The following is a 72,089-nucleotide window of genomic DNA, read 5'->3' as shown; positions in this document are numbered from 1 at the left end:
ATGTTAATTCACCCTATATCTATGCCCTAACCTCCCATACTCCATTCTTAGCACACATTTGACTGCTACCAATTCATGATTTTAGCTGAATTCTTTTTACCTGTGTCTGGCTATATCTGTTGTAATAAGCAAGCAATCTCCTTCTTTTTTTTTTTTTTTTAATACAACAGCATTATTTTTTTCTCTACATACACCTTTATTTATACTAAAAATTGTAAAAATAGCACAGTCTCCTCTAATTGCAATCCACATTTTTGAGAGCCAGAAAAATCTAATTTTTATGCTCTAGCCAAAAAACTCAAAGCTTTCTTTACCCACAAGTGACTTTGCTTCAAATTCTTAATGTTGGATTTCATCTCACTGACTTTGGGCTTTTAAAACACATAGGAATATATATGTCCTTTTGACTTCTTTGGGTCTAATCAAACAGTAGAACTAAAGAATACTGAAGTTATTCAAATACATTCAAAATGCACAGATCCCTTATAAATTACTAGTATCATGGTAGCAAGGAAGATAGAAGAAGGAAAATACATCCTAGAACTCATAATCACAGTTATTTGTATATATTCTATCCTAGCATAGAGTCACTTTTTCAACCTGCTACATAAAATTACCAGCAAGAAAAAACCAAAAAGTACAAGAATAAGGCTCATGGCTGTAGTGGCTCAGTGTCATAATTCCCTATTCTAGCATTCTCAGAAGGATCCCAACTGTTATACATGTAGACACTGCTGTGCCATGTGAATCATCCACTTATTGGTTCATTCTGAACTCCCTTATGCCCAATATTTGTTAGTTCCCTTTCAAGCCTAGGAACTCTGCTGAATAACATGTATCTTAATCTTATCATTCTTTCTTTCTGCACAGACAGCAAAATTCTTACTCCCCTCCCCCTGTAAAGCAAATCATCTGACTTCCCTGAGGATTGTTGCTCCTGTATACTGTTGGGGTGAACCTTCTGGTAGAGGGGAAGGGAATTCAGTACTAGGGTTGACAGTCAACTTACTAAGGTTCTTTATCAACATCTTGGAGCAGAAGTTTTAAGAGACTCCTGAATCATCCTGGGAATTTTCTTCAGTGAGCATTTGTGAAGACTATGAGACCAAGTTTAGATTAAACTTCTGCGATGCTCCATCAGTGGTCTTGACACAACACTTTGAGCATTCTTTTTCTCTCATCCTAGCCTCTCTGTTCTTAAATTTGAGTCTAGTTGTTTTCCTTGTAAACTTAATTCTCTGTTGAATTCATGTCAATTTACAAACTTGAAGTTTCTTGAGTTCGTTGTTGTAACAGTGGCAGTAATACTCTTTCTAATGTGCTATATCTTTAATTGAAATCAGTTGTCCAATAACTCTTTTAAGTGATTTGCTATGAGACAAATATTAAAACTGTGTAGAGTAAAAAGAAAATAGGTAATTATGATTATTTCCCATCTCATTACAAAGTTTCACAAATATCTATCCATTAAGATAATATAATCTATAAATCTATTTATCAGGTATATATAAGTTATAGTACACTAAAATACATTAAATCTGAAGAAACTAGCTAGGGTAAGGCAATTGACCATTCTGTACTTGTAAGTTTCTTTAGGAGATGTCATTTGCTGTTTTTATTCATAGGTTAAGTTATTTTTATGAAAAAATATATATCATTGAATATTGAAACTTTAGGACAACTGCTCATCATTAAATAGAGATCAATATAGATCTGTCATTTCTAATATGAAACCCATCACTTATAGTTTCATATTATTAGTCAGAAGTACTCACATGGTCCTTCTTAACTGTGAAAGCCTTGAAGACTTTTTCAAGTGCTTAGAATAGGGAGAAGTGGATATATTGTAAATATTAATAGCATATATGACACATATGCATACACTACTATTAATAGCATACAAACTGAGTGTATTCCATATGAGTTGACCTTTGTAAGATAAAAATAGGTAGAAATACAAGTTCTTATATTTTCTTCTTGCATCTCAGCAGAATCCTTTAGGCTCCTTTTGGAAACAAGTAATATTGCACCCTCTATAGAAATACAAAAGCAAACAAACAGGAAAAGAAATACAGTATTCCTTTGATACTGCTGAAATGCATTGAAGCAGTAGCTAATCATGTATTGAGAGACAAAGAATATCTTGCAGGTGACACTTGAAATATTACTGGGAGTAAACTAGTCAAAGGGGAAATTAGGAAGAATGTCCAAGAAACTCTTAGAACTTACATTCTAAGAATTTTTCTGTTTCTAGTATAATAGAGGAAGGAAGAATTGCTATAGAGATATGTAGAGGTTTCTTCCAAAATAAGGTTATAAGATTAAATTTTAAGTGGCTTATTTATATAACCCTGATCAATCAAGTTATATTTCTTAACATAAAAAATTTTAGTATTATTAAATGAAGAAACATGATTAAACAGAAACATGTAATCCTGAAACTTTATATTTAATTGGTATTATATATCAATCTGAAATGTGCACATTTTTATCAGCAACCTGAAACACTAATGGATTAAGAAATACATTATTAATAATATTGTTCCCTTATGCAAATAATTAAGAAAATAATCCCACAAGCAAATCTATGAAAATACAGATTTTTCCTACAGCTTTGCTACCTTATCAAACTTCATAGAAGGTATATATTTAATTCAAGTTATTTTTATTTGATATTGAGTTGTTTTCCTATGAAAATGTTAACCTTTTTACTGTGATAATTCTATAGGGGTTACCTATGTATCTTAGGTCAAATCATTTATGGTATACAAGGTTATGTTTACAAATAAAAGTAACTGAAATTTTTATATATTGTTATAATATGTATCTGAGAAGAGCATTGCATAATGGAAGAGAAAATAGGATTTAGATTAAGTGAGATCTAAATGTGAAATGAAACTGCGACATACCTAAGTGAACCTGAACCACCCCGAAAATGGGTCTGCGTATAGGTGTAGACAACTTATAACACCTACACAATTCTTGGAATGGTAACTTACACCAAATTGTTGCAAAATGATTAGAAGATTATCAAGGTAGAAAGATATTGCTTATATTAGTTAACATCACGGGTGCACATATATTAATCTAGGTAAATTGCTAACTTCCCCACAAACTGCGTCCATTAAACATTGAGAGAGTACTGTAAAAATTGCAAAGATTCTCACTACTGACTGCATTACATGTTATACCATCACAAATACTCATTAAGAAAATAAAAGGCAAGCCACAAACTGGGAGAAAATATTTGTAAAACATGTATCTGTAAAGAACTAGTGTCTGAGTTTTAAACTAGTTGCACTTAAAACTCAACTAAGAAAATAACCCACTTAAAAAGTGGGCAAAAGATCTGAACAGACACCTCTCCAAATAAGATATACAGTGTCAAATATAGAAATGAAAAAATACTCAACATCGTATGTCAGAAGGGCATTGAAAATTAAAACAATGAAATACTGCTACAAGCATATAGCTAACTACAAAAACAAAAACAAAAACAAAAAACAAGAAAAAAGACAGCATCAAATGTTGGTGAGAATGTACAGCAATGAGAATTTTCATTCATTATTGGTTGAAATGAAAAATGGTACAGCCACTGGAAGACAGTTGGGCAGCTTTTTGACTAACGTAAATATTGTCTTACCATATAATCCAACTACTGTGTTCCTTAGTATTTACTCAAATTAGTTAAAAACGTATGTCCACAAAAACTTGCACACTAATGTTTGTAGCCCTAATAACTGTCAAAAACTAAAGCAACAGAGTTGTGGTATGTCCATATCCCAGAAATACTATTCAGATATAAAACGAAATAAGCTAACATGCCACATGAAGACATGAAGGGACCATAAATGCATATTGTTTAATGACAGAAGCCAATCTAAAAGGCCTCATACTGCATGACTTCAACTATATGACACTTTTTAATAGGTAAAACTATGGGACAGTAAAAGGATCCATGGATGCCAGGAGTTAGGCAAGAGAGAGGGATTAATAGTGAACAGGGGATTTTTAGGACAGTGAAACTGTTCTGGGTGATACTATAATGGTGCATACATGACAAACTATGAAATTTAGTTAATAACAATATATCAATATTATTTTAGCAATTGTAGTAAATATATGCAAAGTGTTAATAAAAGGAGGAACAGTAAGAGAGAGAAAATATTGCATTATCTGCTTAATTCTATGTAAACACAAAACTGCTCTAAAATAAGATATTAATTTAAAAAGTAATAATATAGAATTCAAGAGTACCATAGATGGTTCCCATGCCAACGACATTGTTGAATATTGTAATTGTTTTTCATTTCTTGTTGCCATCAGTAAATAAATAATCCTCTCAGAATCATTGCAACCCATTATAAGTCTTAGGTAACTGTCTTTATTCAACTGTTGTTTTGAAAAGCTCTCTTTTCTGCCTAGGCATGGAGTTATAAAACATGACGATCAGTCCTTTTGACGGTAAATTTTAAAGATAATCAGCATTAATTGGCAGCTCTCAGAGTAAATCCTTCAGTCAGCGTCAACCTATGAGTTGCTTATTTGAATTTTTTATTACTTTTTTGTTATCACTTTTTATGTGTTTCTACTGGTTTTGTTGTTATATCTTTTTAGAAATTGCATTTATTCTGTTATCTCACTATATAAGTGGATCATTTGAAAATGATTCAGACATAAACATAAAGAAACATTGAACTATATATGAATGTTATATAAGAATTTTTTTATTTCACTGCAGTATTCAGTAAATCATTTCATTTTACTTCAAACTGGAAACATGTTTTATATAGTGTTTGATAATTTATTAGAATTCTGTTTAATTATTCACTGAATTATTATTTTGAGTACTATTTATTGAGTCTTAATTATCTACCTCTACTTTTATAAAAATGTTTACAAAGATACTTTTATTATTCTTTCATTCACTATTTCTTCTAACTCAGTTTTCTCATTAGATGCTCTCTTTTATTTAATTTTTAATGGGTACTATGTATGTTCAGATATTTGGTTAAATATTATTCTGGGTGTGTTTGTGAAGGTGTTTTTGGACTAAGTTAACATCTGAATAGGTAGACAGAGTAAAGCAGACTGCCCTCCCCAATGTGGGTGAGCCTGATCCAATCTATGGAAAGCCTTAGTAGAACAAAAGATGAAGTAAGAGAGAATTCACTCTGTCTGAATTACTGCCTTCATCCTGGGACATGTTCTTCTCCTGCTTTGGACCATCCTGTATCTCAGGATCTCCAGCTTATTGACTGCAGATTTAGGGACTTCTTAGCCTCCATAATCATGTGAACCTATTCTCTCTATATAATGTATTATAAATGAAAAAATAAATCCTGGGGCCTCAAAATCATTAAGCTAAAGGGAAATGTCAAGCTGGGACCTGCTTAGGGCAAACTTGCCTCCCATTCTATTCAAAGTGATTCCTCTTCCCACTGAGATAAATTTATATCTGATTACTTCCTTTGGAAAGGCTAAATCAGAAACTCAGAAGAACACAACCATTTGTCTCTTATCTACCTGTGACCTGGAAGCCCCCTCCCTAAAAAGAGGAGTTGTCCTGTCTTTGCTTTACGTATATTGATTGATGTCTCATGCCTCCCTAAAATGTGTAAAACCAAGCTGAGTTTGGATCACTTTGGCACATGTCGTCAGGACCCACTGAGGCTGTGTCATGGGCAAGTGTCCTTAACTCTGGCAAAGTAAACTTCCTAAATTGACTGAGATCTGTCTCAGATATTCTGTATTCACATTTTCGTAACCATTAAGTGATTCTGAGTTGAGGTGCCCCCTGACCTTTAACAAGCCTCCTATTGGTGCTTGGTACCAGCTTGAGCTACCTTGATGGCTCAAACCAATAAAACAGTTTGCTGAAGCTTGGAAGTACTGCCTTAAAAAAACAGTTATTTCAGTTACTTTTCTTCAACCTTATACCTTCTTCCCCCTTTGCCATCTTCAGTACTACGAAAAAAAGAAAAAAATGTAGAGAAGAGTTCCAATGACTTGAACCTCTTAAGGAATTCAGAACAGAAGCAACACTCACCCCTTTGGGGTTGTTCTATTTTCTTTGTGAAGTTTTAAGAATCATAGGACGATTCTTCTTTGGTCTAAAGCTCTATTTTCCTGTATTACATGACCTGACCACTTTGGCTTTGGGGGTACCAGAGATGACCTAGTATTGATCTTGGAATGTGTAAGGGTGGATGGGAGCTACAAAGTTAGGGGTGGCTGAGGAGAGTACAGGAAATGGTCTTGGCTGTTGTTTTATCTCCTAGGAAGTTGTTGTTTAAGAATCCTACTTTTCTAGTTCAGAAATGTATTCTAAAGATCTTCTCCATTGCTTTTCTCACAGAATTAATCTCAATTTGGCTTGCCTGTGAACATTTGGGTGGGGAGGTGAATTGTTATTTTTATAGGTTAATGAGAGACTGAGTTTTCTCAGCCCCAATGAGAAAGAGCATGTTGCTCCTCCCAGCCTTAAGGTACCCCTGGGTGACCGCAGGCCTCATGGGATGTCTGGGGGGTTGACCCCCTCATGACATGCAGCAGCCCTACAGGGAACCCCTAACAAAATTAGTTTAAAAAAGGCTTTTCAGTCGGCATGGTGGCTCACGCCTGTAATCCCAGCACTTTGGGAGGCCGAGGTGGGTGAATCATGAGGTCAGAAGATTGAGATTGCCCTGACCAACATGACGAAACCCAGTCTCTACTAAAATACAAAAAATTAGCCAGGTGTGGTGGCATGTGCCTGTAATCCCAGCTACTCTGGAGGGTGAGGCACGAAAAATCGCCTGAATCTGGGAGGCGGAGGTTGTAGTGAGCCAAGATTGCACCACTGCACTCCAGCCTGGTGACAGAGCAAGACTCTGTCAAAAAAAAAAAAAAGTCTTGTCCAGTAAGTGCATATAGGAGCTGCTCCCACTTTGAGCCATCCTGGAAGGGCTTAGACCTCCGGAGAGAACAACTGAGATATTTAGAGGATGGCAATGACTCAGTGGTGACACTCTTTGGAGTCCCACCCACAACTAGCACACTTTGAGCCACTCCACAAATAACCCTAGGTCATAGCTCAGGTCCTCCTTGAGAGAGAGAGAGAAAGACAGGGAGAGAGAAAGAAAGAAAGAGAGAGTAGACCTGCAAATTATAGAGTCCCCAAGTTCTCTTTTTCTCTATCTTCTTTTCTGCCTGCTTTAAATCTACTGATACTTTTCTACTGAGATAAAAGCCACTGTTTGAATCCAATCATTTTTGTTTGTTGCTTGTTTTTTTGTTTGTTTGTTTGTTTTTTGTTTTTATTTTTTATTTTTTTTGCAAGCTGGTAAATTTGTATTAATATCTCATAGCTAGAGTTCTGAAGTAAAAGTTATAAGAAATGTGTGTGTTAGTGTGTCTATATGTGTATACATATATATGTATTTAAAAGACCGTTATAATAGATTTGTATAATTTTATGTTTCACTGGCAATTAGATAGGTTTTAATTTCCCTCTAGCACACCAGACTTTCTCTCTGTACGTTAAGATGTAAATTTTGCTGTCTGATTTTATTCCTAAGAGTTGTTTCCTTCAATATGCAAATTTAGGTATATGTAGCTGACAGTTGCAAAGGCTGATAAAATAGGTTATCAAGAATTTGAAAGTCTAAAACAAAAAAGGAGGTCTTATAAATCTGTAAAATGTACTTCTATCAGCATGCCTAATACGTTTATGTGTATATGTTTTATGTATACAATGTTTCACTAAAAATATGTAAAAGAGTTCTAATTAATTGGCTTAAGAAAAATAAAAGAGCTTAAATCAAATACTTTATCAGAAAAAAAGACTAGTCAAATGCTCTTTAAAGTTTACATGACTTAAGTATAATCTTTAATAATAATCTAACTTTAAAATTATTGGTAAAACAATATTAGAAATGTCTAAAGAATTGACAGCATACATTTGTGTTTGCATTTATTGATGAAGCAATTTTATACCTACCCCTGCCAAATACTATATGGTGTCAAAATAGGGGTTATAAAACTATAAACCCAGCCCCAAGCAAAGATCAAAGAATGATAATTGCTTGTGTAATTTTTAATAAATAAGACATTGACACTGGCTTAATTAAAATAACTAAATCTTAAACTATTTAGTAAAATAATCATAACTTCTAATCTTGTGGCTTTAGGCAATCTAGTCCCCAAGCAGGAAAGGGGTGTGTTTCAGGAAAGGACTGTTACCTTGTTTGTTTCAAAGCTAAACTATAAACTAAGTTCCTCCAAAAGTTAGTTTGACTTATGCCCAGGAAAAAACAAAGACAGGTTGGAGGTTAGAAGTAAGATGGAGTCAGTTAGGTAAGATATTTTTCACTGTCTCAGTTATAATTTTGCAATGGCAGTTTCATAACTTTAAATGATGACTGTCACAGTTTTTATAAACTAGTTAAATAATTAAAATAAAATAATTAGGTGAATGCAATAGGATAAATACTTGTAGGCAAACATTCCATAATTTAAAATCTACAATTATAGTAAGTAGTAGATATTTCATTATTTGGGTATTTTCCAATAATAATATATTGTAGGAAAACATTCTTTCTAGAAAAAGGTGTTTTTTTAATAAAGGTGAATTATTTTTGTTTAATTTAAAGCTTATTTAAAGATTACATGTAAAACAAGGTAAAAGGAACCAGGAAATAAGAGAGACAGAAAGAAATTTACAGAAATAAAGGAGGTAATTTTTTGGTAAGAAAGCTTACAGTGAAATAATTTTATATGAGAAAGAATCTTGTGTGGTGAATTTTGTCCTAGAATAAAATGACTGGTTGTTTAACAAAGAGGGATGTTCAGGACAAACAAGAAAGTCCAAGCATGTCGTAAGGAGTCTGTGAAATTCATAATAAGATGATTTTTTAAAAAATCTTTTATATGATCAAGATGGCTATAATTAAAGGGAAATTATAATGGTCTTTCTAGAAATTGCATTTTCATTAAAAAAGAAAGCACTTACATACTAAATAATTGGTTTGAACCTGTGGAATTTTCTTAAGGTATTATTTTACTCTTTATAAATTACAGATATTTTATATATATATATATTTGCTCAAAGTTCAACTTTATTGCATCTTGCTGTTTTCAGCTTTCCCTCCCCTTTAAAGGACCTGAAATAATAAATCATTTTCAGTGGCTGTAAGTTTGTTTTCCCTTTGGGTTCTAACTGTTTTGACCTGATGCTAGAAAAACAAAAAGCTTTCTCTTAAAGGTATGAAAGAAATGTTTCCTTGCAATATAATATTCACCAAAAGGAATAGTAGTCACACTGCAGAAGGTCTTTTCTCTTGTGTTGAGTAATCTGGCCTAATAAACTGATCTTGTACTTTATCAAAATAATTTCTATATCATTAATACAAAGTTTGGTTTGGTTAGAAAAAACAGATGAAAACCATTTTTAAAATTAAGGTTCTTACATCCATGTAACATTATGTGTTTTTTATTTGTTGTTGTTGTTGTTGTTATTATTATTATTATTATTATTTTAAGGCAGAGTCTCACTCTGTCACCCAGGCTGGAGTGCAGTGACTTGATCTTGGCTCACTGTAACCTCTTCCTTTTAGGTTCAAGTGATTCTCCTGCCTCAGCCTCCTAAGTAGCTGGAATTATAGCTGCCCAACACCATGACTGGCTAATTTTTGTATTTTTAGTAGTTATGGGGTTTTAACAAGTTGGCCAGGTCTCAAACTCCTGACTTCAAGTGATCTGCCCACCTAAGCTTCCCAAAGTACTGGTATTACAAGTGTGAGTCACTGTGCCCCTGCCTGTATGTGCTTTTACAGTCCTTGTATCATTAAGTTACAGGGCTTTGAATCCTGTCTTAAAGGACCCAAAGTCCTGATAAATCTTACACTGACAGCAGTTGAAGCCTCATCTTCAGAGTAGATATCAATAAAAGTAAACTGTTTTCATGAGACACAGGGCCAGAAATTAAAGCAATTCAACTCCTCAGGGACTAGCATGGAAGAGGTGGGTGCTTGAGATTGTAAGGACTGATTTTGAGAGATTAAACAAGTCAGTTTCTCTATAAATTATTTGACATTAATGTGAAAGGCACACTGATGCAGGACCAGCATATGGGCCCATCTGTCAGATTAGCAAGGTTTTCTTGGAGCATTAACTGACTCCTTAATAAAGGTTATAATAAAGTTATAAAAGTTTTATGGAAATTATGCCTTATGGTAAATGTGATTAAAATTTTATACATTAATATTTATACAATTTTGGAAAACAAACTTAATTGGCTTTATGCTGTTTTTGTTAGAGCTTATTGTTAGGAAAATAAGTCTCTTCTGTCAAAGAATGAAGGTGGTCACCTTTTTGTTGTTGAAATCCTTGAGTTATCACGTTTATTAAATGAATGACTAATTTTACAATGACCTCTAATCCTATTTTGTGATATCAAGTGTTTGAAACCTTTGATATTTAACAAACTTTCTGAAATCAAATTATAATTTATGTCTTCTTCTGACTTAATTAATTCTTGAAGCTATTAGTTTTCCTAAAGTCCAAAAATAACATATTTGGCTTATTTGCTATCTAAATCATAAGAGCAATCATTGTCAAATATGAAATGGTGTTTGGATTTCTTTGGGATCTGTTTGCATAAATATTGGTATGTGTTCCCAAATTATCTGAAACTCCTATAATTCTGATATGGCTTATTGTATGTTATCAGTATTAATTATAATTTCTATGTTAAATTATTGTGTGCCATGAGGAAACAAATTTTCTTGTAAATTATGTCTTTGACTTGAGCTGCCCTAAAACTTTTTGCTCATCCACAAACAATTGTTGTGTTATTTTGTTCTTCTTTAGAAGGTGGTTTTACAATTAGCTATCAAATTCTGACAGATGTTCTTAAATGCAAGGTTCTGATAACTTTGGAGATTGTGACATTAGAATAGAGAAGAAACTTTCAGGACTCTTGTGGAGAGCTGGAATGTTCATGAATATCATGCAAAACAGGAGTTAACTGCATGGACTGAACTAACAGGGGACTGAAGTAATCTTTTGACTTTTTTGCTTAAAACATTGTTTTGTTTTTCAGAATCAAAAAAATTTTTCTTTTGACCTATTCACAGCTTGTAGCAACTGAGTAAAATATACTCCTGTCAATACAATTTGGAGTATATTTGTTCCTCTCTACCTTATTTCTCCAGAATTTGGAAACTTTTTGTGAGTATTCTTAACTTATCGCAATATAGTTATCTGCATAAGTGCAATGAAAACATTTTCTTTTGCAATGGGACATCACTGGAGAAACTGTTTTTTTTTACTAAGACTCTTACTGGAACGGTGTGCTTTCTTTAAAGAATCAAACTTGACTTATAGAGCTAATAAAATTCTCTTATGAAAACTGGCTTCATAGCTTGTCTACACATTCCTTGTATAGACTTCCTGACCTATGGTTAGTAAAGAATGTAACTTTCTGATTGTCCATGGAACCCCTGGTTATCTTGGGACCTCAAGAGGAGAGGAATTTACTCAACTTGTGGGTATTTGATGGTTCAAATCCATGGCTGAGTTCAGCTTTAAGAACGTCTTATCTGACATTCCTTCTATGGAACAATGTTCCATCAAAGTCAATTTAAAAAGCATACATGAAAAGTAATTATTCTTTCTGCACTTTATACAAAAAAAAATCTGGCCAGGTATAATAAAACAAATTGGTCCTATCATAATTTGTCTTTAATAAAAATGGAAAACTGGAGAGAGAAAAATTATGTTTTAAAAACTATAGTACACCTGTTGTCAGATTCTAGTCTTGCCTAATGATTTCCAATTCTTATTGGTTTTTCCAATTTGAACTGAATTATAATTTTTCCTGGATACAGGTCTCAAAAATAATGTTTTCAATTATTTTCCTTCATTCTTTTCTTTTTTCCACCATTTTTTCCTAACTTGAAGTCACTTAAAACTAAGCTGTGCTTTCTTAAATCCCTGCAAACTGAAGCTAGACAACTTAAGCTCCAGAAGAAAGTAACAGCAACCTTTTTACACACACAAGCCACTTTCATACCTGCCTATGGATGTATGGACTTAAGAGTAATATAATCTATATCAATTTTCCAGAATTATTTTTTTGTTTGTTGTCTTTCTCCCTTCTCTGTCCTCATTTTCTCTTCGTAGGACATGATAGTTCACAACCTGCTAAAAATGAGCTTTCCTAATAATATGGGACCTAGCTATGTAGGATTAAATCATCCTAACCTTGAGTGATCAGACAAAACCTGATACCAGAGACTCATTTTCTTGTAAAATGCATTCTCCTAAAGGGGGAAAATGTGAAAAGGAAATAAATCTTAGAGCCTCAAAATCACTGAACTAAAGGAAAGAGTCAAGCTGATAACTGCTTTGCTTAGGGCAAACCTGCCTCCTATTCTATTCAAAGTCATCCCTCTGGTCATTGAGATAAATGCATTTCTGATTGCCTCCATTGGAAATGCTAATTAGAAATGCAGAAGAATGAAACTATTTGCCTCTTATTTACCTATGACCTGGGACCCTCTCCCCACTCTGAGTTGTCCCATCTTTTCTTTACATATATTGGTTGATGTCACGTATCTCCCTAAAATGTATAAAACCAAGTTATACTCAGACCACCTTGGGCACATGTTGTCAGGACTTCCTAAGTTTGTGGCATGGGCATGTGTCTTTAACTTTGGCACTATAAACTTCCTAAATTAACTGAGACCTGTCTCAGATATTTGGGGTTCTTCAGATGTTTGGGATTTAACAATAAAAATATAAATATTTGTATATTAATATAATTCATATAATATGTGAAATAAAAAATAGGCTCTCATAGGTATATACCTGTATATCTGTATATAGGTATATATAGGTATATTTTATAAATATAAATTTATTTTATATATAAATTTTATATAATGTATAATTATATATAATATAGGTATATTACATATATTTTGATATCTATGTATAAGATATACCTATATATACACATACATATGTGTGTGTGCATGTGTATATATAATGTAGCTATTATCTATTAAGCAAACCATTAAGGAGATAGTCAAACATGTAAAATCATTGCCATTCTTTATGCTGTTTTTGAATTGGAAAGTAAGTTTTTAAAAAATATATAATGTTTTCATTGTAGGGGCTAAGGCCCTTGCCCCTCTGGAGGTTCAAGAATTACTAATATGAGACATATTAATAGGAGAAAAGTCAAACAAGTTTATTTAATGTGTATATATGGGAGTCTTCACAATGAAGACTCAAAAATAACAGGAGAAAGTTTCTTTTAATGATTAGGTTCCACAAAGTGTGGACAGCTGTATAGAAATCTGATTAGGCAAAAAGACTATGATCTAATGCTGATAGACTGAGTAGGGAAACCCAGGAAGCTCTGTCTGTCTACATTCTTCGTGGCTATCTGAGCTTGCATTCCTTCCTTTGGGTGTGGGATAGGACCTTCTCTGGAATGGGAGCCTTGTGACTCATAGTCAAACAAGATAGGTAAGATAATTCTATTAGGCCAGTTTTTACACAAAAAGGTGGAGGAAAAATTAGAGTAATATTTTTAACTTTTAGGACTAGCTTTGGGGAAATGAGGTTCTAGTTTCTATGACCCACCTTGGGGAAGAGGGATTCTAGTTTCTATGGCTAACCTGGCAGGTGTGGGGAGGATGGAGGAGTGAGGAATGGGACTGAGAGAAAGGAGGGCAGGAAAAAGTCAGAGAAAAACTTTTGCCTCTGAGGCTACTTCTGAGGCCTTCGTTTTGGGGTATTTTTTTCAAATCCCCAACAACATCTAATGGGTTTATTGTTATTTTTAATTGGTTAATAAATGCTTTTTAAAGTTTCAATGTCTAATATCATAAATATTAATCCATATAGCTGACCAAATATGTTGGATGGTTTTAAATAAATTTTAATCATCTAAAGGAGTCTTAATGAGGTCAAAAAGTGTGATAAACCCCTGTTCAGGTTACAGTGTATTAAATTGGATGTTGTGGGCAATATTGTATGCAAGGAGATGAACTAAAGAAACTGTTGAAGAATTCTAGCGGGAGGTGATGGGGCTCTGGACAGGGGTTATGAATGGAGAGAAGTAAGCAAACTTGAATGATATTTTAAAAACAAGATTGAAGGGGTGTATAACTAATTGGATAAAAAATTGAAAGCAAATCACGTAAGTTTCCAACTCAGGCAACTCAAAATCATCAAATGGGAGAACACAAAAGACAGGCCTTATTCATTTAACATGAATTGACTTTTCAAAGCATTTTTTTGTTTTCTGCGAGAACTCCAGCATATCCTGAAGTGTACAGCTTCATGCTATATTACCTTTCTTTTTGTTTATGTTGTTTCTTTCTTGTAAACATTGGTGCTTTACCCTATTGAGAAACATTGAGAGACTTGGAGATTTCAGTATTCTAATAATAATATGTTCAAGAAATTGAGACTGGTAGGAAATGAATGGTATATTTACATGGCACTTTTTGAATCAGGTCAAGTGTTTTGGCCCTTTAGGCCAACTATAAGAGTTTTAAAAAAATCACATTGGTGATTATCAGGATTTCTTTCAATTATAAACTACTTTAAGATTTTTTTAACAGCACAATTTCACCTATCTGACTGACTGAATAAGAAATCAGAGTTCTTAATCTTTGAAAAAGATGGGAAGTAAAAATATTTATTCAGTCATTTCATATGCAAGATCTTAATAAAAACCAAGTCTATAGAAATTATATAGAATTATTGAATGAATGTAACATGGAGAGTTTTAGGTTTTTAATTTCATCAGATTCAAGTGTTCATCCAAATTATCATCTTTTCCTAATACTGCTTATATGACATATTCTTTATGTGTAAATTTTAAAAGACCAAGTTAGGGAATGTTTAGATAATAACAATCAATACATTCCATATTTAATCCCTTCTCTTGTATTATTTTACCCAAACTTGTACTACTGTTTGTTCTGAATGTACAAAATGTTTGAATTGCCTTTTCACCTATATTACAATTTTTATTTAAACTATAACCCTTAGAACTAAACAGACAAATAAATGTAAGATAAATGTCACTCTTTGACATTTTGGGCTGAAAATCAAAAGAAGAATATATTTATTTTATCCTTCATGTTTACTGTGCAGATCAAGCCAACACTAAAATGTTTACACATAGAGAGAAAATTAAATGTCTTGCTCAACACCAATATTCTACTTAACTTTTTTTATGTCAGTCAGTTGTTTACCCAAAGAAATATGTTGTCATATAAATCTCTCAATACAGTAGAATATCAAGTGGCTAAGTTATTTGCTTAGAAGAAAACTAATCCATTTCAGGGACAGAAAATTTTCCACAATCAATCAAAAATGCAGGACTGAGCCTGACGCAGTGCCTCATGCATGTAATCCCAGCACTTTGGGAGGCCAAGGTGGGCAGATCACTTGAGACCAAGAGTTTGAGACCAGCCTGGCCAACATGGTGAAAACCCTTCTCTACTAAAAATACCAAAATTGTCCGGGTGGTGGTGCACACCTGTAGTTTCAGCTACTCCAGAGGCTGAGGCATGAGAATCGCTGGAACCTGGGAGGCAGAGATTGCAGTGAGCTGAGAATGTCTGGGTGACAGATCGAGACTCTGTCTCAACAACAACAACAACAACAACAACAACAAAAGAGGACTGAAAATTAAGAGGAAAAATAACTTAATCATAGTGAACAACAACAACAAACAAAATAAAAATCTGGCTCTTTCAAATGGGATAAACGTAAACTTATATTTCTCTTTCTGTCTTTAACATTCTTACATACAATACGTGTTTATTTACTCAAATATTTATTTTGTTTAATGCTTTCCTTCCATTTATAAGTAAGATGAAATTGTGAAGAGTGGAAACATTTTAAATACATATTCCAATAAATGAATTGGTTAAATGTATTTGGATGAATTTTGATGAGTAAATAATACAAATGCTTTTCATTTTGTGAACTTTTGAAATATAGTTCTACCATTCTGCTTTGAATTGTTTCTAATGATAAGTTGGCTGTTATTTTAATTCTGTATCTCTGTATATAATGTGTATTTTTCCTCTGGTTGCTTTAAATATTTTTTCTTCACTAATTTTCAGAAAATCAATTATTTGTATCTCTGTAGTCTTCTTCAAGTGTCTTCCTCTTGATGCTCATTAAAATTATTTCATCTGTGTCTCTATGGTTTTCATTAAATTTTGAAACAGTCTTAGCCAATAGTTATTTTGGAGGAGACTCCAATTATACTTATTTTAGACCAATTTATATTGACCACTTGATACAGACCACTCACTAATTGTCCATTTTGATTAGTATTTTTTTCTTTGTGTTTCACTTCAAATTGTTTCTATTTGTAGGCCTTCATGTTCCCTAACTTTAATCCTGCAGTGTCTCATTTGGTGGGTATATTCCGTCTCAGACAATTTTTTTAATCAATATTAATTCCCAATATGACTCATATATGTATCCTCTATTTTTCATCAGGTATATGTTTTTCTATTTTTGAACAAATTAAGCTTATTTATAAGAATATACTTGCCTAGTGTTTCTAACATTTGTCTCATTTCTGGTTTTCCTGCTACTCTGCATCCCCAATTACTTTTTTCTTTCTTCTTTATAAAATAGCATTGTGTTTTATGCTGCTATAACATAATACCAGAGTCTGGTAATTTATGGTAAACAGAAATTTATTTAACTTACAGTTCTGGAAGCTGGGAAGTCTGAGGTCAAGGGCCTGTATCTGGTAAGGGTCTTCTTGCCATGTTCACAATATGGTGGGAAGCATCACATGGGCAAGTGAACACATGAACACAAAGGAAAAGGGGGCTGAGTGCTGCATTTTATAAAGACTCATTTCTACGATAATTAACCTACTCCTACACTAATGGCATAAATCCATTCACTCCACCCACAGGGCCTAATCACCTCTCACTAGGTTCCAGCTTCAAACCAGGTGGCAAGTATTATACATGTTTTCTTTATTTTTTAAATGATTATTTTTTTATTATGGAGTTTGTCGTGGAATGTAATTAAATTACTAAAAACAATTTGATCCTTTGAGGCTCTCATTTATCATTGCTGGAGAGGTCCAGAGCTGACTTTAGGGCTAAAGTGATATGAAGGCAATACCATTGTGAGTATTCTACTCAGTTTCTCAGGTATTATGAAGTTTTCCCTACTCTGGCTGTTTGGAATTACAAACTTTTCCTATCCCTAGGGATTTTAGGTATGTTTCTGGAGAAGCTTTTTCTGCTGTCAGAATGTTTTTTGTACATGTGTTAGTCAGTACTCCAGTGAAAACCACAGTGGAATCATCTGTCTCCAGACTGTATATGCACTTGCATTTTCTCTCTCTCTAGTTCTCTCTCTCTCTGTCTCTCTCTCTCTCTTCCCTCTTCCCCCCCTCCCTCTCTCTCCCTCATTAAATTGTTCATGAATTCTGCCTTGACCTTCCAGAACTTTTAACTCTGTTTCCTAAACTCAAGGAAACATCTGGATCTTCTCAAATTCCTCCTCCATCCACACTGCTATCTGGAAACTAGCTCTAGGCAGAAAACTGGTATAATTGTAGCGCTTGTCTTATTTCCCTTCTCCTTTCACTAATATTGTGACACTGGCCACTTTTCAATATCTAAACACTGTCTTTAAAAAATATTCTAACTATTTTGTTTAATGTCAAAGAGTAAATTGAATCCTCTATTTTTTTTTTATCATGGATGAAAGCAAAAGTGTATTTATTTCTTTGAATTAATTTGATTTCTTTTAAAACTTTTTTTTTATTTTTCTAGAGCTAAATTGTACATTTATATAAGAATCAAATGTTTAAAGTTAGGAAATTCTAAATCTGTTATGAAATAACTTATTTCTGGTAAATTGTATTCAGCTGCTATGGTTACAGTCAGGTATGTGTTATATATTCCTCCCTGTACAGTTTCAGCAACAAAGTGGTATACTACTGTAAAAACAAGTTCCAGATCAAACCCAAATTCACAAATAAATATTTATTAAAGAGCAGCTCACACATGATCTGTAGTGCAGAATAAACTCCACTCTTTATTCCCAGGTTACTGACAGAAAAATTATACAATAAGTTCTTATGAAAGCAGATGCAACCATGACTTTAAAACAGGAAAGGCAGACCTTCTTACTTAAGTGTCCTGGCCTCTATCTAAAATTAGAGAAGAATACATTCTGTGATTCAGAGATTTCCTAGGATGTTGAGTCACTAAGACAATGTGAATCAGAAAAGAGATGGAGCTGGGCACCATGGCTCATGCTTATAATCCCAGCACTTTGTGAGACCAAGGCAGGAGGATTGCTTAAATCTGGGAGTTCAAGACCAACTTGGGTGACATAGTGAAGCCCCTGTCTCTGCAATTTTTTTTTAATTAGATGGGTGTGGTGGCATGCACCTGTAGACCCAGCTACTTGGGAGGCTGAAGTAGGAGGATCTCATGAGCCTAGGAGTTCAAGTCTGCAGTGAGCTGCAATCATGCCACTACATGCCAGCCTTGGTGACAGAGTGAGATCCTCTCTTGGATGGGAGGGGGGGCAGGAAGAAAAGATGGAGAGGGAGTAGCTAACAATGTATTATGAAATTCAGATGAGTGTGGAGTTCCAGAATCCAGAAGTGCTAACATAATACTTACTGTCTCTTACCAACCCTCTAACCCTCTGCTTTACCTTGACCAAACATTAGTCAGGCATCTCTCTTTCACACAAGCCCTTAAACTTTAACTTGCTCCCCTTGTCAGCGTATCTTGTGTTCTTGCTAATGATAGAAGACAGATTTGCTGTCAAACCAGGATTATACTCCCTTTTGGTTACTCAACTTCTCCTTAAAAGTTTCTGCTAAGCATTGCTTACCTCTCCTTACAAAATAAACCTTTTTCTTTTTTTATTTTCATATGCTTGCTGATTTATGAGATAAGAATATTCTGCCTATTGGAATACTCTTTTTGAACAAAGTCTCTTCTTATCTAAGTATGACTTTGTCTTTATTTGACAGTTGTCTTTATGTGTAATTCAATGTCACACATATACATGCATATAAAGGATAGAAGTTGTACCAGGATGATATGGTACTGAATAAATATGTGTGTTACTCACATGCTTATCCTCAGCACAAAAATGAGTCGGGCATTTTTCAGGATCAAAGATCAATCAACTACTGGCCACAACACGGTGGGTGAGTGTGTTTTTGTGTATCAATGCATTCACAATTGCCAGCAACACTGTAAGACCAGAGACTCTGTGCCACAGAGACTGTTGCTGGCCAGACTTAGGCCAGAAAGCCTAAGATATTTACTGTCTGACACTTTATGAAAATATTTGCAATGCCTGTTTTAGATACTTAGATATATCCAGAAACAAGACAAAGTGTCTAATCTCACAGAGATTATGGTCCTCTTTTGTAGCACCTATACAATTTTTATATAAAACAATTATTTTATTGAGTGGTTCCTAAAATAAGGTGTGAGGTGGATGTAGGAAGCATGCCCATTCATCTGAGTATTCCTAAACATCAAGCTGAATGCTTATTAAATACTAATCCTTTTGTATGTCAAAGAAAGGAAAGGAAGAGGGAAGAAAATAATTTTTTCAGGTATGTATTGATCAACTTAATATCCGTTGTGTAATTTTCTTGGTAACTTATGTTTTCATTGAACAAAACATGGTTTGTTGTGGTTGTGAGTGCTTCTAATCCACTCACATGAACATTATAGCATGATTGTAATAATTTCTGTATTCTGTGAATTTGATGGTAGAAACTTTGGCTCATTATTCATATTTACTAGTGACTTCATGACTATTTAAAAAAATATTTTGGGACTGTATATTATTTTCCTACAGATGTGTTCAAAGGTAAATAACTCATTGCATTTTAAATTATATTTTATGACTTGTATTAGTTCTTTGTGTTTAATTTTTTTTCCACTGCAATATTTTTTAGCATTTTAATACAAATTATTTGGGGCCTTTACCAGAGATGAGTATCATGTAATATTAATAATGTCATTAAAAACCCAATAAATCATTAAATATAATGCCAGTAGAGATGAAATGAGTAAAAATACATCTTTTTAAAAATCCTTATTATAGAGTAGAAGACACCCGTGAATTTATGGGTTTTTATGCAAAAGTTTGATGATAGTGCTCCAGGGTCAACTTCCTAATTATATTTTTTGTAATATTAATATTAAAATCAATTTACATTCCATGGGAATTTACCAACTAGTATTGGAGAGAAGAGGCCTTAAGCAGGATAGTACCTAAGGTATATCAAACTGGAATAATAATTTACTAAGGATAATTAATGAAAAATCGAGAGTTGAGGGTATCTCATAAATTAATGAAAAAAGTTAAACTTACTGCTGTAATTTCCAGATAGCACAGATTTAATACAGATTAAGTATTAAAGGTATTTAAGTTATTGATTTTAGTATTTTTGAAAACACTAAATCATTCTTTAATTTTCGTTAATTTTCATTTAAATTTTTGTCACATTATGAAATGTAAGCTTTTTACTTTTAAAACACAGAAAGCATTACGACATCAATAACAATAATAATGACTAAAGTTTCTCTCTCATCTCTTCCTCAACACTTTCCTTTTCAGAGAAGAAAAGAACTTAGAAGTGTGCATTTATGTGTGTGTGTTGAAATTTATCTCTATATATTGACAAAACAAAAAGAATTCTTACATATCCTTATTCGTTACTTTTAAACACTTAAGTGATTTTTTTAATGGGAGATAAAAATTTTTATCTCACTTTCAAACACACATTTTTTCTTCATCCATCCTCCACATAAAATTACTTCTTTGGTTCTGGTTAAATTCATATTCAGTATTTTGGTTATTATAATGATATCAAATTCCACCAGTTCTATAGTTATATTCTCCTCCTTGACTAACTTTTATTTTTACTGGAGTCAGTCTTTATATTTTCCTTTTGTTTATTTTATTTTTGTGTTATCTTTGCTAATTCATTTCCACATCTATAAGATACTGTGATTTAACATCCTGTAAGCTTTAAAGCAGAAACATAATTTTATTTCATACTCCTCTCTTAAGCCCTCTAATGTCTTGCTCCATTTCAAACGCTTTGCTCTCTAGAACTTGCTGTTCTGCTCTTCAAGAACTTTTATTTGTCAGTATTCTAGGAATTTTTTTTTTTTTTTGATCTCCTTTCTTCTCTTTCTCTCTCTTGCTTAGTTACACATATTTGGAAGAACATATTATTGCAGAATTTTCTGAAGCTGTATGAATGGTAAGTACGACATTATACATGACAGCATTTATTATATTATCACATTTGATTGATATTGTGGCCAGCAATTTAAGTCATATTTGTAAAAAAGCATTTCTACGCAGAATGATAAAAACAATTCATCATTATATCAGTGAGGATTCTCCAAAGAAACAATCAAACAGAATGTTTGTGTGTGTGTGAGTGTGTGTGTGTCTGGTATTGACTCATGAGATATTGGCTCATATGAGGGATTGGTTCATGAGGTTATGGAAAACGAGAAGTTCCACAATCTGCCATCTTCAAACTGGAGAACCAGGGAAGCCATTGGTGTAGTTAGAAGGCCTGGAAAGCTGGAAAGCTAATGACATAGATTCTATTCTGACTCTGAATGCCTGAGAACCAGGAGCACTGAATGTGCAAGACCAATGTGCCTGATCAACCACTCACGCAGAGAACCAGTGAATACAATCTTCCTCCACCTTTCTGTTCTATTCACACCCTGAACTGGTTAGATGAGACCTACTCACATTTGGGAGAGCAATTCACTTTACTCTGTCTAGTGATTCAAATGATAATCTCTTCCGGAAACATCCTCACAGACACATGGAGAAATCATATTTAACCAGATATCTAAGCATAGCATGATCCAGGTAAGCAAGAAATGAAATTACTATCACAATTGTCTTCCAGATCCAGTGACTCTATTTGTTTTTTCGTTGAGAACTCTATTTGATTTTTCAGTTCTTGTAGTATGACTTGTTTCGTTTCTGTGAGCTGTTAGAATCTTATTATCTGGAGCATTTAAAAAATCTGATAATTATGTGCTTTGGCATTAGGCTTTTTAATTTTGTTGTGCAAAGTAATTAGTATTTTCAATTTGGAGATTCAGAAATATTAGATCTAGAAAACATTCATGTTACTTTAATGATCATTTTTTTCATTCTTTCTGGAATGGCTGTAAGTCAGATTTTGCATTTCCTAAATTGTTTTCCTAGTTTTTATAGCCTTCTCTTTTTTAATTTTTTTAACTTTTATTTTAGATTTAAGGGTACAAGTGCAGGTTTGTTATATAGGTAAATTGCATGTCACGGGGCTTTGATGTACCCGATAGGTTACAGGCACTATCCTTACGACACAGGTAGTAAGCATAGTATCTGACAGGTGGTTTTCGATCTTTACTCTCCTCCCACCCTACACCGTGAATTAGGTCTGTTGTTAGCTCAGTGTCTGTTGTTCCCTTCTTTGTGTCCATGTGTACTCAATGTTTATCTCTCACTTATAAGTGAGAACACGCAGTATTTGGTTTTCTTTTCCTGCATCAATTTGCTTCAGATAATGACCTACAGCTCCATGTTGGTGCAAAGGACATAATCTCATTCTTTTTTGTATGACTGCATAGTATTTCATGGTGTATGTGTACCAGATTTTCTTTCTCCAGTCCACCAGTGATGGTCTCCGAGGTTGATTCCATGTCTTTGCTACTGTCAATAGTACTGCAATGAACATATGAAGGTATGTATCTTTTTGGTAAAATGTTTTATTTCCACTGGGTATATGCCCAGTAATGGGATTGCTGGGTCAAATGGTAGTTCTGTTTTAAGTTCCTTGAGAAATCTCCAACCTGTTTCCACAAAGACTGAACTATTTTACATTCCCATCAACAGTGTATAATCATTCAATTTTCTCCATAGGCTCATCACCATGTTATTTTTTGACTTTTTTTTTTTTTAGATGGAGTCTGGTTGTGTCGCCCAAGTTAGAGTGCAGTGGTGCAATATCAGCTCACTGCAAGCTCCGCCTCCCAGGTTCACGCCATTCTCCTGCCTCAGCTTCCTGAGGAGCTGGGATTACAGGCGCCCGCCACCATGCCCAGCTAATTTTTCTATTTTTAGTAGAGATGGGTTTTCACTGTGTTAGGATGGTCTTGATCTCCTGACCTTGTGATCAGCCCACCTTGGCCTCCCGAAGTGCTGGGATTACAGGTGTGAGCCACCGCGCCCGGCAACTTCTTAATAATAGCCACTCTGACTGGTGTGACATGGTATCTCATTGTGGTTTTGATTTTTATTTCTCTAATAATTAGAGATGTTGAACATTTTTCTGTAAGTTTGCTGGGCATGTTTATGTCTTCTTTTGAGAAGTGTCTTCATGTCTTTGCTCACTTTTTAATGAGATTTTTTTTTCAGGTAAATGTATTTATGTTCCTTATAGATTCTGGATATTAGACTTTTGTTGGATACACAGTTGCAAATATATTCTACCATTTGGTAGGTTATCTGTTTACTCTGATAGTTTCTTTTACTGTACAGAAGCTTTTCAGTTTAATTAGGCCCTATTTGTCAATTTTTGTCTTTGTTGCAACTGCTTTTTGTGTCTTCTTCATGAAATCTTTGCCAGGGCCTATGTCCAGAATGATATTTCCCAGGCTATTGATAGGGAGAGGAATCAGAGAAATCCTAGGCAGAAAAGGGCAGATCCCTAACAAAACCCCACCCTCAAGCCTGTAACTGCAGCCCAAAGTGAGACCTTGTTTCTCTACTTGAATGTTTCCTTTACCAAAACCACCCAAAAATTTGCTAACTTTGTCTCTACCTATCTCGATTTTATTTCAGAAACATGGGTGACACAATTATGCTTGGGGGAATATGAAATCTTTTTTACATTTAACAAAAATGCATAAAACCTTAAGTTTTTCCAAGAAGATTAATTACCATCCTAACATCATTAGTCTCCCTGCTATATTGCCAGTAAAGACCTTAACTTCTTGAATAATGCATTGCTAAACAGATTTTATAGAAATACCATTTAAACAGTGAAACAAAGTTTGGTCAGCAAAATATTTTGCTAGAGAAAGCTGTACAGGAAAATGGAGTATTTCTTTTTATAAACGGAAGAGAGTTGTTTCTGTGCAGTGACATGCTAGATTCACATGAATACACAGCTTCTCATTTTACTTCAAAGCTAACTTGGTTAATTAATAGATTCTGCTAAGAGTGGTCTCCATTCTATACAGTGACAGAGAAAAGCAAAATAGCAAAAATAGGAAGAGTCAGCATTAGATGATGTACACAAAGGTGGTGGGACATTTTTGGTAGAGTATATTCCAAATCTCCAGGAATTCTATGCCAATTTGACTATTTTAACAAGATAAGCTAGGAAAAAAATTCTCCCTAAACGCTTACTTTCCAAGCTGATTTTATTTGGATTCTAGCATCATAAATAAATTTAGCTGGTTTGGAAAAATTATCACAATTCTTTTATTTTGTGTTAATTATCTGATTGTATGGTTTCTCTAAATAAGGTTCATTGTCAAACACCATTATTTCAGAACTATTTTATCTATATGACAAAGGTTGTGCATGTGCATAATTTGAATAGAACTAAAATACCCAGCCACATCCAATTGGCCATGGTATATGCATAAGACCATGCTGTGTAGCATGGCCTTAAAATCCTTTTTTTTTGAAATTCTGTTGAAAATGTCACCTACTCGTTGCATCTTACTCAATTTGACTATGAAGCATGTAGACAACCCAAAATATACAGAGGCTTTTTGTATAGTCTGTAATCTATTAATTAAAAATTCTTTAGTACTTAATGGTTAGCATAGAGAAAATTTGTCACTGTTTTTGCTAGTTCAGGTATTAAGCACACACGTATTATACATGTGCTTAATTCTGCATTTTCTCTCTGTTGTAACATATGCTCACTGATTTGCTTTTATATTATGAAATTGCCTACATAATATTCTAGAGCAGTTCTTATATGTATTCTATCTATAAAATGTTCAATATATCAAAAAACTGAGTAAATACAAAACTTAGCATTTGGATTGTCTCTGCTTATTAAATGCAATAGATTTGGTTAATTAAACACTGGGTCACAGAGATTTACAATTGCTCAATTTATTTATTTTTTCTAAGTAAAGGACAAATACATCAAATCAATTAATGCAGATATTCCCCTTTTTCCTTATAATAACTAATAAATAGCTTAGTTACAATCAAAGAAATGAAAATATTTTTGATAGTTTCACCTTCATAGTGGTATAAAATCACTTTTTATCATTCACCTCATAGATATATATAATTTGCAGAATATTTGAAAATAGAAATGATGAAACTATTTTTTTCTCATTCTTCCTTTATTCTCAAATACACTCCATCAATAAAGAAGACTCCAACTTACTTTAATTAATATTTGAATTATCATTAACAAAGTATTAGTGTTGTCTACAACAATATATTTTCTAAGGTTTATCTGTTTGGGGACAACTGATAAATATTTAGCATATGATGGTAATAGAAGGTTGTTAACAGACATGTTTAAATGAGAGGTGAAAAGCAGATATTAAAGTACTTATAGTACAATAACACTATTTTTTATAAGAAATGTACACAGCTGAAACTTTTATTCCCCTACAGAACAGGTGCCTTCAAATAGTTTTGTCATTAGACATATATATACATTCTAAACTCATCAAAAAGAGAAGTGGATTCAGTACAAAATTATTATGTGTCAAATATACTTTCAACCCTGGCAGGATGGATAATATTCCTAGGACACATCCGTTGATATTATTAACCTTATAAGACAATTGAATAGGGGTGAATATATTCTTGTAATGTTTTACAATATGGCATCAAAGATCTGCTCCTCAAAAAAGCATTCCTCTTATTTGACATTTATTCTCCTTAGGGACTAAATTGTCTTTGATATAAATTTTGCCACATTTTATTATAATGGTCTAAGTCCTTCATTTGAAATGCTCTATATTCTCTTCACACTTTGTGCCAGTTATCAATTTATTGCCTCTCAGCTACAAATTTACTCTTTACTACCTGTTCTGCAATAATGGACCACTGCCATATGTACACACAATAAATCTTCCATCTAGTCTTCCTGAAAGGGCTGTGGCCATTTACAAGAGTGACTGCACAGGGGAAAATAAAATGAGCAGAACTTTTGGAGATTACGAGGCCCTGACTCTGAATGAACACTAATTTGTGGGGACCCAAATTGCACTGTGGTCCACCAGAGAGGGAACATAAAGTGCTCTAGTGATAGATGGAGACTGAGGACAAACTCACAGTGGGCCCAGTGGGCCCAGAGGTCTATCCGGTGTTTTCCCCTCCACTGCCTGAATCTGTAATGGGGATCGGCATGTTTGGTCACTGGAAGAATCCCCACAGTGGCTTCATGACTCATTGGATAAAAGGGCATTGGCATAGCTAAAAGTGATTTATTTAAAAAAAAAAACTGGTAAGACTCTACCAGTTTAAAAAATATTACCAACTAAGGTGCACTGAATTAGGGATACAAGAGATGAGAAAAAAAATATTACCAAGATTTCTTGCATGTACACCAATGATGGTAACTCTATTAATGAGAGTCCCATTAAATGCTGTGTCTCTGTCTAAATATATGAAAAAAGAATAATCGTAGATGTAGGTAGGTGGTCTTCTCTTTGAACAATCCCAAAGTTATCTGAATATTGTAGCTGCATTTTGAATTGGAATAAAGAGCCCCGCCACTAATGTCCATTTGACAATATGACATGAGACCAAAGCAGTAAATGGTGAGCTGAAACCCAAGCTGGAGAACAGATATAGCCCATTGTCCAAGATTATTAGAACACTGAAGGAGTATTACTATTTTTCTGGGAGTGAGGCAGAGAGAGTACAAATTATGCCAGCAAAACTACATTGGTGAATGGTTGTATTAATGTGTTTCCACAGTGCTATAAAGAACTTCCTGAGACTAGGTAATTCATGAAGAAAAAAAGTTTAACTGACTGACAGTTCCACATGGCTGGGGAGGCCTCAGGAAACTTACAATCATGGTGGAAGGTAAAGGGGAGGCAAGGACCTTCTTCATAAGGCGACTGGAGAGAGAGTGAGGGGAAACTGCCAAACACTTTTAAAACACCGGATCTTGTGAGAACTATCTCACCATCACAAGAACAGCATGGGGAAATCCACCCCCCACGATACAGTCACCTCCCACAAGGTCCCTCCCTTGATGTGTGGGGAATACAATTCGAGATGAGATTTGGGTGGGGACATAGAGCCAAACAATATTAATAGTAAACAATAAATGTTTGAACAGGTGTTTTTTTTTTGTGTGTGTGTATATATATATATATATGTGTGTGTGTGTGTATACATATATATATATATATGCACATATATATAAGCACACAAAACAATGAAAGAAGAAATATATAATTTATAAGGTGACCATGAGTGCTGGCAATGTGGAAAGATTTGCAATTTCCAGTGTGGAGTTTATTGTAAATGTCTTTGAGCTGGTGACACTGGGGAACAAATACATTAGAGAGAAACTTATTTAAGTAACATATTTTTTTGTTTGGACTTTTACTTTGTAAACAGGGAAATAATATTATTGGAGCAAAGCCAAATTAGGTATGGGGAGAAAGTCAGCACAATATTGATTCCTTCCCAAGGATAAACATTTTGAGGCAAACAACAGTTTTCCTTGTAAACATCTTAGGTGGTAGTTTCCAAGCCTCACAAGTGCAGGTTCCAATTTACTTTTTTCCATGAAAGAGTGTTCAATTTAGGAAATTGTCCTAAGAAAGAGTTAAATGAAAAGCAATTTGACAAAAGCATACAAACAAATCCTGAGATTATTTTGTTAATTATGAGTTTGATGTAAGCAGCAAAAGAAAATGTGGCAGAAATCACCACATAGCAGGCTGTAGAAATCACCAGAAAGTAAATTATTAAAATCTAAATACTTTGTACCTTATTGAAGAATATCAAATTTCAATGACAAGTCTCATAAATTAGATACCAAGTGAAAAAATTAATATAAAAATTTAGATATTTAAAAGTACTGTAGAACTTTTTTTGTGGAGCATAGATTTAAGAAGGTTAAAGATATTATTTTACTAAAGAAAATTCAAGAACACAGAATTCTCCCTAGCTAGTAGTCTGATTCATCTGATTCATTATCTAAAATTTTAATGAAAGTGTTTTTCTATCATGGTATTTAAACCTCGCAATAAATAGTGAGCCTCAATTGCTAACCTATTGATTCTGATGAATCCTGTGGTGATTAAAATGCATTAAATAACTTTAATGCATTTAAGGAGTTTTTGAATTTCTAATGTAAATTCAAATTGAAAAAACTTAAACTTTAAATGATGTGATAGAAATGAACTCATTTTAGAAATTCTAAAATCGGTTTTAATATTTACTGCTTTTAATTTCTTGGTGAACTTCAATGTACAGGCTATAGTATTAAGTTTCAATAAACTAATGTAAGGAAAATAGAAATATACCCACAAATTCTATAATAAATCCAAGGAGTTATGTAACATAAATTAAAATATCTTTGTTTTAGAATACCTATTATGGTGTTATTTTGCTATGTATATATAAAAAGGCATTTTAAATACAGCTGATAGTTTATATTATTAAGATATAAGACTTAACTAGATGCTTTTCTCGTTATAACATGTCATTGTCCATGAAATTGCTTAAATATGAATACAATATAATAATGGTTTGTCCTTGTTTACTAGATTACCAGATGTATTCATCAGTGTTAATATTTAGCAGATAGCATGTATTTTAAATACAACTGTAGAAACTGAATTTATTTAGACCCTACAATTTGAAAAATAAACAATGGTGCAAATACATATAATTCTTACAAGATGCAGTGGACATACATTTTTAAGTGACACAGACAAACTGATTTAAATGGTCATAATTAAATGGTCATAATTTAAACTTTTTAATTAGGTATTTTCATTGACCTCTTCTGCAAAATTAGTTCATGTATAGTTCTCAGATCTCCACAGCTCCAAGTCAAAACTAATTAAACTTGGGTTAGAAAGCCACAATTGAAATTGTTTGCTTAATTGGTTATTTGAGAATTAAATATTTTACAAAAATGTGTTCTGAAGTTTTCCTTTCACCTACTTTGAATATATCACTGATGTTTTAGTAGTTTATTATATTAGAGAAGTGACACTTTAATGTATAATTTTGATATGTACAAATAAACCTAAAATACATTATTTTATAAATGAAATAATTACTCTGTGCAGAAAAGAGGTGTTGAAAGTAATGAATTTTCGTGACTAAATCACTAGAGTTAGATCTATAATCAGCATTAAATATAGAAACAAATGTGGGGAAAGAATAAAATCTTGTGGATCCCCGATATAACACCCTAATTCAGTAATGTTAATGGCAGATGGACACAATAAGCTCATTTTCTGAAACATTTAATTTGAACTAATTTTAGACTTACAGAAAAGTTGCATAAATATTATATGGATTATTCATATATTTCTCACCAGCTTCACCTAATGTTAGCAACTTATATGATTATATGTAATTATCAGGAAGAAGAAATTAATATTGGTACAATATTAGTAACTAAAATGGAAACATCATTTAAATTTCATCATTTTTTTCTAATATTTTTTTTTGGTTCAAGAATACTACTCAGGATTTTACATAGCATTTCATTATGATTTCTCCCTAATCTCTTTCAGACCTTCAATCTTTTCAGTATTTCCTTGTCTTTTATGATCTGACACTTTGGAATAGTTCTGATTAGTTATTTTTCAAATGACCTTCAACTTTGATTTGTCTGATATATTTCCATGATTGAAATGAGGTTATCATTTTCAGAAAGAACACCACAGAAATGATACGGTGCCCTTACTAGCCTATCACAGCATATGGTTCATCATGCCACTGTTTTAGTACTGGGGATATTTACTTGATTATTCTGTTAACTTGGTATCTGCTGGATTATCAAGTGTAAGATTATTAACTTCACCCTTACGTTTAATAAATATTTTGGGAAATATATTTGAGAATATGGATATATTGTTTCTCCTATAACCCTTGTACACTAATTTTAACATTCACTGGCAAATCTTGTCTTCAATAATTATTAGGGGTATTTGCATAATGGTGATGCTTTATTTCCCTCTTTCCTTTAACACATATAAAAACCTCTTGTTAGAAAAAGCTGTTCATTTGCCGTCATTTATAAATTTATATCAGCATGGTCTCATTAATGTTCATTTTATTCACAAGGTTATAACTTAATGTTATCCTTAATATTGTTGCTCAAATTAATACAGCTTTGACTACTAGGGGCTCCTCCAAGTTGACCACTTTGGTTCTTTTATGAAGCCCTCATTTTATTCATTTTTTGAACAGTTTATTACTTTCTGATGCCAAAAGATATTCCAGGTTAACTTGTATTTTTCCTGGAATCACCTAAGTGTCCAAGGATCCCATGTTCCTTTTATTGAGATTAGATTTTAGAAACTAAAAGTGATTGCTAGGTATGCTCGCTTTTACGGTTTAATTGTGTTTGTTAATTTTGGGGGTATGTTAAGAGTAAATAAAATAGTACTACGGTTCTAAGGATCATATTGTTACTGCAAGGAGGACCTTGAGCGTAAGTTTTCCAGGTCCTTGGCATTTTGAACACAGAATTGGACAAAATGCGCAAAGTAACAACGTAACAAAACAGGAAAGAAGCAGTGAAAGCAGAGATTTATCAAAGCAAGAAAGGACTCCATAGGGTGGAAGTGAGTGCAAGCAAGCAACTCCACTGCCAGGTTACATGTTACAAAGTTTTCTGGGTTTTAGGAACTTCTTTTTGAGGTCCCTATTGGTTACCCATTATGCAGATGAAGGATTTGGTCTGTGACTAATTAAAGGCTGATGTGGATGAATTGGCACTCTATGCAGATGAACAGATGGCACCTGCTTGGCCCCCAGGCCAATCCAGGGCACTTTTCCTTTCCATCTGAGACATGGTGGAAGGAAGAGATTGTAGGGAGAGTAGCCTTTGATCTTTTGTTATCAGCATGGGGCAAGGGGTTTTTCCTTTTGGGTTTAACTTTAGGAAGTTTGTGTTAATTAGCGTTATGTTCCCTGCCCACAAACCTTGGCGGTTTCTCTTTAAGGAAGTCAGCACAAATTGGCCTTAGATTCCCTGGCCCCAGACCTTAGTGATTTTCCTTGGTTCAGCATACATTGGTCATAACTTTCCTGCCTCTAGACTCTATTCTCCTGTCTTACTATGTATAAAATATATATACTGAGAGATCCTCAGACATTTTACTATCCCTGACACACTGACCTTCCATTCTATTCTTCTTTCCGCCTCTTTCCCACGCACTCCTTATAGGTAACTAATTTCAAGAGGTTCTTGCTTATCTTTCCTTTCAATTCTGATGGGGTCAGTTTTGTTTTTCTTAGGAAACTTCCCATTTTACTCAAGTTTTCAAATTCATTTAATAGAGGTCTACAAAGTCTTCTCTTATGATTTACTAACCATTTCTTCTGTTTCAATGATTACTCCTTTGTCATTTCGTATTTTGTATCATCATGTTTCTTCCCCTTTTCTTATGATTAAGTTATCTTACAGTTTTATGTATTTTAACTTTTTAAAATACCATGATTTTGATTTATTCATTAGATCGGTTACTTGTCTCTATAATTGTTTTTATAAAAAATGTCAAAAAAGCTTTCTTTGATATACTTTTATTTCCTTTACTATACTTTTTGTTTATTATTTACTTACTTGCTTACTTTATTAACTAGAAATTTAATTGATATATTTTCTTTCCTCTTTATTGATAAAACTATTTAATGCTATATAATTAATCATCCTCTGAGAACTGTTTTGATTGAATTTCATTGATTCTGATATGCAGTGCTTTTTCTGTCATTATTTATTTTCTTTTCATTTTTTCTTTTTCTTCCTTTCTTTTTTTTTTTGAGATGGGGTCTTGCTCTGTTGTCCAGGCTGGAGTATAGTGGCATAATCTCGGCTCACTGCAAGCTCCACCTCCCAGGTTCATGCCATTCTCCTGCCTCAGCCTCCTGAGTAGCTGGGACTACAAGTGCCCACCACCACTCCCAGCTAATTTTTTTTGTTTTTTTTTGTTTTTTTAGTAGAGACAGGTTTCACCGTGTTAGCCAGGATGGTCTCAATCTCCTGACCTTGTGATCCACCTGCCTAGGCCTCCCAAAGTGCTGGGATTACAGGCATGAGCCACCATGCCAGGCCATCCGTCATTATTTTTTAAATGTTCTTTAATTTTAGTTTATTTTTCTCCTTTTACCAAGCAGTTATGTAATGAAAGGTTTTGTGTTTGCTTTGTTTGTTTGCTTTAATTTCCCAAGGGAAGAATCTTTTTGTTTTATGTTTTTGTTTGTAAATTCTAGTTGTGTTACTGTAATCAGTGAGTGTTGCTTGTAGTCTTCCTACTTTATGGAAATTACTGATTTTTTCTTTGTGACTTATATGTGATTCATTTTTCTGTGTATTTTTTTAACTTTGAGAAGAAGATGTTTGTTTTACTAAAAATGTTTGAAATTTGATTTACTTTCATAGTAACTCCCACATTTATTATATTGATTAGATCTTTTGTCTCCTTATTTTTATTGTCCACTTCATTTGTCTTTTACTGAGAGTGATGTATTAAAGAGTGATTTTACTAATATGTTTATATCAATATCTCCTTGGATATCCTATTACCAGCTTTATAGAGCTGGTTGCTGTGTTTTTTGATTCACAATTAGTAATAAATTTACATATTCATTGTGGATTACAGCTCTTAGCAATTAAGTTTGTCCTTTTTTATCATGGTTACTGCACTGAGGCTTGTATCCTGCTTTGATAACAAGATTGATACTTCTGTTCTGATTTTGATCCCACTTGCCTGGTATACTTCTGACAATTTCTTTTTGGTCTTTTCAAAGCCTTCATTTTAGAACTGCTCCTTGTAAAAGCATGAAACTTGGGGTCTGACTTGCAACACTATTAAACATCATTTTCTTCTAATAAGTGAAACAAGTGCATTCACATTCATTGTTATGAGAAATGCGTTTGATGACATATTTATCATAATATTTGTAACTATGCACATATTGTTTATTTGCTCTATGTATTTCTCCATGAAATATATTATTTAATTTGTGCTTTAAAAATTCAAAGTATTACTGATAAAGGTTGTATTTTTGTTCGACAAGATATGATGGTACTTATACATTCTTAAATCACTTTTGTCCCCTTCATTGTTCCTTCACATTTTGACAGACTATTTTTAGAGCACTTTCAGGTTTATAGCAAAATTGAGCATAAGATACAGAGATATCTTATATACCTTCTTTCCCCACACATGCATAGCCTCCTTCTTTGTCAACATCCTTCACCAGAGTGACACGTTTGTCCCAATTGATGAACCTCTGTTGACACATCATTGTCACCCAGAATCTATAGTTTAAATTAGAGTTAGCTCCTTGAATTTTACATTTTATTTTTTTGGAAATATTTATAATGACGTACATCTAATATTATAGTAACATACAGAGTAGTTACAGTGCCCTAAACATTCTCTGTGCTCCACCTACTCGTCCCTCCCTCCTCTCTAATCCCTAGCAACCACTGATAGTTTTTACTTTTTCCATAGTTTTTCAGATGTCATATGCTTGAAATCACACAGTATGTAGATGGACTTTTTTGCTTAGTAATACACATTTACTTTTCCTTTATGTTTTTTTTTTTTTTTTCATAGCTTAAAGACTCATTCCTTTTTAGTGCTGAATAATATTCCACTATCTGGATGTACCACAGTTTACTTATTCACTTACTGAAGGATATCTTGGCTACTTCCAAGTTTTGGCAATTGTGAATAAAGCTTCTATAAGCATTAATGTGCAGGTTTTTTGTGGAGACTTTAGATTGCAACTCATTTGGGGAAATACCAAGGAGCATAATTATGGAATCCTGTCATAAGGATATATTTAGTTCTCTACAAAACTGCCAAACTGTCTTCAAAAGTAACTGTACCATTTTGCATTCCCACCACCAATGAATGAGAGTCCCTGTTGCTTCACATACTTGCCAGCATTCAGCTCTGGATTTTGGTTATTCTAATAGGTAGGTCAGTGTATCTAGTTGTTTTAATTTACATTTTCTCAATAACATATGATGTGGAACAGTTTTTCATATATTTATTTGTCATCTATGTGCCATATTTGTTGAGGTCTTTGTCCAACATTTGTTTGGGTTGTTTGTGTTTTTATTGTTGAGAATTAAGGTTTCTTTGTATATTTTGGATAATAATTCTTTATCTGGTAAGACTTCGCAAATGTGTTCTCCCAGTCTGTGGCTTTTTTCTGTTCATTTCTTTGGCAGTGTCTTTTGCAGAACATAAGTTTTTAATTTTAATAAAGTCCAGCTTATTGATCTTTCTTTCATGGGTCATGGCTGTGGGGTTATATTTTAAAAGTTACTGTCAAACCCAAGATCATCTAGATTTTCTCCTATGTTGTTTTCTAGAAGTTGTATAGTTTTATTTTTTCTTTCCTTTATGTCCATGATATGTTTTAAGTTAATTTTTGTGGAGATTGTAAGGTCTCCATCTAGATTCATTTTTTGCATGTGGATGTTAGTTTTTCAAGCACAATTTATTGACAAGACTACTTTTTTTCTCTATTGTATTCCCTGTGCTCCTTTATCAAAGTCAGTTGTCTATATTTATAGGAGTCTATTTACAGGGTACTCCATCTCTCTTCCATTGATCTATTTACCTATTCCTTCACCAGCACCACACTGTCTTGATGCTTGTACTTGCTCCTGTTCTTATAGTATCCGTTCTTAAGCCCCTGTTGCTCCCTTTTCTGTTCTTTAACATTTTATTATCTGTTTACAATTTAATAAAATATATCTTTAAATATTCTGGATATGAATGCAGTTATTTTAACTTTTAAAAGGTGTTTTATGTTTTGTAGATTAAAAAATAAAAACAACTGAGCTTAGTTACAATAGCCTAATAACAAAATATCTTGATATCTGAAAGTAAATGGTTTGTATCTAAAATAAAAGGTATAGTCTTCATATTCTTATATGAAGACAAAAGGAAAAAAAGACATGTAATTGTGACAAACTGATGTGCAGATAAAGTGAATTGAACTCATACAAAAATTTCTTTTCAACTCTCTAGGATAATTCATCATTATTTTGGGTAATATGCTGATAACACAGATGCTTTTCTAAGGAATACTATTTTCTTGAAATTGACATTAAGATGGAGAACGTGCTTGGCATTAATATGGGGCATATGATCCTTAATTTATTTCATACACAAGACCAAAAACTTTGCATATTTTAAAAGTAGCATTTATTATCTTTCGCATGTATATATAAAGCCACATTTTAGCTTGCAAACAATAGAATAATATGTATTATGAAAAGATTAAGCGTTAAAAATGCTAAAATCTTATCAGAAATAATGGCTAAGGTATGAGGTAGAAAAAACCAAATTCATCATAACGCTAAAATCAAATGGCCAAACAAATAATACTGAGGAACAAATTTTAAAAGATATATACAGAACATATGTAGGTGACTATGTAAATTTATTTTTTAAAGAACAAAGCAATTTATATATAAAAATGTAGAGAGATAGGATATTTTTGAAATAAAAGGCTTAATAACATTAAATAGGAATATGTCAAAATTGATAAATACTAATTACAATTACAATTTTAGTCTTTTTTCCATTATAATAAATTTAAATTTCACTAATTTAAAAATTATTACATACCTAGTGGTTTCCCATATTTTGTTATTTTGTTCAGCTGAACAATGTAATAGAGCTCAATACATGTGGAAAAGAAATATTAGGTGGGTGATATTTTTACCAGTCATTACAAATTATTATGAATTCACTTAATCAAAAACTTGATATTGGAAAAAGAATAGGTAATAAAATTTAAAGTCAGACTAGAAATAGTAGCAAATATGTGTGGGATCTCATGATATAGGTATAGCATACTAGTAGGAATCGCATTTTCAATATAAAATTATGTCATGATTTAAAGATATTGGAAATGTGTTTGAAAAACAATATATCAATGATATTGAAATTTTAAGTTTGACTGTCCTTTGCCCCATCATAATAATTTTAGGAAATTTATTAAATAGAAATAAGGGTAGAAGTAGGTGCATTTGTATGCACTGTAAAAATTAGAAATGTTCTGAATATCCCAAAATAGATAAATATTTGAAAAAGTGTATTTCTGTTATATACTATTTTACAGCTATGAAACAATAAATCTGGTTGATTACCTGAAATGATACCTAAAATAAAACGATTGGAAAAAGTAGGTATCAGTGAAATATGAATAGCATTATATTGTTGTCTTTAGGCTCCTCCAAAACCCAGTGTGTATGTATACAAACCACACATACAACATGGAAAATATAGGATTGTATTCACTAGTCTGTTTACATTACTTCTATGAGGCAGATGTGTTTTATGTGTGGGTGGAGGATTATTTGCCTATTTATACATCTTCTCATTGTTTCATATGTTATAACAAAATCATTATAATAAAATATTTAGGAAAAACAAAGTGTGAAAAACATTTTTGTAAGGAACATATCTAAGTTCTAGAGTATGGATAGCCTGGCTACCTAAAAAAGGCTCAACTTTATTACTCCCCAGCTGCCTAATATCAGAAAGTAATAATTCTTCTACAGAATTCTTTTATTAAACAATTTACTAATGTAGGTTGATTATGCTGCATAAGATTATTCATTAGGAACTTTCAGTTGCTCAGAGATCCTTTTAATGTACAATTATTTTTTTTTCTCATCTGAGTTGTCTGAGATACTGACATGCAGATAAATGAGGTAATTATTATATAGGATACATTTACTTATTTTTTAACTTTTATTTTAGTTTTGGGATAAATGTGCAGGTTTGTTACATAGACAAATTTTGTGTCATGAGGTTTGGTGTGCAAATTATTTCATCACACAGGTAATAAGTAAGGTCCAGTATCTGTTGTTCCCTTCTTTTTATGTGTACTCAATGGTCACCTCCCAAATTTAAGTGAGAAAAATTGATATTTGGCTTTCTGTTTCTGCATTAGTTTGCTTAGGATAATGGCCTCCAGCTCCATCCATGTTGCTGCAAAGGACATAATATCAGTTCTTTTTTATGGCTACATGGTATTCAATGTATGTGCACCATATTTGATTTATACAGTCTTCCACTGATGGGCATTCCACTTGATTTTACGTCTTTGCTATTGTGAATAGTGCTGTGCTGAACATATGTGTGCATGTGTCTTTATGATAGAACAATTTCTATTTCTTTGGATATATACCCAGTAATGGGATTGCTGGTAGAATGGTAGTGCTGTCTTTAGTTCTTTGAGAAATTGCCAAACTGCTTTTCACAATGGCTGAACTCAATTACATTTCCATCCAGTAGTGTATAAGCATTCCCTTTTCTCTGCAACCTCACCAGTACCTGCTATTTTTTAGCTTTTAAATAATAGCCATTCTTGATTGGCTTGAGATGGTATTGCATTGTGGTTTTGATTTGAATTTCTCTAATAATTAGTGACATTGAGTATTTTTTCATTTTCTTGTTGGCTGTGTGTATATCTTCTTTTGAAAATGTCTGTTCATGTCCTTTGCCCACTTTTTAATGCTTTTCTTTTTTTTTTTTTTTACTTTTGCTGGTGAATTTAAGTTTCTTATAGATTCTGGATATTAGACCTTTCTTGGATGTATAGTTTGCAAATATTTTCTGCTTTTCTATAAGTCTGTCATTTACCCTGTTAACAGTTTCTTTTACTGTGCAAAAGTTCTTTGGTTTAATTAAGTCCCATACGTCAAATTTGTTTTTGTTGCAATTGCTTTCGGTTTCTTCATTGTGAAATCTTTGCCAGGGCCTACGTCCAGAATGGTATTTACTAGTTTTTTTTTTTTTTTTTAAGAAAAACTTTAGGTTTTAAATGTAAGTCTTTAGTCAATCTTGAGATGATTTTTATATATGGTGTACGACAGGGGTCCAGTTTCAATCTTATGCATATGGCTAGCCTGTTATCCCAGCACCATTTATTGAATAATGATTCTTTCCTCCATTGCTTGTTTTGGTCAACTTTGTTGAAGATCAGATAGTTGTAGATGTGTGGTTTTATTTCTGGACTCTCTATTCTGTTCCATTTGTCTATGTGTCTGTTTGTGTACCAGTATCAGGCTTTTTTGGTTACTGCAGCCTTGTAATATAGTTTGGGGTCAGGGAATGTGGTGACTCAAGCATTGTACTTTTTGTTTAGGATTACTTTGGCTATTCAAGCTATTTTTTGGTTCCATATTAATTTTAGAATATATTTTTTCTAACTCTGTGCAGAATATCATTGGTAGTTTGACAGGAAGAGCATTAACAATATTTATTTTTCTTATTCATGAGCATAGAATGCTTTTACATTTGTTTGTGTCATCTCTGATTTCTTTACGCATATTTTGTAATTCTCATTGTAATGATCTTTCACCTCCTTGGTTAGTTGTATTCTCGTGTATTGTATTTGTGTGTGTGTGTGTGTGTGTGTGTGTGTGTGTGTGTGTCTGTATTGGAAATGGGATTGCATTCTTGATTTGTCACACAGCATGGACGTCATTGATGTATAGAAATGCTGCTGACTTTTGTACATTGATTTTGTGTCCTGGAACTTTATTGAACTCTTTTGTGAGATCTAGGAGCTTTTGAGCAAAGACTATAAGGTTTTCTATGTATCAAGTCATATCATCTGCAAACAGACATAGTTTGACTTCCTTTCTTTCTATTTGGATGCCTTGTACATCTTTCTCTTGCCCTATTGCTCTGGCCAAGATTACATTAAATAGGAGTGGTGAGAGTGGGTAATCTTGTCTTTTTCTGGTTCTCAGTGGTGATGCTACCCGCTTTTCTCCATTCAGTTGATGTTGTCTGTGAATTTGTCATATTGTTTTGTCTATTATTTTGTCCATTCACTATGATGTTGTCTGTGAATTTGTCTTATTATTTTGACAGATGTTCCTTCAGTGACTAGTTTATCGAGGGTTTTTAACATAAAGGGATGGTAAATGCTACTGAAACCTTTTTCTGAATCCATTCAGATGATCATGTGGTTTTGGTTTTTAGTTCATGTGATGAATTATTTATTGATTTGTATATTTTGAACCAACCTTGCACCCCAAGCATAAAACCTACTTAGTAATAATGGGTTAGCTTTTTGATGTGCTGCTGGATTTGATTTGCTAGTATTTTGTAGAGGTTTTTGCATCTATGTTCATGAAGGATATTGACTAGATGCTTTCTTTTTTGTTATTGTTGTTGCAATTCTGTTAGGTTTTGCTATCAGAATGATCTTGGCCGTATAGAATGAGTTAGGGACTGGTGTCTCCTCCTCAATTTTCTTGAGTAGTTTCAGTAAGAATGGTACCATCTCTATTCCATATGTCTGGTAGATTTGGCTGTGAATCCCTCTGGTTGTGGGTTTTCTCTGGCTGGAAGGCTTTTAGTTACCAATTAAATTTTGTAACACATTGTTGGTCTGTTCAGGTATTCCATTTATTCCTGGTTCAAACTTAACAGTTTATGTGTTTCCAGGAATCTTCTTAATTCATATAGGTTTTCTAGATTGTATGCACAAAGGTTTTTGTAATAGTCTCTGAGGTTTTTATATTTCTGTGGGGTAGATAGTAATATCACCTTTCTCATTTCTGATTGTGTTTATTTGAATCTTCTCTCTCTTTTTTTCTTTATTAATCTATCTAGCAGTCTATTAATCTTATTTATTATTTCAAGGAACCAATATCTAGATTAGTTTGTCTTTGGTATTTTGTTTGTATGTTTTTGAATTTCACTTTCATTCTGTTCAGCTCTGATTTTGGTTATTTCTTATCTTCTGCTAGCTTTGGAGTTGGTTTGCTCTTGTTATTCTAGTTCTTCAAAGTGTGATGTTAGGTTGTTAATTTGAGCTCTGTCTAACCTTTTGATGTGGGCATGTAGTGCTATAAATAGTCCTCCTAACACTGCTTTAACTGTGTCACAGAAATTCTGGTATGTTGTATCTGTGTTCTCATTAGTTTCAAAGAATTTCTTGACTTTTGCTTTAATTTCATTGCATACCCAGAAATCATTCAGGAGCAGATTATATAATTTCTATGTAATTGTACTATTTTGAGTAAACTTTTTAGGTTGATTTCTGTTTTTTTTTTTTTTGAGACGGAGTCTTGCTCTGTGGCCCGGGCGGGAGTGCAGTGGCCGGATTTCAGCTCACTGCAAGCTCTGCCTCCCGGGTTCACGCCATTCTCCTGCCTCAGTCTCCCGAGTAGCTGGGACTACAGGCGCCCGCCACCTCGCCCGGCTAGTTTTTTGTATTTTTTAGTAGAGACGGGGTTTCACCATGTTAGCCAGGATGGTCTCGATCTCCTGACCTCGTGATCCGCCCGCCTCGGCCTCTCAAAGTGCTGGGATTACAGGCTTGAGCCACCACGCCCGGCCTGATTTCTGTTTTTAATGTGCTGTAATCTGAGAGTGTCATTGGAATCTTTTTTTTTTTTAATTTGCTGATAATTGTTTTATGGACAATTGGGTGGTTGATTTTAGAGTGGGTACCATGTACAGATGAGAAGAATGTATATTGTTTTGGGGTGGATAATTATGAAGATGTCTGCTGGTTTTATTTGGTCAAGTGTTGAGTATTAGTTTTCTGTCTCAGTGATCAGTCTAATACTGTTGGTGAGGTACTGGAGTCTCCCACTATTATTGTGTGCTTATCTAAGTCTCTTTGTAGATCTCTAAGAACTTGTTTCATGAATCTTGGTGCTCCTGTATTGGGTACATATATATTCAGGATATTTAAGTCTTGTTGTTGAATTTAACCCTGTATCATCATGTAATGTCTTTCTTTTTTTAAAAAAATCATTGTTATATTAAACTCTGTTTTGTTTGAATTTAGAATAGCCTCCCCTGCTTTTGTGTTTTCCATTTGCTTGGTAGATTTTTACCCATCCATCTACACTGAGCCTATGGGCATCACTGCATGTGACATGGGTCTCCTGAAGACAGCTTACAGTTGGGTCTTCTTCCTTTATCCAACTTGAAAGTGTGCCTTTTAAGTGGGGACATTTAGCCTGCTTATACTCAAGGTTAATATTGATATGCATGTATTTGATCCTGTCATACTGATTTGAATTGGTTGTTATTCAGACTTGATTGTGTAGTTGCTTTATAGTACCAATGATCTATGTAGTTAAATGTGGTTTTGAGGGGGATAGTAAAGTCTTTTTTTTTTTTTTTTTTCCATATTTAACACTCTGTTAAAGACCTCTTGTAGAGCAGGTCTGGCGGTAATAAATTCCCTGAGCATTTGCTTGTCTGAAAAGGTCTCTATTTCTCCTTTACTTATGAAGTTTAGTTTGGCTGGATATGAAATTCTTAGTTGGAATTTCCTTTCTTTAAGAATGCTGAATATAGGGTTACAATCTCCTCTTGTTTGTAGAGTTTCTGCTTAAAAGTCCACTGTTAACCTGATGAGGTTCCCTTTGTAGGTGAATTTCCATATCTCTCTAGCTGCTTTTAACACTTTTTCTTTTTTGCAGCCCTTGGAATATCTAATAACCACATGTCTTGAGGATAGTCTTCTTGTATAGTATTTCACTGGAGTTCTCTGCATATCCTGAATTTGAAGTATTAGCCTCTTTAGCAGGGTTGAAGAAATTTTCATGGGTAGTATCCTACCATATGTTTTCCAAGTTGCTTGCTTTCCTTCCATTTCTATCAGGAACACCATTGAGTCATAGATTTTTTTTTTTTTTTTTTACATAATCCCATATTTGAGAGGATTTGTTCATGCTTTCTTATGCTTTTTTATGATTTTCTCTTTTTTATGCTTTTTTCTTTTTCTTTTTTTTAAATGCTTTTTTCTTTATTTTTGTTTAACTGAATTAATTCAGAGAACCAGTCTTTGAGCTCTGAGATTCTTTGCTCAGCTTGGTCCATTTTGTTGTTAATACTTGCAATTGTATTATAAAATACTTGTAGGCTGTTTTTCAGTCTATAAGATCAGTTTTGATCTTTCTTAAAAAGACCCTTTCATCTTTCAGCTTTTCTGTCATTTTATTGTATTTCTTAGATTTATTTGATTGGTTTTGGTTTTCTCTTTAATCTTGATAATCTTTGTTCCTATCTATATTATAAATTTGGTGTCTGTAATTTCAGCCATTTCAGCCAGATTAAGAATCATTGCTGGGGAACCAGTGAAGTAGTCTGGAGGTAAGAAAACACTCCGGCTTTTTGAGTTGCCAAAGTTCTTGGTCTAGTTCTTTCTCATATGTGTGGGCTGACGTTCCTTTAATCTTTGAAGCACCTATCCTTTGAATTTTTTTTCTTGCTTTTCCTTCTTTGATGCCCTTGGGAGTTTGATAGTTTGATTATGGTATAAGGTAGGTTTGGTCTACTGGCTTTAATTCTGGAAGATTTTATAGGACCAACTGCTCAGCTCAGCACTCTTGTGCTGCATGCTCTAATTCTGTAGGGCTGGTACTGGACCCACAGCTTTGTTCTGTGGCTCCTCAAGGTTAGGAATCTGCTGTACAGGAGAAGCTGATGTGTTTCCAGTCTGCTAGTCTCAACACTCCGATGTTGGGGTGTTGGCCAAAGCACTTCTTACAGGCAGTGGCAGCAGAATCCATGCTCACTTGTGTATCCTGTTAGACACAGCAGTGTGGTGGGATGCATGCAGTGGGGCCAGAGTAGAGGGCACTACTAGTGTCTGTTCATGCCACTCACCCCAGTGGTGATGGCACAGTGGGTGTGTGGTTCTGGCATCTGGGGACATAATTGGACCAGCAGCAGCACTGGCAGGGGTGGGTTGGGAAGCAGGGTTTGCATGCACATGAACCATCAAGGGAGGGGGAGTGAAGTCTGCTCTCGTGAGGATGCTGGCAAAACAGTGGGGAATGGTCTACGAGTGAGTGCATGCTGGCAAAGTGGCGGGAAGAGGCTGCAGTGGGGTGAGGATCCTGGTGGAGGGATGTACAATGACAGGGGCCAGTCAGCTGGAGCTCTCCAACGGTTAGGTGAGGTCTGCCAGCAAAGAAGCTCTGATGTGGACCTCCAGGAAGCACCCTCGTTGCATCTCCAAGGTTGCACTGTAAGTAAGTGGGTGCAGCCAGGCTAGGACCCCAAGAGAGGATGGTGGAGAGGGAGGTGCTGTGATGGAACTGGCCCTGTCCTATAGGCAAGGCTACCCTTCTCTCCAGGACTGATACTCACCCCAAGAATAAAGTCTCTTAGAGGATCATGATGAGCCTTGAGGGTCTTGCTGTGCTCCACTGCAGACATTCCCATGCCAAACCCTCTGAAGTCTATATAGACTGGAGTCCTACCTCTGTCACCTCTCTAAACTGCTTTCCCTGACAACTCAAGTGTCTGTGGTGTCATCAATTCTCCTGTGTTGGGGAATTTCATGGTGACAGTGGGAAACCCCCTCACCTGCTCAACTCACCCCTTCCTTATGAGTCGCTGGGGGTCAGGAGTAGGTCCTGGTGTTTGGCAGCCCTGCAGAGGGTTCCCAGCCTCTTCTGCCTTCAGTGCAGCATCTGCATCCTCCATCCATCCACTCTTACTACCTTCTCTCTGACGATCTGCTCAGAATGTATCATTCTTTCCAATGTCCTGGTCCTTCAGTGGGAGACATTCCTCCTGGCTTTGTCTAGTTGGCCATCTTCACACAAGGTATAACAATTTAAATATCTTGTATTTAATTAACTAAAAGATTATCTTCATAATTATAAGTATTGGGTTTAAATTCTGGCTTTGTCACTTTCTAGCTACCTCTGAGCATTTCGTTCACTTAATTGTCAATCCTTAAATTCTCATTTTCCATCTTTTCTATTACCTTGAAACTTGCCTGAATGCAACAGTCTGGCTTCTTCATCTGCTCCTTGAGGGTGCTCAGAGGCACAGTGGTCTTTTTCAATGATTATGAGTATGGAGCTGTGGATCTGTTTTGCTCTAATGTGGCCCATATTGTATCTGCACCCTGGCTATCTATGCAGGTAGTTAACCTCAGCTTAATGTCTATATGTATATTAAATAATTCAGAATTTGGGCACATTAATGTTTCGTCAATATTTTAGAAACTTTATATTTAAGATGTATTTAAAATTATACTTGCATATATTTAGTCCTCACACGTGCACAGACATACAATGTAGCTGTTAATATTCCCTCTTAAAATAGTGAAGACACACTGAAGAAAAGTGAGGATATTAAAATCACAAACATGGATAGCATTTAACACTGAAATCATCTGAAAATGAATTCTTCTGGTTGGTAAGATTTTCCTGATAACTTGGTACTCTAATTTTCCATTTGGCACATTAAAACTGATAGGAATATTATGTCTTGCATTAGGTGGTTGCTATATTACATGATGAATAGATTAACAGGTCCTGACTTATGCTGGTGGGTGAGCATGTGCATTCGTGACTTGCACTCATGACTACATGCTGCTTTTATGGTTATGGACAACTGAGCTATGGACAGCCGATTGCTTCACATGAAACTCCAGGCTGGAAGTTCTGTCTCCTTATGACTTTGTTCTCTTCTCTGCTGACTTTCTGATGCTCACTGTCAATCATCACTTGAATCTATCCCATACATTCTGGTTCCATCAATTTCTACGAGTATTTTCTTTTTGAGTCCTTTGAAAAATAATATCCTGGTCTTTTTACTTCTCTAGAGCTACCTGATATTACTATAAAAAGCTGTTCAGAGCATTCCTCTCCTTCAGGTCTATAAACTAGCGTTTGTTCATTCATGAGGTATTATCTGAAATTTCTGACAAGTTTTTTTATTAGTTCATTTTCCAAATCAATGATTTTATTTAACTGTTTGTTTATAAGTGTCACTCCAAATGTTTGAGGGTTCTAGGGGTCTTGGGATTATATGTGGCTCTCAGGATTCTCCCCTGCTGTTGAACTTTAAACATTTTCTGTTTTGTTTTCCCTTCACTCATCTCTTCTTCTTTCCTTTTTATTTATCCTTTCTAACAGTTTCTTAGTACAGTGGCAACTAGTCTGTTTTTGAAGGAAAATATAGCAGCCACAATTTTCATCTCTATTCTTCTCCTTTGTATATACAAATCTCTTTTCCAATACTTTTTTCTGTATCCCTTTCTGCTTTTTAGGTTATTTACCCAAGTTTGTTTACTTAATAATTTATCTGATTTCCAGTATTGTCTGTTTTATTATTTCCAAAATCCAGTGTATTATAATTTAGATATTTTTATTTTGAAAATCTTATTTATTTTACCCCTCTTCCTATTTATCTTTTTCTGAGCATTTTCATTTCAGATTATTGCCTTCTTATAGCATACTGTTCCTTTTTATAAACAGTAGGTCTTCTTGCGATCCACTGAGATACCACATGAGTTCATAACATTTTCTTTAGGATTTTAGGGCTAGATTTTTTTCAATGTAATTTTTAAACAGCTTTCTTGGGGTACAATTGATATACAAAGAACTTCACACACTTAATGTATACAGTTTGATAAGTTTAGACATACGCCAGCACTATGATATCATCACCATAATGAAGGTAATAGACATATTGAATATCACCTAAAGCTTCCTTGTGTCCCTTTTGTGTGTGTGTGTGTGTGTGTGTGTTGAACAACTCCCCCATTTTTGTCACTCCACTCCCAGATTCTGGCATCTAATATATTATTATCTGCTTCTATAATTTTGACTATTTCAGAAAACATAAGGGGAAAACTTACTGACATTACTTGTAGGTACGAATTTCTTGGCTATGACTTGAAAAGCACAGACAACAAAAATAGAATAGACAAGTGGAATTACATCAAATCTAAAAGCTGCTTCCCAGAAAGTAAATCCATTGACAGAGTGGAAAGGCGACCTGTGAAATGGGAGAAAATATTTGGAAAATGTATATCTGACAAGATGTTGTTTTCCAAAATACATAAGGATTCCTTCAACAATAGCAACAGCAACAACAAAAAACAATGCAATTAAAAAATAAAAGCAAATGCCAAAAATCCCCAAAATTGATTAAAAATGGGCAAGAACTTTACCAATATAATTTTTAAGGGTCCTTAAATTTCTATTTTCCTTTTCTTGTTCTGCCGGCTATTTCATAGAATAAAATACTTTTTCTTTATACCTGTTTTTTAAATTTACAGTAATTACCTTCTAACAAAGGAAATCCTGTTTAACCTTTTGTTTGTCAATTTTCATGTTTGTGTACGAACATATATGTAACTCTGCATAATTCCTGGGTCATTTCTCTGTTGTGGAGTTAAACAAGTTTCTGAAATCTATAACTGCAAGTTGGTGTGATTACTATCTTTTTTTCTTTTTTTTTTTTCAGTTTCAAATGTTGAATCCAAAATCTTTTTTGTGCCTATTATATTTTGTCATTTGTATCGTGGAAACTCTCTGTACTCTTCCCTCTAACCTCTGCAACAACACTCCCTTCTGTCTGCTTCTGAGTGGACACAGAAAGATGTTGCAGAAAAATATTTAAGCAATATCTGAAGGATAGCACACATGGAAAATATGTGTATACCAATATCTTCAGTTGTTAGGAATAATGGTTTTGATATAGGGATGAGAGAATAATGAATGTAAAAACAATCTTGTGATCATCTATTCCCTTTTACAGTGAATATCTAAATGTGCTTTTTCACTTTAATATAAAAAAAATTTTGTATTTAATTGGACATTATAGGTTATTACTGTCTCTTAAATTCTAGAAGCCTTAGCCATTATGGATTTTAGTAACTGTATGGTTTCTCTATTTTTTGTGTACATATTCTTGTGCCAGTTTGATAACAGCTGCTATTAAAATGTCGTATTTAACCATGCATGTTTATATATGAGATTTCCTTCACTAACAAGTTATTCAATAAAACAATACATTTGTTGTGTTTTGCTGTTCATCGATTTGTACTGACATCTTTGAATGCTAAATTTTTGTCTTTACTGCATAAAAGAGTCTTGTATAAAGTCAGAAATATCTCCTTCTGGTTTCATTGTGCATTGTAACATAGTAGCACATATAATTGATACAAATATATTAATATATACTTTTAATCAACCACTGAGTAGCATCGTGCTGTGCTAATGATTTTGGGTACATGAAGACTGATTGCATTTTCCTAATGAAACATTTTTTCTCTTAGAATTTTTTACATTTACATACTCAATGAATCATGACAAGTATTACTAGAATTTACTTTGATATTTCTTAAACTTATATTTAGAAGTTAAGAAAAGTAAAATATGTTATTCTTTCCAAACAAGCAGTAAAAATAATCTACTAGACAATATAAATACTGAACACATCAGATGATATGTAGATATGTGTCAAATTAAGTTTTTTTTTTTTTTTTTTTTTTTTTTTTTTTTTTTTTGAGACGGAGTCTCGCTCTAGCCCGGGCTGGAGTGCAGTGGCCGGATCTCGGCTCACTGCAAGCTCCGCCTCCCGGGTTTACGCCATTCTCCTGCCTCAGCCTCCCGAGTAGCTGGGACTACAGGCGCCCGCCACCTCGCCCGGCTAGTTTTTTGTATTTTTTAGTAGAGACGGGGTTTCACCGTGTTAGCCAGGATGGTCTCGATCTCCTGACCTTGTGATCCGCCCGTCTCGGCCTCCCAAAGTGCTGGGATTACAGGCTTGAGCCACCGCGCCCGGCCCAAATTAAGTTATTATAAAATAATTTTAAATTTTATTTAGGTTCTAATTTTAAGGGGTGGCAGAATTTGAGAATAGTTAATTCATTTCTCTTACCCATATAACACACAGTTTTTAAAGGTATAATTTGTCTGTGTTGAGGATTCAGAACTGAAATATTCTCAACATCTAGCCAATATGTATCTTCAAAAATATTTGTTACATGAATAATTTGAAAATGAATCAATTATTCTTATATATAAATAGAAGTTATAAAATTATTGCAAAACTGTTAATTACTAAATAAGTTGCAAAGTAGTAGAAGCCTATTTCCATGAGAGATAAAGGGAAGGATTGCAAAGTATAAAACCTAGGGGCTGAGGCTTCAAATACAATAGAATTTATCATGATAAAAGATGGTAGATTGACAGAGGTGAATTCAAGACATCCTTTCTCTGTTGTGCATTCTTGGCACCCTTGTCAAAGATTTTAATTCTGGACTTGCTTTTCTTCCATTGGTATATATGTATGTTTTTATGCCAGTTTTGTACTATTTTAATTACTGTATCTTTGACATATATATTGAAATCAGGAAGGGTGATGCATCCAGCTTTGTTTTTCTTTCTAAAGAATGTTTAGTTATTCAGGGTCCTTAGTGAATCCATATTAAATTTAGAATTTCAGTTTTCTACTTCTGTGAAACTGACATTGGTATTTTGTGGAATTGCACTGAATCTGTTGATCCCTTTGGGAAGTATCAGCATTTTAACAACATCAAATTTCTACTCCATTTACATGTGATAACTTTCCATTTATTTGTACTTTCTTTACTTACTTTCAGCAATGTTTTGTGGTTTTCACTGTACAAAGCATTCATCTCTGCAGTTTATTCTAAGTATTTTATTCATTCTGATGCTACTGTAAGTGGGATTATTCTCTTAATTTTCTTTTTGGACAATGACCTGGTATATAGAAGCACAACTGAATTCTGTGTGTTGATTTTTTATTATGTAACTAGACCTATTAGTTCTAACTGCATGTGTGTGGGTGTGGGTGTGTGTCAACTCTCTAGGGTTTTCTAAAATTAATATCATGTCATCTGGAAACCAATAATTTTACTTCATTTTTTCTGATTTGGCTGTCTTTTTTTCCTTGCCTAATTGCTCCAGCTAGAACTTTCAGTACTATGTTAAATATAATGATGAGAGTGTACATGCTTGCCTCCATCCCAATCTTAGAGTAACAGCTTTCAGTTTTTCACCACTGAGTATGATAGTAGCTGTGGGATATTCATATATGGCCTCTAGCATGTTGATATAATTTTCTTTTATTCCTAGTTTGTTCAAAGTGGGTTTTGACTGTAAAAGCGTGTTAATATTTTTCAGTTCTTTTTCTACATGTATTGAGATGATGACATAATTTTATCCTTCATTCTACTAATGTGTTCTAATCAATTGAATTTTGTGTGTTGTACCATTCTTGCATTCCAGAGTTATATCCCATTCAGTTATGGAGTATGATCACTTTAATGTGCTGTTAAAGTTGGCTTCCCAGTATTTTGTGGAGGATTTTTGCATCTATATTCACCAAGGATATTGGTCCATGGTTTCGTTTCTTTTCTTTTTCTTTTTTTCTTTCTTTCCTTTAACTTTTAAGTTCAGGAATAAAAATGCAGGTTTTTTTACATAGGTAAACTAGTGTCATGGGGGTTTGTTGCACAAACCATTTCATCACACAGGTGGTAAGTCGAGTACCCATTAGTTTTTTTTTTGTATTATATCATATAGAAAAATCAATTCAAAATGTATTAAAGGCCAGGCACAGTGGCTCATGCCTGTAATCCCAGCACTTTGGGAGGCTGAGGTGAGTGGATCACTTGAGGTCAGGAGTTTGAGACCAGCATGGCCAACATGGTGAAACCCTATCTGTACTATAAATACAAAAAATTACCAAAGCATGGTGGCGGGCACCTGTAATACCAGCTACTCAGAAGGCTGAGACAGGAGAATCGCTTGAACCCAGGAGACTGAGGTTGCAGTGAGCCAAGATCACACCACTGCACTCCAGCCTGGGTGACAGAGCAAGACTCTGTCTCAATTAAAAAAAAAAAAAATGCACAAAAGACTTAAACTTAAGATTTGAAACTGTAAAAGTTCTATAAGATAACAGCAGAAAAGCTTCATGTCATTGGTCTGGGTAATGTTCTCTTGGATATAACACAGAAAGCACAAGCAACAAAAGCTAAAATAGCTAGCTGAGACTACATTAACTCAAAAGCTTCTACACAGGAAACAATAGGGTGAAAAGGCAATCTTCAGAATGGGAGAAAATATTTGCAAGCCATGTATCTAATAAAGACTTAATATTCAAAATATAAATTGGACTCCTAGAAATCTATAGTGAAACAAAACAAATGGACAAACAAACAAAACAACAAATCCTGATTAATAACTAGGCACAGGACTTGAATAAACATTTCTCCAAAGAAGACATACAAATCACCAACATGAAAAGATACTTATGATTAATCATGTGGAAAATGCAAATTAAATGAAACCAAAATTAGATATCACTTTACCTGTTTTTACCTGTTACAATGGCCACTACAGAAAGAAAAAGATAATAAGTATTCCCAGGATGTAGAGAAGTTGCTCACTCTTGTACATGGGAATGTGCAATGTTATAGCCTCTATGAAAAACAGTAGGAAGTATTCTTAAAAAAATAAAAAGAACTGTTATATGATCTAGCAGTTCCATCTCTGGATATTTATAAAAAAGAATTGACATTGGAATCTGAAAAGGATATTTGTATTCCCATATTTTATTACCATATTATTTGCAGTAGACAAGATGTGGAACAAACAATGTCCACAAATGGATGAATGGATGAAGAAAATATGGTATGTGCACACATTGCAATACTGTTCAGCATTTAAAAAGAAGGAAAGCTGTAATGTGAGGCATCATGGAAGAACCTTCAGGATATTATGCTAAGTGATAGGCTAGTTACAAAAGGACACGTTCCACTTATATAAGGCAAAAATAGTCAAACTCCTAAAAGGAGAAAATAGAATTACAGCTGCTAGGAGCTGGGTGGTAAGAATGGGGGAGTTGTTCTTCTATGGGTATGAAATTTCAGTTATGCAACATAATTAAATTCTAGAGATCTGCTGTACAACATTGTGCCTATACTAAACAATATTGTATTACATATTTTTAAAATTTTAAGAGTAGATCTTATATTAAATATTCTTACTGAAATAAAAATGTAAAAACACAATTTTAGAAAAACTTTAACACATGTAAAAGCTCGTAAGTAATGCTTCATTCTACTTTTACGTAACTTTGGAAAAATTACTTTCAGAAGAGTGAAACGTGATGAGTACTGAAGTGTTGCATTAGATTAGAAAACTAAAAGGAAAAATAAAAAGACCTTAAGCAATCAGTACAATTACAGTGGCACAGTTAGCTGATTGAAAGAAATTGGGGAATGATTGGAGGCCAGGGAAATGGAGATGACAATAGTGGGTTATTCTTTCAAAAGTTTTGGATGAGAAGTGAAATATATAGGACGGTAATATTTAAGGTGAAATCAACATCAAATAAATGATTTTTAAGAATAATAAGAAAGGCCGGGCGCGGTGGCTCAAGCCTGTAATCCCAGCACTTTGGGAGGCCGAGACGGGCGGATCACGAGGTCAGGAGATCGAGACCATCCTGGCTAACACGGTGAAACCCCGTCTCTACTAAAAATACAAAAAAAAACTAGCTGGGCGAGGTGGCGGGCGCCTGTAGTCCCAGCTGCTCGGGAGGCTGAGGCAGGAGAATGGCGTGAACCCGGGAGGCGGAGCTTGCAGTGAGCTGAGATCCGGCCACTGCACTCCAGTCCGGGCGACAGAGCGAGACACTGCCTCAAAAAAAAAAAAAAAAAAAAAAAAAAAAAAAAAAAAAGAATAATAAGAAATTATGTTTAAAACTATTAACATTCCAATTATGTTAAACATAAGACTAATTTAAAGACATCACTAATTTTATCGCATTTAATAATTTGTGCACAGTATCAATTTTTTTTATTTCCAGTGCCCCATTTCAATTCAAATCATATTTAAATGTCAAATTTTCTTTTGGAATTACAAAATATCCTTCTTACAGAGAGGAAAAATGTACATACATATAGACAGTTTACATGGTTGTGTCAATGAAGTCCTTAGTATCCATACAAGTTTGTGTCCTCCTGAAGGTAATTACTTCTAGAAATTTGACACTTTGAAATTGACTAACAGAGCAACTAGTATTTCTGTTTTGTATTCATCAAATCTATTCTTACTTAGTCATATGCCACTCTTCTAGACAGCTCCAAACCTTTAAAGTCTATTCTTTCTTTTCCCCATAATCCAACCTAGTTAGATATGAAAATCTCTAGAAAGCATGAAGAAGTTAACTGCAATCAATAATTGTACAGAGGCACAGAAAGTACAAACATAGAAGGTTTGACATTTGGGCATATCTACATTATGGAGAGTTTGTACAATATATAGGTAACACACTGACTTTGCAGCATCTTGCTTGTTTCCCTGTCTGTGCCTCCATGTATCTGTGTATCTTAAGCCAAATCATTAATGAAACTAATGTTCAATTTCTCTTTTATAAATAAAAAAGGGGTTCTAACATTTCTGCCTTCAACATACTAAGGGAATTTTTTCCTTGTCATAGACTTTGAGTAGATGGAATTCATAATAACAAATATTTTTAAATGTAAAATATTAAGCTATTACCAATTATTGAATAAAGGTAATACCATCATTTGTTTTATACTGTGACTCCTTTAATGCTAGAATATTAATGCTTGCCTTTTTTTTTTTTTTTTTTATAAAACAGCTTCAGAGAATAAGAGGTCAAGCTAAATTTTGTAGCCTCTATAATGTGAAAAATGGTTTATATTTCTAAGAGTTGAACAAAAAAGAAAATAAGTCTATGTTTTATCATAAAGCAGACACTTGAATAAGCACCAAATTATATAAAAGAACATTACTAACAACCCTAAAAGTTTCTCACACTTTCTCCTACTCACCAATATTCCTAACAAAAATACTCTCTTGGCCGGGCGCGGTGGCTCAAGCCTGTAATCCCAGCACTTTGGGAGGCCGAGACGGGCGGATCACGAGGTCAGGAGACCGAGATCATCCCGGCTAACACGGTGAAACCCCGTCTCTACTAAAAAATACAAAAATCTAGCCGGGCGAGGCGGCGGGCGCCTGTAGTCCCAGCTACTCGGGAGGCTGAGGCAGGAGAATGGCGTAAACCCGGGAGGCGGAGCTTGCAGTGAGCTGAGATCCGGCCACAGCACTCCAGCCTGGGCGACAGAGCGAGACTCCGTCTCAAAAAAAAAAATACTCTCTTTATTAATTTTATAGCAAATTTTTTTATTTTTCCTTATGATTTTACCATCTGAGTTTGTATTTCTAATATTGTTTTTTATTTTAAAAATACAATAACATGGTATGTGTCTTTTTTTTTATTACTTTTTTCCCCATTTTTATTGTTGTATATTATTCCATCTTTAGGAAGACATGCTCATTTTTTTTTTTATTATTATACTTTAAGTTCTAGGGTACATGTGCACAATGTGCAGGTTTGTTAGGCATGTTCATTTTTCAAGCATTTTTCTGGTTAGGAAAATTTGAATTGTTTCCAGTTTGTGATTATTAGCATAATGCTTCTATGGACAGTATTAAAATATTTTATTTCTTTGAATTTGTATAAATTGTTGGGGCATATGCCTAGGATAAACACTGCTAAGTCATAGGGGTACCACATATTTCTAAGGTTGATAGAAAATTCTAGTTTTACAAAGTGAGGAATCACCGTATATTCAGTACAGCAATTTGCCATGATTCCTATTTGTGCCAATACTTAGTAGCATTTCATTCTTATTCTTCCTCCCTCTCTCTCTTGTTCCCTCTCTCCTTCATTCTCCTTCTTCCTTCCTATTTTCTTTCTTTCCTTCCTTCCTTTCCATGACTGCCTTCTTTCCTTTGTTTCTACATTCTTCATTTCCTTTCTGCCTTTCTTACTTCCTCCTCTTTTTTCTTTCAACATTAAAGAGTGATGGTGGGGGTAGGTATCATATCGAAGTTTTTATTTATATTTTTCTAATAAATAATGATAATTCATATATTTAATCTTTTTAACATGCCTGTTTAAGGCTTTCAGCTGTTTTCTATTTTGGTGTTTCTTTTATTATTAAATTGTAGCACCTTAAAAAATATTTGATGTGAGATTTTCTGTTATATTTGGTGTAAATATTATCCTATTATGTGACTTTTTCCTTCTCATTCCATATTATTTTAATGTTATCATTCATCAGCTGTGATTCTTTCTTTTGTTTCAATTTTTCAAAATCATATTCAATTTTGTTATGTATTCCTGTATGGGAAATATTTTTTGTCCCTTCTTTAAGCAATGTTTCCTACCCAGAGGTCAAGGATATTTTCCTATTTTATTTATAGAATTTTATTATGAGATGTAAAAATTATCTTGATTGATTTTTATAGATGGTATGAGGTAGGGAATAAGTTTTTCACCTCCTCCAATTGGAAACTAGCTTATTCAAAATTATTACAAAGATTGTCATAATTTCACTATTCTGTTGATCCTACTGGATTATTATCATGTATCTAAGTCTGTAAAACTTATTATTATTTTTAAATTGTTACAAAAATTTATATTTTATGGTAGTATCATTATTCTATCACTTTCCTTTTGATAAACATTTAGATTAAATTACATTTATTTTGAACTATAAACCCCATTAAAAACATTGTAAAATATAGTAAACTGTCAGCTTAGTTCTATGCAATAAATTGATAGAAGAGGATTCTGAGATCAAAACATACAACCATTTTGAATTTTAATAAGTGTGCCAAATTCTTTCTGAAGTATTTTTTTACTTATTTACATTTCTGTCAATACAGTAATGATGTGTATTAGAGTCCCTACATTTTTCACTCCTTATGTTTATTTGGTGGATTGTTTTTGCCTATTTGAAAATTTGATATTTCATTTCCTAAATTTGCATTTCAGCAACTTCGAATATGGTTGAAAAAAATGTTCAGATCATTGCTTACCTATATTGCCTTTTCTATGAATTGCATTCTAGTATTCTTCTAATCAAAACAAATTTCTTGTCTTTAATTTAGAAATTCTAAGTGTATTAGTGCTATTAAACTTTGTAATGATATATAAATTGCATGTATTATTGTTAATTGCTTGCAAAAATATCCCCAGTTCTTCAGCCTTTTCTTTATACACACTCATTGCAATCTAGTTTTCAGTTCCTCCAATAATGGGTAAAGTATATTTCTGCACACTTTGTATCTGGGTTCACATTGTAACTTATTTTGGCCAATAGAATCCCCTGAAAAAGATGGTGTTCTAGTTTTGAAAGTAAGCCTTAAGAAGCCTTACACATTGTAGCTTATTCTTCTAGAAACCTGCTACTACCATGTGAGCGGGCTCAGATTGTCTTACTGGATGAGGAGAGACAAGTGGTCCTTTTACTCCAGCTTCTTCAGCCAAATAGTCTACCTTCTGCCTTGAAATTGAAGCTACTAAGGAGTAGCCAGTCTCCAGTCCATCCAATATTTGATAACATATATATAAGCAAGTTTAGTCAAGATCAATTAAGTCTGACTCAGACCAACAGAGCTAACAGATAGCAACAGAATCATGAATAATAAATAATTCTTTTTTTAAAGACACCATGATTTGAGGTGTTTATTATGCAGATATAGATGATTAATCAAATTTTTAATCTTGATTTTTATCACATTTTCATGGGTTATAGATTTTAATTTTCGTTTAGACTATCAATAGGTTATAAAATAATTTTCTGATAATTTAATCTAAATTTTAAAATTGTGTCTTTAATCCATCTGAGGTTTATTTTATATACACCATTATTTTTCAAATAGAAATTCAAGATTACGAGTTAGCAAATCCTTTCTAATTGAATTGAAATAGTACATGTCATAATATATTATGTATGATTTGATTAGCATCATTCTACTTTCATTGTAGTTTTTTTGAGGTAGTACTGAGATCATATATCATTATTTCATTTCAAAAAATTCAAGCACATATGATTTTTGAATTTGGAATCATTACTCGAATAATTTAAAAAATGGCATTTTGTTAAAAGTTTAGTTTTGCTCAAAAGTTATTAGAATAAGAAGTCAAAATGGTAAGAAAATAGTAGCCCTGGCCGGGCATGGTGGCTTACTCCTGTAATCCTAGCACTTTGGGAGGCAGAGGCTGGTGGATCACGAGGTCAGGAGATTGAGACCATCCTGGCCAACATGGTGAAATCCCATCTCTACTAAAAATACAAAAATTAGCTGGGCATGGTGGCATGTGCCTGCAGTCCCAACTACTCGGGAGGCTGAGGCAGGAGAATCACTTGAACCAGCGAGTCGGAGGTTGCAGTAAGCCGAGATTATGCCACTGCACTCCAGCCTGGTGACAGAGGAAGACTATGTCTAAAAAAAAAAAAAAAAAAAAAAAGGTCTGAATTTGCTATTCACTTACCATATACCAATACATTCATTTAGTAATAATGTTGTTTTATGACATTCAGCCAAATAGATCAGAAGTCAGACTTAATTTACACCAGGAAACATGGAAAATTGTGACATCTACCTTTTATATCAAACCTGCCCAACTAAGTGAATATGGAATAAGTTATTGATGAAGTTAAAAACAACAAAACTCTATTGAAAACAAAAACAAGACACCACTCTGTTTAGATGGTGATATATCACCAGCTGCATCTGAATGCAGAGAAGACATCATTGAGTTTTAAATTAATTCCACCTTCCGAGGTACAGGATGACCTAGCCGAATTAATGATGGTGAGACTTGATTCAGGGTGAAGTTCTTCACAGACAGGCTGGAGGACAGATTTCTTGTCAGGAAATCACAGGTCTTCTGTGAGAGCAGCCAAGTCCAATCCCATTAGAAAAAAAGAAACAGGACTTAAAATATCAGAAAGACCATATACAAATTTCTAAAACCAAAAGATGAGTCTTATAACTAAATTCCTCATTTATCTGTTAATTCAAAATGTATTTAAGTTGTTTATATACCAGGAATTATTAGCACTGTCTTACCTGCTACATTTGGTGAGAATATATAGACAATAATGCATTTATATATAATATCTAGATACATGTATACAAAGATAGATATACATAGAAAAATACTTAAATGGTAAGAGTTGAAGGAACCAGACATGTGCATATCCATAGGAAGTATATTCCAAAAAGAGAAAACTAATTAGTTCAAAGGCCAATATATAGAACATGCTTAACATGTTAAATAAACCTAAGAAGACAAATGTAGCTAAAGAAGAGAGACAGTGTTTTGACAGATAATGAATTGAAAGAAGCAGATGAAATCAAATTCTGTAGGTTTCTTTAAGTGATCTTTATATTTATCCTATTAGGATGGGAATCCATTTGAATAGCTATAACATAGAAGTATATGATTGAATTTAAGTATTGAGAGATTTGTCACGGCTTCCGCATAAAAACAACAACAAAAGACAACATGGACAAGGATAAAAGCAGGAAGAACAGTCCAGAGACTGTTAGTAGGTGATTTTTTTCTGTATAGAGTGGTAGAAACGTAAGTCACAAAAAGTGGTAAGATTCTCAATATATTTTGGAGATAAATTTGGCAGGATGTATTATTTTATTTGTGGACATGGAAGAAAGAAACTAAAGGATGATTCTAAGACTTTTGAACTAAGTAAAGAGAAGATTTTATTGAGATTAGAGAGACGAGGAGAGGAGTAGGTTTTTGTGGAGAGAAGCAGTAGCTTCATTTGAGACAAATGCAGTTTAAAAGATGTACAAATAATTAGTAGACAGTTGTATAGATGTCTCTGGATTTCAGTGTTAAAGTCTGGCTAGAGGTGCACATTTGGGAGTTGTTAGCACATTTGTTATCAAAACACCAGGAGTTCAGGCTAGGTCCTGCTGCTCATTGCAGAGAAAGTCAATCACTGAGTGCGCAAGTATTGCCACGGAAGAATTCTTTAATAAGGTGCTGCAACTGAAGAGAAGGGAGCTCTGTCTCAAATCCATCTCTCTGACTGACTAAAACTAGAGGTTTATATAACAGGGAAGAAATGTAACAGTGTGTGATATGGTTTGATTGTGTCCCCACCCAAATCTCCACTTGTATCTCTCAGAATTCCCATGTGTTTTGGGAGGGACCCACGGGGAGGTAATTGAATCATTAAGGCTAGTCTTTCCCCTGCTATTCTCATGATAGTGAATAAGTCTCACGAGACCTGATAGGTTTATCCGGGGTTTCTGCTTTTGCTTCTTCCTCATTTTCTCTTGCTGTCTCCATGTAAGAAGTGCCTTTGGCTTCCTGCTATGCTTCTGAAGCCTCCCCAGCCATGTGGAACTGTAAGTCCAATTAAACCTGTTTTTTCTTCCCAGTCTTACGTATGTCTTTATCAGCAGTGTGGAAACGGACTAATACAGTATATTCGTAGCAGTAGAATGGTGCATTGCTGAAGTTGTAAACCGAAGAAAAGTGAAAGAACATAATACTGCAAAGTTTCTTCAAAGTGTCCAAATGTATTTTCTGTTTCCACATAAAGTTTGTTAAAAACAAAATTATTTTAAGAACTGTAATCAATGTGATTTATTATTGCAATTTATATAGTCAGAGCCTAATAGTAGAAAAAATAATAAGCACCTAATATATATATATGTATGTCATCATTATAGTTGGTGCTTATTCTTTTTGCTAGTGTTGCCACTATATTACTTCTTCAAAAATGATCTAATGGATTCCATTCCTCACATCTTTATAAAGTCTCTCTTCTTAAAATGTTTTTGAACCAAAGCATTCATAATATGTTATGTAGTTTCATGAAAAGACTGAGCAATAGGAATTTATGAATAATTTATAAGTAATGATTTCCAAAACGAAGTTATAAAACATAAACTAAAAATAAAATGGTTTCATTTGGCCTGTGGTAAAACAAACAAACAAAATTTGAACAAAAAACTTATGAGCTACTTAAAGTTATATAAAACAGTAAAAATAGACACTTTTTATATGCTGTTTATATCTGCTTACCATAACAACATAAATACAGATTTTCTTATCATTTTCCTATAATCTAATATTATTGAAATGTGTTTCAGTTTAGAACTAACCATACTGAAAATAATGGAAAGACAGATAAATTGATTGGGGGCAATTTCTTCTGCCCTGTAGTCTTTAACTCTCTGGGGAACTCAAAGTAACCTGAAGTTCCATACTGTTAGCAAAGTGAAATCAGTATGAATGACTGTAAAAATAATCTGAGGAATAAATGAAGCTTCTTACTCTAATAAACATCCTTCAGGATGCTAGTCCTGAAAAGTAAAGTTTCCTGCTTGAAGCAAATGCTCTGTGAGAAATGAAACTTTCAGTTTCCAGTTATTTTATACTTGGGAAGAGGCCAAAGGCTACAATAGATGCATTTTGTTACTTCTTGTTTTATGTTTGTTCCTTCATGTTGGAGAGATGGAGAGGAAGCAGGGATTATATATGCAATTATTTTACTGTATAAGAATATGGGGCCAGGCATGGTGGCTCATGCCTATAATCCCAATACTTTGGGAAGCATAGGCAAGAGGATCTGTTGACCCCAGGTGTTCCAGACTAGCCTGAATAATTTAGTGAGACCCTGTATCTACGAAAAACAACAAAAGTAGCCTGGTGTGGTGGCACACGCCTATAATCCCAACTACTTAGGAGGCTTAGGTAGGAGCATTATTTGAGCCTGGGAGGTTGAGGCTGCAGTGAATTATAATTGTGCTACTGCCCTCCAGCCTGAGTGACAGAGCAAGACCCTGTCTCAAAAAAAAAAAAAGTTTTTGAATTCACAAATGATAATAATTATAATAAACTACAACTAAGAAGTGATTTTTGTTTACTCGGGCATAATACATTTCCTTAGCCATTTAATTGAATATATAATCTTTTATAAGATTTTATGGTGATTCATCGTAAACAATAGAGCAAATATTTATTGAGACTCTAGCATATGTCAGACATTAATTTATGAGTGCTTTATTATGGATTATTTTATGTCTTCCTCACCATAACGCCATGAGGTGGGCACTCTAGTATCAATTGCTACATTTTAATAAAGTGAACACTGAGATTTAGAGACTTAGAAAAATTAGGTAAACTGTTAATATCATATAGGTAATAATTTTTGATATTGCAAGTAAATTTTAATAACATAACAATCAAAGTCTGAAACAATTATCTCAATCACTACATTCTACCTGAGTAGGCCTACCAGACCATTTAAAAAACCTTTCCTATAAGATTTCTTACTGCATGAGAAGTTTCACCTTTCCTTGATATAGTTAATATAATCTATATGATATTAGTTCAGACAGCGAAAACCATTTACTGCACAACCCTACTGAATACTTGCTTAAATTTGTTTTAGTATCACTTTCTTTGAAGTTCGATAGTTTAAACCTAAGTCCTATGCTCTAAGAATTGATAAATAAGTTCCTATTTTTGCAGTCTTTCAACAAATATTCAATAGTGGTTGACTTAGAGCTGATTACTGTGAGTTGAATGACATTATACTCCTTTTACTTTCATTTTGCTGATGTGACACTTCAAAATATCCCTTTGGAATTGCTCTTTTTCTGACTATGTAATACATTTTTGAGACTTCTAGGCACTCTTCCATTCTTGCTAGACCCACACTTGATGAGAAATGTAATGTACTGCCTGTGAATTAAATTACTCATATAATATGATGAGCTAAATCTATGTCTCCTTCCAAGAACTCTCTGTTGAGCTCCAGACCAAGTTCCTGGTAGACATCTTCACCGGGATGTAAAGTAAGCCAATCAAATTCAGCAGGCTAAAAAGTAATCTCATTATTGCCCTGCATCCCCCTTGAAAAATGTGCCTCCTTTTAGAACATGACTCCAACACTTGTCCAAACCAATCCCCAGTGCTGTGTGCCATTCCCCATAGCCAATTGTATCACCTCGCCTTGTTAAGTCTACCACTTCAAAAATATCCCTCATCTCTATACTGAGGTCTATTTCCCTACAAATGATTATAAGTCCTTTTAATATTTCTTCCCTATTTCTTTCTTAGTATGGCCACTTGTAAACATTTCTACAATGCTATTCTAGTTGAGGTTCTTCCAATGATTCCCATTGTCATTCTTGGTTAGGCCATGTCTGAGCGTCTGTCAATGGAACACTCATTCTTGCCTCTCTTCCCAGCACTGTCAATCCCTGTCCCTGACCTTTATCTTGCTAACTTTTTAATCACCTCTAGTCCTCAACATAGAATACGTTCTGAAATAAAGAAAATATCCCTTGATATGTGAGAACTAAATTAGGTGACGCTCCTTGTTTTGTTCTCTGAGGGAAATTTGTATTCCACACATTAGTACCTAGTAGATAAATTACAATTTTTTTTAAAGTTGTTACTTCTTGAAACTGCCACCTCTTTCAAGGCAAATAGAATAGTTTGTTGTTACAGCTTCCAGGCCTAGCATAACAAATTTGACAAAACAGGTGTCTACAAAATTAATAAATAAATGACAAGAATAAATATCTCCTTATTCAAACAATTTACATATTATGACCAAAGTCATAGATTTTGATTAAAGATAGTGTTATACACAGAATGAAAGCAATGATAGGATTTAATGTTTTCTGTACAGAATTTTAACTGTAAACTATGTAAATAATTTAACTCCCTCTCAGAGGTCTTTCTTCAAAAAACTAGATTATAAATTTATGTTTCTTGTTGCTTATGCCTTTATCTGGATTTTTGAAGATCCTTTTATTATTTCATGTCATTCTCACCATTAATCCATGAAGTAGGTACTGTACTGTGAGTTGCTACATTTTACTAATGTGGACACTGAGATTTAGAAAAGCATGTCTATTTCCATTACCAAACATCTGAGCAGTCTGCTTACTCTCAACTTAATCCTTACATTTCTTTATTAAGAACAAATATTTAATTTTATTTTAATTACTTCCCACATATACACATAGTAGTATTTTTGTAGTTATTTTCATAACTTTCTGGTAACTGGATAGTAGAGACTTTATCATCTATTATAAAACATCAGCTACTAGACATTTGATACCAAGAAATGCTGACTAAAGGCAGTTTTGTGTAATATATTTAAGAGAAATCTTATAGATTTTTTCCTGAGTAAAATATTATCCCCCTTTTTTATGTAAAACAAACACAAATGTATGTGAATCCCTCACAGTAAATAAAAAGTTGTTTTATACTCCAGATTCAAATATTTTCCAGTTTACTAAAAATAGAAACAATGTTATAAACAGAGCAACGTTTCACAAATGCATATGGCTACTTTTAGTGTTGGAATTTAACAGAACATGTCATAAAATAAATGGCAAAATAAATAGCCCTACAAAATAAATATTTTATTTTCTGGTCTGTGGGAACAGAGTCAACACAAATGCTTTCTTAAGACACTATTGCGGATACCTCTAATCTAAAAGCCAGCAGGTGGCAAATATTCACACCAACTAATGTTAGTGCCGTATGTGCAACTGGAGATATTATGGTTCACCCATGACCAAATATGTAGAAAACGGAGATTCTTAATTTCTTGAACATAAAATTCCAACTCTCATGTGGAGAACTGCAAGAAGCTACTCCTGTGCTAAATGAAGGGATTACTTTTTTCTCTTCAACACAATGTATACCTTATAAATTCAATTTTTACTCAGGAAAAAAAAAAAAGTTTTTAACAGGGATCAGCTAAAAAAAGTGAACGTAATGAAATAAAAGGGTGACTTTTAAAGTAGAAACGCAGATTACTATGTTTGTACTTCCTCAAGCTAATTGCATAACCAACTACACTGACCCTACAGTTTCTCCAATACAAAATGAGAATATATTACTTACCTCTAAAGAAATGTGAGAATTCAACTAGACAATATCTACATTAGAAACCTTCTTATCCTGTCATCTCATTTATTATTCATTCCATTATTTAATGGCTTACTTATATAAGTATGACCGGCAGAAACACCTATTATTCCGTGGATTGTAATCCAACACTATTTTCCTTTATTTTGTTACCAGTTAGACCACTGGACACTTACAAAAGCATACACCTGTGTCTGTCTGGCATGCCTTCATGTTTTTGGTTTTTGTTTCATTTAACACTCCCTTACTTTATGGTATTACAGGATGCTCAAGGCTCATCTTGTATTTTCTGCCCCAGCCCTTAAGTCATCCATTTCTCCAGGAAGCCCCAATTCTCCTTTTGAAGAATTGGATGTGGAAACCACATGCGGGTGCTGGCATGCTCACTGCTACTAGAATGCTGCTTTCTATAGATCCCCTCAACATATACAGCTAAAAAATATATGTACGTTTAGTAACTCATGTATGCATACAAATCAGTATTTATTTCTGTAGCCATCCATTAGAATGTAAACTAAAATCAATATGAATTTGTACATATATGACTGACTCTAATTCATTACCACAGGGTTAATTGAAGTTGTCTGTCTTTACTTCCTGTTTCTTCCCTGACAGTGAAAAACATCTCTTTTGTCATTAAAATTTATTAGTTTATTTGTTCTTTTTTTTTTTTTTTTTTTAGTATGTGAATACTGAAGGTTGGAACAAGGGAATAATATTTTTAATTATAAAAAAATTGTAGCTTTTAAAAATATCAATATCAGATTATTTTATTCACACACAGATACACACACAATTGGTTTTTATCCTCTGGTTTTGTAGTCTGCAAACTAGCTAAACTCACATATTTTGTGTATTCTATAGAATTTTCTTCAATGATTACCAGATCATTGACAAGAAAGTGCAAACAAAGACAGTTTATTTGTTTTCTTATGAATCTAGATAACGTTTTTCTTTTCTTTTTTTTTTTTTTTCTTCTTTTTTTTCCTTGTACTGGCTAGGTCTCCAGTAAAACATTGAAAAGAAGTGGTGAGAAAGCTAACATCCTTTCCTCGTTCCTGAGTTTAGAAAGAGGTATGAAATCTTACCATTGGATCTGTAGATAGTTGCAAGGTTTTGTAAAGGTTCCTTTTAAGATTGAAGAATATTATTTCTATTTGTTGGAAATTTGCATAGGAATGGGTGTTAGTGTAAAATACTTTTTCCATATTCATATAGACAATTATATGACTTTTCTTCTCATTTGGTTAATGTGATAAATTGCACTAATTAATTTTTAAATGTCAAAACAACCGCATTCCTGGGATAAATCTCTTTTAATCATGGTGTATTTACTGTATATATAGTTGGCTTTGATTTTGAAATTTTGTAGTAATACTTTTACTTATATGTTTATGTAATTTTATTTTCTTATAATTTCTGAACTGTTTGTTAATGAAGGTATTGCTTACCTTGTGATTTAAAGGAAAAATATTCCCTTCCATTTAATTTTCCTGGAAAAGTTTGTGTAGAATTGAATTGAATGGCATTATTACTTCTTTAAAATTGTCATAAAGTTTATCAGTAAAGACAACTGGACATGGAGTTTTATTTGTAGGAATATCTTTAAATAATTGAATTTCCTTAATAGATATAAGATTATAAAATTTATATTTTAAAAACATAGCTTTACTAATAATTGACATTTAATAAAATGTAAATGTTATAATTGAACAATTTGGTAAGTTACACATACGTATACAGCTATGAAACAGTCAACACAATAGTAAAAATTGTATCACGCTGAAAAGTTTCTTCACGCTGACAGTGTTCTCTAAGTTTGCACCTCCTTTAGTGAGTAACCTAAATCTTCTCTGAAATGTTTCATATCTTGATGTTCCTACCTGGATTAGATTTTCTAGATCTTTTATTATCATTTACTATTAGACATACAAATACTGGGAGACACCTTAAGAGAGTTCTCTAGTTTACATGTATTTTCTTCCCTATCCCCATCTTGTAGCAGAAACCTTATTTTCTCTTGATAAATCACTTTAATTACCTCAATCAACACAACTCTCCAGTGTGTTGGTCTTGACTTCAATTGACCCAATATTGTCAAATGTCAGTCTCAAGTCCCAGTGCAATGTAACTCTTTTCATGTTCTCAGGAATCAAAAAGTTGAGACACTGATAATTAGAACAGTCAGAGGCATCTCCCCTATTTCATCTCAGACTCCTGAAGAAACAATCTTCCATTCACTAATGCATAATATGTATCTCATGGTAGCAGAAAGCAACTCAAGCTCACAAGTTGTTGTTTCCTACCTGACACTAACTGAATCTTCAGTAAGTCATTACATCTTTCTACGTGACCAGCTGTTTATCAATGCTAGAGTATGGTGTTTTTTTTTGTTTGTTTTTTTGTTTTTTTGCTATAAAATTAGGTATTACTGGCTTAGAAGAAAAACTATATAAAGTAGCATAACTTAGAATGACACTTATAATAATTCTGTGATTAGCATTACAAATGAAGCACAGTATGCAGGGAAGGCAAACCCATATCTACAACAAATATCTAGAACAAATATCTGTTTTAAGGAGAACGAATTATTCTTTGGTATATAATTATTCTTATGGGGTGACACTGGGCTCTAGATTGGTAATGAGGGTTTGTTGAGATGAAGCTTAAGATGATATTATCTTGCAAGGTGTGTCAATGAAGTTGCAGTCAGAAAGGCAAAACACTATAAGTAATATAGAATAAGGATTTTTAAATAGTAATACTCTCTTGCACTACTGTGGAGGAAGCTGGAGAAGCAAAGATCCAAAAGGGAAGATAAAGGATGAAAGGCGGTTTACTTGCCAGCCTCCTATAGCCAGGTGTGTCAGAGAGGGCTGCTAAAGGGACCTGATGAGCATGACTGTGGAGTTACTATGGGTCAGCTGGGACAGTAATAGTTCTGAATGGTAGAAGATATTAAATAAAATAAAAATATAGTCAAGTGTGCTGGGCGTGGTGGCTCATGCCTGTAATCCCAGCACTTTGGGAGGCCGAGGTGGGTGGATCACAAGTTCAGAAGTTCAAGACCAGCCTGACCAACACGGTGAAACCCTGTCTGTCCTAAAAATACAAAAATTAGCCAGGTGTGGTGTCACGTGCCTGTAATCCCAGCTACTTGGGAGGCTGAGGCAGGAGAATTGCTTGAATCCGGGAGTTGGAGGTTGCAGTGAGCTGAGATTGTGCCATTGCACTCCAGTCTGGGTGACAGAGCGAGACTGTGTCTCAAATATATATATATATGTGTGTGTGTGTGTGTGTGTGTGTGTGTGTATTTACACTTATATTTATATTTATATTCATAGTCAAGTAGCTGGCTGATCCTACATTTTCCCGTTACTCTAATTGTGATGTCTTTTTAAGATTTGTATTGGTTTCTTCCACTGGCAGATTGCGCAGGTAGTGGTAATATAATGGGATCGACTGTGGCAAGGGCAGTCCACATTATGTATTGCTACCAATACATAACAGGTTCCTGGTATCACTACACCACTATAGATGGACTCAGACCAAACTCAATTTACCACCTGAACCCTAGATATCTTTATTCTGTGACTCAGGGATTAACATTCTCTAAAGTCAGCATTCAATGATCAGTAGACATATTGACAATTTTTGTTGACATGAGACTGTAACTTGACTAAATACAAAACGATAAAGAAGATTTGGGTGATATTGTAGGGTGTTTCCATAGGGATATCACACTTTTGGATATATTAACTCAATGACTTCTGTATATATTAACTTATTTAAGTAATGGAAAGTTGATGGGCCTTCACAACTAACTTGCTGATTAAAGATAGTTCTCCATCAGCCAGAACCAAAGGTGTTTTTTTCTCCTTTTTTGAGTAGGGGGGTTGTTTGTGTTTTATGAACCTTTGAGGATTGCCCACAAAATTTGAGATACCATAAACAATTAGCCACCTTCAAAGCTCCCTGTGTAACAAAACATTTTTCACAATGTTGCATTAGCCCTGCTACCTATGACAATGCCCATTACTTCTGGTAGTTAGGGCTAAAACTTTGTTTCTGCTAGCCAGGACCTCATCCTTCTTACAAAAATCAGGGAATCCCTTTTATTGGCAACATTTTCCACATATACATCAGGACTTCAAAGAAAAGTGATTAGAGTACTTTTTAAATTAAATAAGGTGTTTTATTTTACAATAGTTTTAAATTTACAGAAAGTTTAGGATGAGCTCACATAAAGTCCTCATTTGCCTCACACTCATTTTCCCCTACTATGATTAGTATTGTATATTAGTATACATTCTCAAAATATTATTATTAACTAAAGTCTATGCTTCATCAGTTTTCCTTAGTTTTTACGTAATATATTTTCATTTCTGTGCCAGCATACATCAAATATACCATATTACATATAAATATCATGTATCCTTAAGCTCCTCTTGGCCATGAGAGTTACTAAAGCACTTTTCAAGGATATTGACATTACTCAAAATATATGTCAATGTCATTATTAAGGGGGGTTATTTTGGCCCCCTTAGTGGACATAATTAATGAGTGGATTAATGAATTGTGTTTATCTCTTTGTAAGTTCAATATAAGCAAATGCTGAGATTATGATTTAGTTAACCAGAGAAGCAAATGATTTGAATCACCCCCTGTTAATCAAGATAGGATGATACATTGCAATTCATTTAGGAGTACCCATATTGATAAACTCAACCCAATTTTAAGTTATATTCCTCTTTGTTTTATGCAGCCCCCAACAAAATCAGTCCCTATACATATTCCTCAAATTTGTGCCAATACAAGTGAGAAATTAGCAGCTCTTTTGATATTCAAAAATTTGCCCCTGATATTGACTTTATATGATCCATAGAGTGACACTGGGCTCTAGATTGGTAATGAGGGTTTGTTGAGATGAAGCTTAAGATAATATTATCTTGCAAGGTGTGTCAATGAAGTTGCAGTTAGAAAGACAAAACACTATAAGTAATATAGAATAAGGATTTTTAAATAGGAGTCCTCTCTTGCACTACTGTGGAGGAAGCTGGGGAACCAAGGATCCAAAAGAGAAGATAAAGAATGAAAGGCGGTTCACTTGCCAGCCTCCTATAGCCAGGTGTGTCAGAGAGGGCTGCTAAAGGGACCAGATGAGCATGACTATGGAGTTACTATGGGTCAGCCGGGACAGTAATAAAAGGAGATTTGGACATAGAGTGCTGGATAATGAGGACAAATGGCAATCTATTGGTATTCCTGCATTTGTCTGTCTCCAAGTAGATAAGAGAGACAACTTGGAATCTGCTAGTATGTCTACATCTGTCTCTTATCACCTCTATCCATAACGGCCTCCTGAGAGTAATGGTTACTGTTACTCTTTTCTGCTTTCCAAATTGCTTGCAAATTTTTCTTTTGACCAGCTGTAGCATGGAACCATGCCATAAAGTGATGTCTTAATCTGTTTTGTGCTGCTGTAGCAGAATACCACAGACTGGGTAATTTTTAAGAAGAATACTTTATTTCTCCTAGTTCTGAATGCTGAAAAATCTATGATCAAAGCACTATTACAGGCTTGGTATCTGGTAAGGGCCTGCTCTGTGTGTCTAAGATAGCAAGCTGAATGCTGTTTTTTCCTGAGGGAAGGAACACTTTTCCTCACATGGTAGAATAGCAGAGGAGAGTGAACCCTTCTTTGACAAGCTCTTTTCATAGTGACATTAATCCATTCATGAAAATGAGAGCCTTTATAACATAAACATCTTTCGAAAGGCTCCACTCCCAACCTTGTTGCTTTGGGAATTAAGTCACAACATAAATTTTGAAGGGGACAAAAACATGGAAACCATTGCTGGGAATTCTGGGATCCTCGGTTCCACTAACCTTAAGCAAGTTGACATCACAAACTTCATTTCACTATATCACTTGAATTTTCTCTGTAACTGAATTTCAGATATGTAAGCCCTGCAGCAACAAAGATGAGAGAATATTTTTTGATACTATTAGGTTGTCCATGTTTTCTTGTGCTCTCAACTGAGCTGAGAATTTGTACTTTTAGCCTAACATTTTCACCTTAAACTCTCAATTGAAATTATAAGCAATTGACCTACTCCTCACTTCGTATACATATTCCCTGAGTCCCCATAATTGTTTATTGCACCAGTCACTTGATGCCTCAAAGGTTGTTTTCAATACACTTCATGCAGGAAACCACAGGATTTAATGCAACTGTTTTGAGTGTCCTGCAATTCCAGAGTCTAGTCCCTCTTTCTAAGGTTAATGGATTCTCACACTCTTCAAACAAACCAGGAGAAACAATCTATAAATTCTTATTTTCTTGGAGTCTGTAACAGGGAACTACCACAGATTCCATTTATTATGTTAATGAGCATTCTCAATTGACAGGCAATAGAATTATTTGTACCATATTTAAACATGAAGAAGTTTATTGAGGCATAGGTGGCCCAAAGCAGCATTAAGAAGATTAAAGTCTAGGCTTCTAGGAATGATTCCCAAAATCTCACCATAGAGTTGTGTCGAGAAGAGAGCTTCTGCCTCTCACCACTGTCAGAATGTTGTTGAATCAAATTGCTACTGCCTAGACCTTCACACGCCACCACTACATGATCTGTATCAGCAAAAAGGATGCCTCATATAGCCAAGTATCTCATCTCTGAATTGAAGTCTTGAAGATACAGACACAACTCTCAGGTTTAAATCAAGTATCAAGTATCCTTTCTTCAAAAGAGGATATCAGAAATGTAGTATTTGATTTTCTTGCCTCTTCAATGCGAAAGGTTCTTCCAGAGGTATTTTGGGGGAGTAGTTACTAAGCATTTCCTACCCAGTGGTTACTAAACTGGTCTTAGCCAATCAAATGCACCAGCTACCTACTTTGAGTTATGATTAAGTGATGCAAATAATGAGAGGCAACAGAGATTCCTTTCTCTATGAAGCAGTAGCAGCAAACATTTTTTAAGGTCCAGCATTCCTGGCAGAGTGGCAATTCAGAGCCAAGTGTGCCAGTGCAAGCTGTGGACTTCAGTGCTCAGCTGCAGCTTCAGAGTCAGTGTTACTCTCACCATCCTAATTGTGCAGCATGGTCTGGCTGTAACTCTGGCTCCATAACCTCCTTTTTGTGATACTCAGTTTCCAAAATAGCTTCTGCATATTTTTCCAAAATTTTTGAACTACACAATACTCTTCTTCTAATTTTCTTTGTTTAAATAAGCTAAGATTTCTATTGCTTTCAATTAAGTGTCCTACATGTTGCAAATGGAATGATGGTTAAGCTTTCTAATTGCTACAGAAAACATTATCAACACAAATAATTTGTAGTTTTCTGCAGACAGATTATTGTCAGAAGAATGGGTTAGCAGGACCGTCAATGGCATGCCTTTTAAAATGTGTAACTATCATTTTGTATGTATTTTATAGACTTGTATTACACGTAACATGTAGATTTTAGATTGTATTCATAATTCTCTTAAATTGAATTCATATGCACATTTTGTATAAATATTGCTATAATCTCCCCTATATGATCTGTGTATTACTTATTATAAATTAACCATATATTTTCTCAGAACTTTTAAAAGAGAGTATGGGTCGAATATGGTGGTTCACACCTGTAATCCCAGCATTTTGAGAGGTGAAGGCGGATAGATCACCTGAGGTCAGGAGTTCGAGACCAGACTGGCCAACGTGGAAAACCACTGTTTCCACTAAAAACCAAAAAATAATAATAATAATAATTAGACGTGGTGGCAGGTGCCTATAATCCCAGCTACTTGGGAGGCTGAGGCAGGAGAATCAGGATGCAGAGATTGCGGTGAGCTGAGATTGTGCCACTGCACTCCAGCCTGGGTGACAGAGTGAGACTCCATCTCAAAAAATAAAAATAAAATAAAAAATAAAAGAGAGTATGCAGTATGGTAGATATGACCTATAACTGAAAGTAAGAAAATGAGGGTCTGAAAAATCACTGACGTTCTCCCGTTTTCAAATTTCTCACCTATGAATTGGATGTTAAATTATCTCTAAAAAATTATCTAAAATTATTAAACAATGCATAATTTTAAGATGTAAATGATTAGCACATTAAAGCAAGTTGCAAAAAAATATAAGGTTGTATGTATCAATCAAAATGTGTACATATTATTGCTCAGGAAATATATCCCTTCTGTCATTATTTTGTACCCAATATTTTGGTTATAATGTGAATTAACTTATTTCCTGAAAGCAATTCACCAAAAACTGATTCGTCATTTGTTCTGAAACTTGCCCTGTTCTTATTGATTCCATTTCTTGCTCATGCCTGCTCTGCTCTGTGGCATAAACTGGCTGATTTCTGCTGGCTGTAGTTCCCAGTTTGTTCTGTCAACTGACTTGCAGCCGAACTCAGCTGTGCCTTCCAAATTATAGGGCAGGAGGAAGGCAAAAATGAGTCTCTCATTCTCTGCCTCTCTCTCTCTTTTTCTCTATTTCTCTCCCTCTTTCCCTTGAATGGCATCTCTTGCAATTGCTTTGAAATAATTTTTTTAAACTTTTAAATCTTTCAGTAGTAATTGTAGGAACAGTGTTCGCCAAAAATTGACACGTGGTATGTATAACAATAGTAAATATAATAATTTTCAAAAAATGTTATACAATAGTTTTTTAAATGGTTTCACTTTTTTTTAAATCACACCCAAAAATTTGATTTCAGAAAAGGAATATTTAAATGACAGAAATGCTTTGATGGACATTTCACAGACCTTATTTTCATTGGAATAAATATGCTTGGATGACCAGTAAACACCAAAATTGTAAAATACTTTTCAACAGACATGATTTGTATACTCTATAGAGTAGTATCACCTTCATCATCATACATTGAATATGTTATTGTAATATAAAAAGTAGGAGGATCTCTCGAAGATGAGCTGTTTTTCTCATATGCAATCTCTCAATTGTTGCAAATACAGTTAAACATAACTACTTAAATGTGTTAACCTAAAACTTAAACTATAATTTAATGTATGAATTCATTTCTAAGTTTTTCCTTATCTCTAAAGTAAAATCCAGCATCACTGTACCACATCAAAAACTGTTTTCTATAGGCATTCTCAAGTTTAAGTTTCCTATTTTAACACAATTGAATTTTAAAATTTGTTTCTGTATTACTTATTGTTTCAACAAAATTGTATCGGCATACCACAT

The 72,089-nt window shown here is 33.9% G+C and overlaps 1 long non-coding RNA gene across 1 annotated transcript; it reads right to left on the bottom strand.

Annotated features, from left to right (window-relative positions):
- Window positions 1–18,068: 18,068 nt before the first annotated feature.
- LOC117079259 lies at window positions 18,069–69,687 on the bottom strand. The gene is made up of 4 exons (XR_004435340.1): window positions 69,413–69,687; window positions 68,772–68,852; window positions 18,690–18,811; window positions 18,069–18,208 (listed from the first exon to the last, which is right to left on the bottom strand). It is a non-coding gene; the product is annotated as an uncharacterized LOC117079259 (long non-coding RNA).
- Window positions 69,688–72,089: the final 2,402 nt, after the last annotated feature.

Source organism: Trachypithecus francoisi, unplaced genomic scaffold (genome assembly GCF_009764315.1).
Source record: "Trachypithecus francoisi isolate TF-2019V2 unplaced genomic scaffold, Tfra_2.0 Lachesis_group7, whole genome shotgun sequence".
In the NCBI taxonomy this organism is placed as follows: domain Eukaryota; kingdom Metazoa; phylum Chordata; class Mammalia; order Primates; family Cercopithecidae; genus Trachypithecus; species Trachypithecus francoisi.
The sequence above is the reverse complement of the archived record's forward strand: the minus strand, read 5'-3'. Positions and strand labels throughout refer to the sequence as shown.